Source organism: Amblyraja radiata, chromosome 8 (assembly GCF_010909765.2).
Source record: "Amblyraja radiata isolate CabotCenter1 chromosome 8, sAmbRad1.1.pri, whole genome shotgun sequence".
NCBI classification, from domain to species: domain Eukaryota; kingdom Metazoa; phylum Chordata; class Chondrichthyes; order Rajiformes; family Rajidae; genus Amblyraja; species Amblyraja radiata.
The window spans coordinates 52,092,548-52,153,495 of NC_045963.1; the positions used below are offsets into that span (position 1 = coordinate 52,092,548).

At 44.1% G+C, this 60,948-nt stretch overlaps 2 protein-coding genes across 3 annotated transcripts; one reads left to right on the forward strand and one right to left on the reverse strand.

Moving 5' to 3' along the window:
* Positions 1-4,100: 4,100 nt before the first annotated feature.
* On the reverse strand, positions 4,101-10,796 carry LOC116976212 (cytochrome c oxidase assembly protein COX20, mitochondrial). The gene is made up of 4 exons (XM_033025893.1): positions 10,590-10,796; positions 8,184-8,298; positions 7,322-7,385; positions 4,101-4,771 (listed from the first exon to the last, which is right to left on the reverse strand). The coding sequence occupies exons 1-4, from the start codon at positions 10,620-10,622 to the stop codon at positions 4,597-4,599; spliced, it is 387 nt and encodes a 128-aa protein (XP_032881784.1). The 5' UTR covers positions 10,623-10,796; the 3' UTR covers positions 4,101-4,596.
* A 20,379-nt stretch (positions 10,797-31,175) lies between these two features.
* LOC116976213 (tetraspanin-33-like) lies at positions 31,176-60,733 on the forward strand. 2 transcript variants are annotated; one of them, XM_033025894.1, is made up of 8 exons: positions 31,178-31,541; positions 46,464-46,521; positions 50,573-50,700; positions 53,190-53,264; positions 55,841-55,936; positions 56,272-56,400; positions 57,894-58,055; positions 60,511-60,733. In XM_033025894.1, exons 1-8 carry the CDS (start codon positions 31,443-31,445, stop codon positions 60,574-60,576), a joined length of 813 nt encoding a protein of 270 aa, XP_032881785.1. In that variant the 5' UTR covers positions 31,178-31,442; the 3' UTR covers positions 60,577-60,733. The 2 variants fall into 2 exon arrangements, with proteins under 2 accessions (XP_032881786.1, XP_032881785.1); XM_033025895.1 differs by lacking the exon at positions 53,190-53,264 and having other exon boundaries at positions 31,176-31,541.
* Positions 60,734-60,948: the final 215 nt, after the last annotated feature.

Genomic DNA, 60,948 nt, shown 5'->3' on the forward strand with positions numbered 1-60,948 from the left:
GAAAACAACAACAGAACCATTAGTCCAAGTACATTGAATCCTGGGAAAGGAACATAAATACTTACTTATCAAATATCCTGGGACTTTCTTTACATTAATGCTGCTAATAAGTGTGCAGTTGTAAACTCTCGTAAACGCTGAGATTGCAAAGGACTGCATACTGAAAATAAAACCAGACTAGTGAAGACTAATTTAATGTAACAACCAACATTACTTAGGCTTGACTGATGTTAACAGGTAATTAGAACATTTGAAATGTGCAATGTCACTGCAGCGGATGAATCGGAAGGTAAAACTGACAGATGAGAAAGTTGAATATTCAGACATGAACACGAAAAAAAAAAACATCAGGCACTCTTACTAAAGACACAAGAAACTGTAAATGCTGGAATGTGAAGCAACAGAAAATCTGCTGGAGGATTTGAGTAGCATCTGTGAGTGAAAAGGAATGGGCAATGTTTCAGGTCAGGACTGATGCAGGGTTTTAACCCGAAACAACCATTCTTTTTCACCCACAGATGCTGCTCGACTCGCTGAGTTCTTCCAGCAAATTGTTTGTTCTCGCACTGAAGAGTATAGGTTCTTGGAGGTGATATATATCAGATGCAACATTAAACCGAGACCCTGTCCATTTATTAAGCTGCACATGGGGTGGGAGTTTGCAACCTTCACGTGGTCCACCCTGTTTCGACGAATGCAATCAACCTGGAGTGCACAATCAAATAAGATCAAATAGAACAAGTTGTCCTACAACATTAGGCTGTGCACACCATACGCAAGAAGAAGAAGCCGCACATAAGGAACCAATTACGCTATTTTAATTGGCCAGGACATCAGGCTTCTCTCGGTCAACATCACCAAAGCAGCCTGGGCAATGTGACATTACTGTTAAAGCGAATGCACTGTGCTGAAACTTGCTGCCTTAGTTCCTGCATAACAATGACTACACTGGTCAATGGGCATTAAGGGGAAATACTCCAGTGGTTGGTGTTATACCTCACATAAAAGGGGATCCTTTTGGTTGCTGAAAGTTAAAATCCTATCTCTAGGTCATCACTACAAGAATCAACATTCAGACATGAGCAGACATGGAACATTCATATCACAAAGTGCCAGTCTCCAACTAGCTCTTGACCCTCAAAGTCATTAACATCACCTTCTGCATCATCAATAATCTAGTATTGGTTTATTATTGTCACATGTACCGAGATACAGTATAGTGAAGATTTGGTTGCGTGCTGTTCAGTCAAATTATACTTGAAATGGGGGGACGATGTATAAACACTGCTGTAACTTCTACATGGTGAAACCAAAATGTATAAAAATGGCCTCTATTAAAATCTGACAATGTGTACTTTAATGTACATTTGATTTTTTTCAATTACAAATCTCAAATTGTGGAGTTCAGAGGCAAATAAATAAATGATGGGTCTTTGTCCCAAACATTATGGAGGGCACTGTACATAACTAAAATCAAGCCATACACGTACAATTGATAGGTCAAGGATAAAAAAATCAGATAGCAAACTATTGTGTTACATTACAGCATTACAGTCACAGAGAAAGTGCTGATAAATAAAAGTGCAAGGTCGAGGTAGGCTAGGAGATCAAGACTACACCCTAGCTTATGGAAGGAGTTTTCAGTAGTTTAATAACAGTTGGGAAGAAGCTGAGATTGAGAAGAGGGTGTAAGTGGTCCTGAATTATGTTAGCTACATTCCCAAGGCAGCATGTAGATAAAGTCGATGGAGGGTGCACGTCCGAGTAGCATTCACAACTTTGCATTTTCTGAATCTTGGGCAGAGCAGTTGCCAAACCCAGCTGTGATGCATCCCGATCGGATGCGTTCTACAGTGCATCTGCAGAAGTTAGCAAGTCATTGGAGACATACCGATTTTCCTTAGTCTTCTGAGGAAATAGAGGTGTTGGCGAGCTTTTTTGGCTGTAGCTTCAATGTGGTTGGTCCACGGCAAATTGCTGGTGATATTTGCACCTAACAACTTGAATTTCTCAACCATCTCCACTTCAACACCATTGATGCTGACAGGGGCATTTACATTACCTTGTTTCCTGAAGTCAATAACTCGCTCCTCCGTCTTGCTGACATTGAGGGAGAGGTTGGTATCTTGACACCATGTTACCAAATTCTCCATCTCTTTTCTGAACTCCATTTCATCATTGTTCAAGTCAATGCCCCACTAGTGTGTCACTTGAAAACTTGCAAATGGCATTACAACAGAAACAGAACCTCACTGACGGTGGTCTATGGGTCAGGATAGAGAGGATCCAATTGCAGAGTGAACTGTGGATTCCTTGGTCCAAGAGTATAGAGATGAATTCTCCTTGTCTCGAGGCTGCCTGTCCCGCTGAGTTACTCCAGCATTTTGTGTCTACCTTCAAATTAAACCAACATCTTTCCTACACAGTATGGAGATGAATTTGGTATCGGTTATTGTGTTGAAGGCGGAGCTATGGTTAATAAATAGTGTCTGACGTTAGTGTCTGTGTTATCCAGATGTTCTGACGATGAATGTAGGGCCAGGGGGATGGTGTCTACCTTGGGCCTGCTGTGAGGGCAGGCAATCTGTAGTGGTTCAAGGCTCTCTGCAAGGCTGGTGTTAATGTAGGTCATGACCAGCCTCTTGGATGGCAGAGGCACTGGATGGTAGTCATTAAGGCACGCTTGCTAGCTTCACTATGGCAACAAAATTGTAACATTATTATTTTTTCTTTTAATTCCTCATGGGCAATTGAAATCCTGACAGAGAGGGTCTTCAGACAAGTTCATGAAGGGTCCAAGACTGGAAGCCATGGAGATCCTTTAAAGCCACTGAAGCTTGTTGAATACTTTCTTTCACATCACTGAAGCTTGTTGAATCCTTTCTTTCACATCAGCCATTTTAAATGAGCCCACTGCAGGACCTCCCGGGAATGTGGGGGAACCATCCTAACCAGGTGTTCGAATTCAGCTGCACTTCACTCTTGGAGCTGCAACATCAAGAGAGTTGCTCCACTCCCCAAAGTTGGCTGAGCAGGTGTTGGTCGCAAAGTATTCTCACATGTAATTATTCACCAGCTAAATATACTAAATATACTACCCACAGAGTTTGAATTACACTTGAAGATTTCTCCTGCCTTGGTTGAACTGATACAAATATTCCTGAACAAAATACAATAGACAATAGGTGCAGGACTGAGGCCATTCGGCCCTTTGAGCCAGCACCACCATTCAATGTGATCATTGGTGATCATCCCCAATCAGTACCCCGTTCCTGCCTTCTCCCCATATCCCCTGACTCCACTATCTATCAAGAGCCCTATCTAGCTCTCTCTTGAAAGTATCCAGAGAACCGGCCTCCACCTGAGGCAGAGAATTCCACAGGATTCAATCATAATCAGTAAATATAACTGAACATAGGGCAGCTTCAAACTTGGAAAGTAATAAGTGAAGCAAGAACACAGGAACAGAAAGAGTAAATTAAACAAACTTCTGGCTTTCTAATGCCCTTCACATATAATCACAATTTTTAATTCCAACCCTAAGGCAAAGTATGGTTGTATTCCAAATATAAAATTTGATAGGACTTAATTTTTCTTTTATCAGAGTTGATAGGTATGTTTGGCTGCATGTGGAGAGACCAGGAAAAGAGAGTCTTAATGTCAAAGTCATTGAGCAGAAAGATGGGGAACTCTCTTCCACAATCAGCAGCAGATGTGTGCACAAATAATAAAAAATTTAAGAGCGATTCATCATTTGCTGAACCAAGATATGAAAGAAAATGGTGCTGGGAGAATGTAGTTGGACAGATGGGTCATAAATGGTGGAACAGATCCAAGAAATTAAATGGTTTACTATGCTCCTACATTGCATCGCATTATTCTGCCTACATTCAGTGCAATAAATCTCACAGAACTTGCAAATGCTTTGCTAATCAAGATGAATATAAACCTCAAAGGTGGTTTTAAACACGCTTACCTGCTATGTTTGAGATAACATTCAGCAGAGCAGTTTGGGAGGATTGCAGGAGGCAGAAAGAACCCTGGTGAAGGAACAGAGCGTGGGAGAACCAAGATATTATTTAATGAGAAAATTACAGGAATCCAATATTTAAGATCTTTAATTTAAGTTGTTGCATTTCTCAGTCCCTTTTAACCAACACTAATTTTGGATTTCAATGTTTCTACATACATTTTTCTGTTGAAATGAATAGTCAAGATATTTTAAAAAACGTATGCACGCAAATTGCCATTATCAGTTCCCACTCGAAGCATAAAACAAAACAGAAAAACTGCAATTGCTGGAAACCTGAGATAAAAATGGAAAACACTGAATACTCAGCAGGTCAGGCAGCACAAGGAGGAAGAAACATTGCAATTCATTCATCTTTTCAATTGTTTTCTCTCTCTAGAGATGCTCCCTGGCTGGTGGAGTATCATCCTCTTCTGTTTCTCACCCTGGAAGTTGCCAAAATAAAGCAGAGGTTCAACTGCTTACGAAGCACACAGGTAGACGTTGTCCCTATTTTGCTCCTTGCAGTGAGAGTTTCTCATACAAAATGAAATTGTCTGCAAAGAATCTTCCTGTCTGTAAATCGTTTATCTCTCACGTACAGCGGACTCTGGATTGTCTATTTGATTATCTCTGCTGCTTCCAGCTGCTTTTTTTGTTGGATCCATTTTGGTTCCTTCGTACATGACTTTGTTTTTCATACCCTCGTGCACCATTCGATGCTGGATTCTCAGCTTTGCATTCTGGTACCTGCAGAACATCCTGAAAAAGATTTAAACATTTTGAAAATGTTTTAATTTCTCAAAACCCCATCCTTGAAATTCAAAGACATTGCCATTACCTAGTCTTGCACAATCACCATCCTTGGATCACCATTCATCAGAACTCAACTGGAACAGCCACATAAATCAATACAGGTGCACAACCTTTTATCCGAAAGCCTTGGGACCAGACACTTTTCGTAATTCAGAATTTGTCGGTCTTCGGAATGGAAATTTTTTAGCGTAGATTTTAATGGCTGGCTCAGTGGTAGAGTGCTCGGCTCATATCCGCAAGGTCGCGAGTTTGCGCCTTGATCGCGGCAGTAAACTCGGTCGCGAGTTTGAGTCTTCAATGTAGTTTTTTCTTGCAGAATAAATGTTTGTATGAAATGCAGTGTAGGAGAGGTGTACTGACTGTGTGGGCAGAACTTTGGAAGTGATTGCCCACCAGTCTAAAAAGCCGCTGTGTCTCCCTGTCCCTGGGATAGCAGGGGGCGATCAAACAGCACAATAACCCCCCCCCCCCCCTCCAACTCCAGAGGAATCCGCTCCCCAATGGGCCGCTACGGCGACAAGTGGCAGTTTGCCCACAGCCCGAGCTGCGCCCCCTCATCCGCCACCCCAAGAACAAGACGTACCTTGCACACCATCAGCTTCTGCCCCTACGTGTTCCTCTGGAGTTGGAGCGGGGCTGGGCTGGAGTTGCTGCTGGAGTGGGTCTCTGGGATCTCCGTGCTCGCAGTGGGCCTGGGGGTCGGTGTCCCGTTGGTCCTGACATCTCCGGCCACCCCCCTGGACTGGAGCTGAGACTGGGAACTGTACCGCCCTTGCCCCCTCCCTCTGCAACTGCAAACAACCCCACTCTCCTGCAAGGGCGGTACAGCTCCCGGAGGATGGCAGGTGGCCGGAGACGTCAGGACCAACAGGAACCCGCTCCCCGATGGGCCCCTACGACGCCCCGAGCTGCGCCCCGTCATCCGCAACCCAGGTCCCTCTGTAGTTGGAGCGGGGCTGGGCTGGGCTGCTGTTGGCTGTGGGTCTCTGGGATCTCCGTGCTTGCAGTGGGCCGGGGGGTCGGTGTCCCGTTGGTCCTGACGTCTCCGGTGACTGTCACTGTCCTGCTGCAATCACCGACGTGAAGACAGTGCAAAGCCCCCGCGCCGGTGCAATGGGCGGGGAGCTGGAGAGGGGAGGGAAGGGGTCACACACATGGCTGGGAAGCAGAGGGGTGTAGGTGGGGTGAAACTGAAGCGAGCGACAATCTGCTGCTGCCTGCCCGCTGAGTTAAAAAGTTCCCACGCAAGACTCACGAAACACTGTGTTTCGTGAGTCTACCGTGGGAACTTTTTAACTCAGCGGGCAGGCAGCAGCATATTGTCAATTATTAACCCTCCCGCACAATATACCCTCACCTTCTCTTTTATGAATGGGGATTTAGTTCCCCTTTCTTCGAGGACCGACCGGAGGTTCCGCTGTCACCTCTGCGGGCCGCCCTCGGTGAACGTTTTCAAGGACCTTTCTTCAAGGACCGAAAAAATGGCCGCTATTCGGAGGTTTTCGTTATTTGGATCTTCGGATAAAAGGTTGTGCACCTGTAGCAGGTTGGAGACTGGGTATTTGGCATTGATTAGAGCCCTTCAACCATTGACAAACCACAAGTCTAGAGCATGATGGAACCCTCTCTAGAAAATGCACCTCCAACAATACTGATGAAGTGCAACACCATTCAGCAACACGTACTAGCAAAGCCAGAAATAGGAAGATATGGGCGGCACCGTGGCGCAGCGGCAGAGTTGCTGCCTTACAGCACTGAGTCACCAGGGTTTGATCCTGACTATGGCGCTGGCTGTTTGGAGTTTGTACATTCTCCCCGTGACCTGCGTGGGTTTTTCTCCAGGAAGCTCCAGCTTCCTCCCACACTCCAAAGGTTTGTTGGCTAATTGGCTTAGTATAGATATAAACCGTCCCTATTGTGTGTAAGATAGTGTTAGTGTGCAGGGATCGCTGGTCCGTGGGGTCGGACTTGGTGGGACGAGAGGCCTGTTTCCGCGCTGTATCTCTAAACTAAACAGAGTGGAAGCAGGAAAGAACTAAATAAATTAGGAGGACTTAAAGAGGCCATGAAAATGTCCCTGACAAGTAGGCATAAGGAGAATACTAAAGGGTTAGGAAAGGGTACGATTACTTAGGGAAATGGAGAGAAGTTATGCAAGGAAGTAGGCAAGGTCATTAATTCAGTAAGGCTGAGCGTTGTAAACTGATCTCTGGTTAACCAGTGGGTGAGAACTGGGTAATGATATCCCCCTCAGTTTTGTCTTAAAGCCAATCACACTACCACATTCCTACAAATAGTGGTGATAGAACAGCACTGGAATGTGCAGACAACAGCAGCATAATTCCAAAGCAAAAAGTAAGTAGTGAAAAATTACTTACATGAAAAAAAAGAATTCCACATCTTTACAAAAAAAGTAAAGACAACATGAAACAAAAGTGAATCTTGCAACCAGGAAGCAAAATTACATTCTCAGAATGAAAAGATAACCAAACTCACCAAGTTCCCAAAGTTGTAAGCAGGAAACTCCCCACACCAAAGTCAAAAGATCTCTTTACTCTGCCTGCAGCAAGAGGGAAGGCAGGATTACTGCAAAATAATAATACCTAATTCAAAGACATTTGGTTTCACCGTCAACTTGTCCCAGATCAAAAGATATCGCAAAGGACACCCACATGGGCCCAGAGCTATGCCAATCTTTTTGTTGCGTACACGGAATACACATTGCTTCAATTCTACTCAGGGCCACTCACCCAGTTCTGTTTTGAGTACAGTGAATACTGTATTGGCCCTGCTTCCAGCACTCATAGAGAATTCCAAAATGTCATAACTTTTGCAGCCACTTTCCACTCTGCCCTCATCTTCACATGACCATCTTCGACTCTTCCTTTCTCCTTCCAGATTTCGTCATCTCTCGATAGGGTATCCAGAAACATCCACTACAAGCCCATAAATTCCCACTGCTGCCTTAATCATACCTCCTTCCACCTTGCCACCCTCAAGGACTCCTTTCCATTCACTCAGTTCTGTCTCATTTGTTCCGATGATGAAACATTCCAGACATCTGAAATGTTTTCCTGTTCAATGACTTCCCCTCTACCAATGTGGAAAGAGCCTTTAGCCGCATCTCATTTAATTCCCGCACCCCACTCTCATCACTTCTAATCTTGGACAGATAAAAAGGTCTTGGTCCTACCAACACCCACCAACCCCGCAGTGGACGTATTTGGATCATTCCCTTTGTAACTTCCTGAGATGGAGTAATGCAACAGATCAGGCAGCATCTCTGGAGGACAAGAATAGGCCACATTCGGGTCAGGACCCTTGTTCTGAGGGATCTCCCTTCGACAAATATACTTACTTGTTGCCAAGAAGTGTCCAAACCCAGCCACCAGAGCACCAGCAGAGCCGTACAGTACAGAGTCTCGGGCACACGGAATGTTCTGTACATCCAAGATACCCAGGAGATTAAATGACTAAAAACACAAAATAAAAGGTTTTAATAACTATCATTTCTTACTAGTAACAATAGGTTGGAAATCTATGATGTATATTAATGTTTTTAGAAAATTAATACACAGCTCACACCATGATTTCTGTGAAGTCATTCCAAAAGTAAATTCAATATCAAAGGGAATGAACAGATAAGGAGTCAATCTATTTTATGGTGATTGAAGGTACAATGGTTACAAAACTAATTCACTAGCCTTCAGTCTATTGCACCATGGCATAGTTTACATCTGCCAGAAATGTAAGAACAAACAAAAATCCCTTTAACACCTCAACTAAAAGACAATAATCTTAAAAATCCTTCAGATTAATAGTGATGCTAGAAGGTTATAGTTGTACATTCTTTAATTGTGAATGTTGGTAGAGATCTTGACTGGAAAATGAGGGAAATGAGAATGGCATTTGATCATGTGCTTACTTAACAAAAGCTTGTAATACGTGCAGATGTAGTGATCAGGGTTGTAAACCTTGGCCAAATCCCGCTTCTTAACCAATGATATCAAATTTCACAACCACGGATGTTCCTCCTCTGTACTTATTTTTCAGGATGCCAGCGTCACTGGCAAGGCCAGAATTCACTCCTCAACCCTAATTGCTCCCATCACCTTCATAGACAACTGTTACTCCTATGTTGTTATTGGGCAGTAGATCACGGGGTGGCTGGAAGAGTTGTGATCTCATAACTACAGTAAACCAAGTTCAACCCTGACCTCTGGTATTGACTACGTGGAGTTTGCTCTTTATTGCTAGGTTTCCTCCAGGTGCTCTGGTTTCTTTCCACAATCCAAAGAAGTGCAAGTTGATAAGTTACTTGCCAGTGTAAATTGTTCCCAAATGTGTAGGCAAAGTCAAGTCAGCTTTATTATCATATGCACAAGTATGGTGAGTTACAGTGTACAATGAAAATCTAGTTTGCAGCAGCATTACAGGTACATAGACAGACAACACAGAAAATATAATGTATACATCAATTACATGTAAAATTCCTAAAAGAACTGTACAAAAATACAAGACATTCATTAGTGGCAAGAACATTTGAAAAACAAATCCATGGTGGTGCAAGAGGCAGACCAGTGTTCCTTTGTCAAAGTAGGATTAAGATCAGTCTGAAGAAGGGGTTCGGCCTGAAACGTCGCCTATTTCCTTCGCTCCATAGATGCTGCTGCACCCGCTGAGTTTCTCCAGCTTTTTTGTGTACCTTTAAGGTTTTGCAGTTTGATTCTGAATCAGTGAGTGGTGGTTGCTGAGATTGTGGGGAGAATAAAATGGGATTTGTGTAATTGGGTAACAGATGGGGGGACACACAAAGTGCTGGAGTTACTCAGAACAGGGGTCCTGACCCAAATTATGGTGTATCCTCGTCCTCCAGAGATGTTGCCTGATCTGCTTCAATACTCTAGCACTTTTTTTTTGGTAAACCAATATCTGCACTTCCTCATATCTTCATGGGTACTTTATGATTCAGTGTGGACTTGGTGGGACCTAAGAAATCTGAAAAAAGGTCTTGACCTAAAACGTCACCCATTCCACCTCTCCAGAGGCTGTCTGTCCCACTAAGTTACTCCAGCATTTTGTGTCTATCTTCGGTGTAAACCAGTGTCTGCAGTTCCTGCCTACATTTTCCATGTTACATGGTCCTGACAGCAAAATAGACTGCAGATGTTGTAATCTATGTATCAATCAGCATATGTGGGCACAACAATTGTAAGTTTACATTCCAGATCAAGACGATATGACTTAATGACTAGGTATCAAATATATATCTTTACATTAGAATCAGTAATTCCTTGAAGTTTCGGACGTTTTACAATATTTGTATTCTTAAATGACGCCTGTCCGTTTGTATTTATCATTATTGCTGACCCCTTTGAAACTAGCTTGAAAAACAAACCGATGGTCACTATGATTAGGAGATTTATGGTGAAAACTGTCGGCACTTGTTGTCCGAGCTCTTGAACAAAATGGGGCTGCGCTTATTTCTCCGAGACTGCTGGGCATCTTTACAAAGCGCCATTTTGAGCCCAACTTTGTAGGGCCATTTCATCAATACCACCGCACAAAAAGCTAGACGCTTGTAATGTAAAAGGGTAAAGTGTTGCAATTACTCAGCTGGCGATGTTGCTGCCCGAGCTGCTGAGTATTGTAGCTTGTTCCGCTCTAAACCTCAGCATAAAGGAGCTGCGACCTTGGGTTGACATTGGAGGGCGCCCACTGCGCGTGCTCCTGACCTTTTACCCGCCGCTAATGACGCGCTCACCTTCGGCTTCTCCGTCTCGCCCTCGGTCGACATGGCGGCGTTTCTCGCTCTCGCTGCCTACTTGAAAAATCTCCCTCAAATAATTATCCGCTCCTCGGGTGACCCGTGTTCAGCGAGACATTATTTTCCCGTCACCGCCTGGAGACGCCGGCAGCCCGACGCCATGAGCGGAAGCGCCGGTCAGGTAGCCGTGCGCATGCGCGCCCGTGTGGGGTTGGGGTGTTTACTGTACAATGTTCACAATTGCCAACAAAGACTTCTGTTAGCAATTGGTGCATTTTTTCTTTTCATTTTTCCATGGTGCATTTTTTCTATTCAAAGTGACACTAATATTCCAACAAACTGCTCGCAGCCATTTAAAGAAAAAGGACATGCATCCACAAATACATTTTGGAGAGAGACATTTCAGAATAGTGGTTAAAATGTGAAAGTGTTTGCCACTGTAAATACTTGAAAACACCATAGACACATTTACAGAGCAGTCGTAATATAGGTAAATGTTATGTAGGTTCACAAGAGTGTTAGCAAAAAAATGCACCATGTGTTAGCCAATACATTTGCAGGGTATGGCACTGATCTTTATCAAAAGGATAGGATCTTAGTGGAAATAGGACCAGGAATAAATCATTCAGTCTACTGACCTGCTCCACTATTCCGAGACACAAAAAGCTGTTGTAACTCAGCGGGTCCAACAGCATATCTGGAGAAAAGGAATAGGTGACGTTTCGGGTCGAGACCCTTCTTCAGACTGGGCCTGCAGAAGTCTCTACCTGAAACAGCTTTTAGTGTCTATCTTCAGTATCTGCAGTTCCTTCCTACACTGGTCCACCATTTAATCTGATTGTAGCTGTTCTGTCTCAATGCTCCATGCCCACTTCACTAGTTTAGAGATACAGTGTAGAAACAGGCCCTATGGCCCAACAACTCCTGACTGACCATTGCCTGTTCACACCAGTAATGTGTTATCCCACTTCCTCATTAGAAGCATTTTTTTTTACACGAGTCAATTAACCTACAAAGCTGCATTTGGTATGTGGGAAAACATACACCGGAAACCAAAACATCCAGGAGGAACCCACATGGTCACAAGGAGAATGTGCAAACTCCATACAGACAGCACCCGAGGTCAGGATTGAATCCTCATCACTGCTGCTGTGAGGCAGCACCTTTACCAGGAATGCCCAATATAGTCTGAGCCCAAATGCCTGGCTGGCCTTCCATCTTCCACTCTTCCCAAACATTCGATCAGCCAGTCCTCTGCTCCCTGTATCATAACTCACACTGATCTATTCACCCAATGGCTGTATGCTCACTTATTACTCGTAGCTTCATCTAAAAATGCTTCAGATTTAAAATTCTCATTCTTATGTTCAAATCCTTCTGCACTCACTCTATAATTCTCCAGATTTACAGCCCTCTGAAATTCCTTGAAGCATTCACTTTGAGCAGAATTCACCCCATGATAGTCTTCTCATACATTATTCTGTTTTTTCTAACCATAAAAATGTAAGAATGTAAGAAACAAGAACAGCAGCAGGCCATTTGGCCCCTTCAATCTTACACATCCAGAAGATTAAGGTGCGTTAAAAAGACAGGCATAATCTCTGGAGGGAATGGACCGATGACGTTTCGAGTCTGAAGAAGGGTCCCAACATGAAACACCATATGTTCATTCCCTCCACAGATGTTCTTGACCCACTGAATTGCCCTGATAGTTTGGTTTTTACTCACAATTCCAGTATCTGCAGCGTCTTCTGTCTCCATTATACAATAGACAATAGCTGCAGGAGTAGGCCATTCAGCCCTTCGGGCCAGCACCACCATTCAATGTGATCATGGCTGATCATCCACAATCAGTACCCCGTTCTTGCCTTCTCCCCATATCCCTTGACTACACTATCTTTAAGAGCTCTATCTAACTCTCTCTTGATTACATCCAGAGAACCGGCCTCCACTGCCTTCTGAGGCAGAGAATTCCACAGACTCACAACTCTCTGTGTGAAAACGTTTTTCCTCATCTCCGTTCCAAATGGCTTACCCCTTATTCTTAAAATGTGGCCCCTGGTTCTGGACTCCCCCAACAGCGGGAACATGTTTCCTGCCGCTACCGTGTTCAAACCCTTAATAATCTTATATAGGATTCCCTCTCATCCTTCTAAATTCCAGAGTATACAAGCCCAGCCTCTCCATTCTATAAACATATGACAGTCCCGCCATCCCGGGAATTAACCTGGTGAACCTATGCTGCACTCCCTCAATAGCAAGAATATCCTTCCTCAAATTTGGAAACCAAATCGGGTGGCACTGTGAGTCGGCAGTCTCGCCAGCAGCTGTTCGCCCTTTCGACTTTGTTTTGTTTTTAGTATGTCCAAAAGTGTGTTTTAGTGTGGGGGGGGTGAGGGCGGGGAATAGGGGGAAACTTTTTCAGTCACTTATCTCGGTGGAATGCGACTTTTCTCCTAGTTGCATTTTCACCCTCCCTCACGGCTTAACAGCTTGGATTGGAGTGGCCTTTCCAAAAGTCAGGCCCAGAGCTTCAGCAGCGGGCGCAGCGCAGCGCAGACTTTCCATCGCGGAGCCGGGCGATCCCTTGCTGGGGAGCACAAGAAGAAGTGCTCCAATCGCTGGCCCGCGGACTACAACGTCCTGAAACGTCTGCTGAGCTTCTAGACGCGGGCACGGCGTGGACTTTCCTTCGCGGAGTTTGGGATCCATCGCCGGAGAAGAGCTCCTATCGCCGGCCTGCGGCCTATAACATCGTGAAGCCGCGGTATGAATCGGCCGATTCGGTACTCCAAGCCGCGGAGTGTCCGTCCCGATGTCGGAGTTTCGAGCATCCCGACAAGAGGTCCGGTACATCGGGCCGTCCGTAACGGCGACTGCGGAGGGTTCATGGCCCCGACCACGGATGAAAAAAGGAGGACTGACTGAACGTTATTGTCATCCACCATAGTGAAGAATGTTGATTCCACTGTGGTGGATGTTTATGTTGTATTCTATTGTGTATTGTGCTCTTTTTGATTGTGTGGCTGCATGGTAAATCAAATTCCACTGTACCTTAATAGGTGAATGGGGCAATAATGTGAACTTGAAATTGAACAAAACTGCACACAATATTCCAGGTGTGGTCTCACTAGGGCCCTGTACAACTGCAGAAGGACCTCTCTGCTCCTATACTCAACTCCTCTTGTTATGAAGGCGAACATGTCATTCGCTTTCTTCACTGCCTGCTGTACCTGCATGCTTACTTTCAGCGACTGATGAACAAGGACCCCCAGATCCCGTTGTGCTTCCCCTTTTCCCAACTTGACACCATTTAGATAATAATCTGCCTTCCTGTTTTTGCCACCAAAGTGGCAAAGTACCATTGCATGGTAGTTTTGATTTAAATTCAGAGGCATGGTAGTTTAGATTCAGAACTGGCTTACCCGTAGCAGGTGTCATTCCAGCTGGAGGTTCATATATATATTGGACAGAAATGGTGATGGATTGGTTGGCAAGTTTGCAGATGACATAAATTGTTGGTGTTGCAAACAGTGAAGAAGGCTGCCAAAGGATACTGCATAGTTACAGATATGAGTGAAGAAATGACAGATGGAGTTTAATGAATGAATGAATTAATTAATGAATAAGTTTATTGGCCAAGTATTCACATACAAGGAATTTGCCTTGGTGCTCCGCCCGCAAGTGACAACATGACAGACAGTGACAGTTAGGAATTACACATAAAACATTAAACATTAATAATAAAACATTATCGATTAAACATGTGAATTAAATAAAATACCAGAGCGAAAGGAGGCTACAGATTTTTGGTTATTGAGTAGAGCTACTACTCGTGTAAAAAGTAGTTTTTATGTCTGTCTGTGGCAACTTTGACAGTCTGGAGTCGCCTTCTAGAGGGAAGTGATTCAAAGAGTTTGTGGCCAGGGTGAGAGGGGTCAGAGATGATCTTACCCGTTCGCTTCCTGGCCCTTGCAGTGTACAGTTCATCAATGGAGGGAAGGTTGCAGCCAATAACCTTCTCAGCTGATCGGACGAGGTTATTGGCTGCAACCTTCCCTCCATAATACAGGCAAGTGTGAGATGTTGCACCGGAGATCAAATATAAGGAGCAAGTATACAGATAATGGCAGGACTCTGAAGAATATTGATGCGTCGGGAATTTTGGGGTGCCAATCCATAGCTCCCTGAAATGGGAAACACAAGTAGATAGAGTGGTAAAGAAGGCAAGGGAATGTTTGCCTTCATTGGTCAGGATATTGAGTACAAAAAATAGGAAGCCATGTTACGGCTGTAAAAAAATATTGTTAGATTGTAGCGGGGACTCACAGGAGTCCAGCCAAGAATTAGTCGTACACAAAGTTGTGAGAACGAAATGCATTTTATTACTACTACCGTGCTGCTCCCTACTCCAACCATGTGCACGGGCGATACCAGACCTTAAATACCCAGGGCCACACCCCGTGACCCTACGCCTCCCACTCCAAGATGCTCAACCCCTCCCTCCTGAGCCGAGAGTTCGCTATGCCCATGGCTAGCCAGCAGGTGCCGCCACATGACCACCCGCCCATCCAGAACCAGAGGCACCGAAACGGACAGGACGCCGAACGAGGCGGCCCGACCGTTTAAACACGTCCACCCAGACAGAGTCCTTGACCCGACCGGAAGAAAATACAGGAACCCGCAACGGCGGGCGCCCAAGACGAGGAGGCTGGGCCTCTCGAACCGGCTCGCTCAGATCCAAATGGGCCGGCTTAAGAAGCGCCACGGACACAGTCTCTTGCCGACTCCCCATATCCAATACAAAAGTCTCTGTCCCGTATCGCAGCACCCGAAGGGGTCCTTCATAGGGCCGTTGCAAGGGCGACCGGTAGGCGTCGCGCCGCATAAAGACGAAAGGGTAGTCCGCCAGTGCCGGTGGCACATGGAAAGGGCCCATGCCATGCGGAGAAGTTGGGACTGGAGACAGGGAGCCGACCCTCTTCCGCAAGCACAGCAGCACAGAGGACGGCAGTTCCCCGCACCCATCAGTGGCCGGGACGAACTCTCCCTGGATGGTCAGCGGAGCGCCATACACCAACTCCGCCAAGGATGATGCCAAATCCTCTTTAGGGGCAGTATGAATCCCCAACAACACCCATGGCAGCTCATCCATCCACTCCGGGTCCGTAAGGCGAGCTTTCAGGGTGGCCTTGAGACGGCGGTGGAACCGCTCCACCAACCCATTCAACTGGGGATGGTATGCTGTCGAATGGTGGAGCTGCGTCTCCAGCAGGCGGGCCATCGTAGACCACAGCTCAGATGTGAACTGGGCGACCCTGTCCGAAGTGATATCCAGGGGAATCCCCAATGCGGGCAATCCAATTTGCTACAGGGGTCCGAGCGCACGACTGGGCGGAAGTGTCCATGAGCGGAATGGCCTCCGCGTAAAACGATCTACCACCGTCAGTAGATGCGACACACCCCGGGATGGCAGCAGCGGCCCCACGATGTCCACGTGCACGTGGTCGAACCGCCGGTGTGGCACCGAGAAATATTGTATCGGTGCCCGGATGTGCCGGTGTATCTTGGACGACTGGCAGGTGATGCACGCCCGTGCCCAGCAACCGACCTGCTTCCGCCTACCGTGCCAGATGAATCTTGCCGCCACCATGACAACCGTGGCTCGGATCGACGGATGGGCCAGACCGTGGATCACCTCGAAAACACGACGGCGCCAGGCCGCCGGGACAACTGGCCACGGCTGTCCTGTGGACACATCGAATAATATGGAAGCACCCGAGGGACCCAATGGCACATCCTCCAGCACCAGTCCGGAGATCTTCGTGCGGTAAGCTGGCAATTCCTTGTCCGTCAGCTGCGCTGCCGCCAAGGCAGAGTAGTCTATCCCGACGGCCATTGCTGTGATCGCCGGGAGAGACAAGGCGTCCGCCACCAGGTTACCGTCAGCGACCGCGTCCCAATGGACCACCCGCCGCTTGCCAGACAGCAGTTGGAACAGCGGCCGCATGATCTTAGCTGCCGCCGGAACGAACCGGTGATAGAAAGTCACGAGGCCCACAAACTCCTGAAGCCCTCGCACCGTGGAAGGCCGCAGAAACCGTCGTATGGCCTCGACCCTGTCCGGCAGAGGCACTGCTCTGTGACCCGTCACCCGGTGCCCTAGAAAGTCAATGGCCCAGATGCCGAACTGGCACTTGCTGGGGTTGACCACCAGACCATGCTCGCTAAGGCGCTGGCACAACAACGAAGGTGGGCGCAGTGCTACTGCCGCGTGCAACTCGCCACCAGGATGTCATCCAAGTAAATAAAGATGAAATCCCATGGTGTCCATGAGGCGCTGGAAAGCCTGTGCGGCGTTCTTGAGGCCGAAGGGCATCCGCATGAATTCAAACATCCCAAACAGGGCGATGATCGCAGTTGTAGGGACATCCTCCAATCGCATGGAGATTTGGTGGTACCCGCGGACCAAGTCGATCTTCGAGAAAAACTTAGCCCCGGCTCGATGGGCTGTGAAGTCCTGAATGTGGGGAATCGGGGAGTCGGCAGCCGGAGCCTCATTAAGGCGGGTGATAGTCCCCACAAGGCCGCCAGCCCCCAGAAGCCTTCGGCACTATGTGAAGCGGGGAGGCCCATGGGCTGTTGGAGTGTCGGACGATGCCCATGGCCTCCAAGTTGCGAAACCACCTTGGCAATCTGAAGCTTGTCTGGGGCAAGCCTGCAGGTGCGGGTGTGGAGTGGTAGGCCAGAGGTGAGGATGTGGTGCTGGACCCCGTGTTTTGGGATGGCCGAGCCAAACTCCAGGGTGACAATGTCCGGAAACTCGACCAGAATCTGGGTGTAGACGTTGTCCACCGCTGCCATCGGGTTGCTGTACGACGGGGCGGGCGCAGTAGGGCGCAAGGAAATCGCCTCCAACGATGACGCGCGGACGAGGCGCTGGCCCTTCATGTCCACAAGGAGCTCTTGCGCCCGCAAGAAATTTGTGCCCAGCAGCGGCTGGGCCACGTCTACGACAACAAAAGGCCAGGTGAAATGGTACAAGCCCAATATAATGGGGATGGTACGGACGCCGTAGGTGCGGATGGGACTCCCGTTCGCCTCGGTTAAGAGGGGGCCCCGCTTACCGGCCTGCGCGCCCGCTCCGGAGGGAGGCAAAACACTAACCTCCGCTTCAGTGTCCACCAGGAACCTACTCCCCGAGCACCTGTCCAGGCATACAAACGATGAATTTAGCCAACCACCGCGGTGACTACCGGCAGCCGGCTCCGGATTTCCGGGAACGCACACGGCTGGCGACATCGGCGGGCCGCTGCCCCCCAGCGTATGTGGTAAGAGCACCACATATTTTTCCGTGTCTCCTGTGACACTTGCCTGGTCTGCAGCTCTGTGGAGCCTCTTGTAGGCGTGGTCCTAGGCCACTATGCCTTCCAGGGCACTGAATTGATCCGTTCCAGGGCTTCCAGTACACCCACTTCCTGCTGGTCGGCCAGCCACAGCTAGTCGGCATGCGCTGCTAGCCTCAGAGGATCTTCGACGCTCTCCCCCGAGAACTGCCTGTGGATGTCGCGTGGCAACCGCTGCATGTAGATTATTAGATTAGATTAGATCCTTTATTTGTCATTCAGACCTTTCGGTCTGAACGAAATGTCGTTGCCTGCAGCCATATATATATAATAATAAACAACAAAACACACAATAAATGCAAATTAACATCCACCACAGTGAGTCCACCAGGCACCTCCTCACTGTGATGGAGGCAAAAGTCTTAAAGTTACTGTCTCTTCCCTCCTCATTCTCCCTCTGCGCTGAGGCGATATGTTGTTACCCCACCGGGCGATGGTAGTCAGTCCCGCGGCTCAACCGAGCTCCGCGAACGGGCCGGTTCAAGCTCGGTGTACTCGATCAGGAGGCAGGACCAGAGGTCGCCCATGACCGCGTGTATCTTGCTCATGAGGGCCGAGGGCTTCCGGTCGCCAAGCCCGCCCATGTTGGGAACCCGCACCGCTCGTTCCATGCAGCTCGGCCAGAAGATCCAGAGCAGCAGCTCCTTGAGGCCTGCGTACTTCCCCACCGCCGGGGGATTATCCAGGTACGGCACGATCCGACCGGCCGTTTCCTGGTCGAGTGCGCTTACCACTTAATGGTAATGGGTCTCGTCGACCATTACGCCGCGGACGTGAAACTGCAACTCGACTTGACGGAACCAGGTCCAAAAGATAGGAAGCTTCAGGGCGACCGTGTTGAGTTCAGCCTCGTAGGCGGCAGTGGCGGGTTGAGCGGGGTGCATCTTTCTCAGAAATTATGCCAGGATTACAATCCTGATCGTTGGGATTACCAGTGTAGCGGGTACTCACAGGAGTCCAGACAAGAATTAGTCGAACACAAAGTTGTGAGAACAAAATGTATTTTATTATTACTACTGTGCTGCTCCCTACTCCAACCACATGCACGGGCGTTACCCGACCTTAAATACCCAGGGCCACATCCCGTGACCCTACGCCTCCCACTACGAGACGCTCAACCCCTCCCTCCTGAGCCAAGGGTTCGCTATGCCCATGGCTAGCCACCAGGTGCCGCCACAAGGTCATATTTGGAATATTCTGTACAGTTCTGGTCACTCTGTTACAGGAATGGTGTGGAAGCTTTGGAGAAAGTTTGGAAGAAGTTAACTAGGATGTTGAAACAATAGAAACAAGGAACTGCAGATGCTGGTTTACCAAGGAAAGTCACAAAATGCTGGAGTAACTCAGCAGGTCAGGCAGCAACCAGGGCATTACTTGAATGTGAGTGTATTAGCTATAAAGAGAGGTTGGACAAAATTGGATTGTTTTAAGTGGAGTGTCAGAGGCTGAGGGGCAACCTGATCAAATTAAGAAAGGCATATAAAGGGTAGATAGTCAGAATCTTTAGTCAGAAAGTTTAAAATGTGTGAGGCAAGTGGTGTCTGGAACACGCTGTTGGATGTGGTGGTGGAAGCAGACACAATAGCGGCATTTAAGAGGCATTTAGACAGGCACATGAACATCCAGGGAGTGGAGGGATCTGGATCATGTGCTGGCAGCTGGAGTTAGTTTGATTGAACATTGTGGTCAGCACAGTCACTCAGCCGAAGGGCCTACTCCTATGCTGTACTCTACTTATATTCTGTCATAATTAATACCAGAAAAATGGCCATCATGGAAACCGAGTTTTTCAGGGGAAGAAAGCTGTCAGCAGCACCTGCAGTGTCATGTTTACGGACGGTGTTTCCCATGAGATTTATTCATAATGACTGTAAAATCACAGATAGCAGTCATTAAAACAATTGCTGAAGAAAAGTCAACTTCTCTTCAGGACATCCTTCCTCTGTGATGTCCACATTCTCAGCTGATGTGAAGACAACATCTCCATTCAACAGAATTAAAAAAGCTATTCCTCGTGCCACAACAATGGCCAAATGAGATCTGTGGTGGCTTAATTTAAACCAAGTCATCAAAATGTAAGCTAATTCTCAATGGAAGTGAGGACGTGTATGACTCAGACGAAGGTTGGTAAAATGGTGGATAAACTAGTGCACACGATATAATGCAGTCCCTTACTTTCACGTGCATACCATTTTACTTTTAATTTATTCATAATTTTGTTTAATAATACTAATTATTAAGTAATAAAATGTGTCAATTTTGTAGTCGAAAAAGTAGAGAATTGGTGGTAGACTTTGGAAGCTTTCCATTGTGCTTGCTATGGAAGGAGGGTAGGGTGGGTGGGAGGTGGGAGGTAGGGTAGCACTATCTTTGGCAGGATGTTATAATTACATCATGACTGGTGCATCAATAATAATTGTTATTAAACACATGCCTTAAAACCTGCAACATTATCAAGCAAAATTTGATATTAAGCCACACTAGAATAGGTGAGCAAAAGCTCGGTCAAAGGGGTGTGACTTCAAGCGGAGAGCGATTAAGGGAGGCAGAGAAGTTTTAGGAGAGAATTCCAGAACTGAGACAAAATTACCTCAGTGAAAGAGTCATTGTAACAATGGCCCTCTAATTAGAAACCAAGTCATTGAATATATTCAACGCTGAGATTGAAAGAAACCTGATATGCCAAAATGTATGGGGAGAATGTGGGAAAGTGATACCGAGGTCAAAATTAGATCAAAATTAGACATCATCTTAGAGGCATTGAGTCTTACAGCATTGAAACATGCCATTCTGCCCATCTTGCCCACATCGGCCAACATGTCCCATCTACATTAGTCCCATCTACCTGTGCTTGGGCCATGTTCCTCTAAATTTGTCCTATCCATTACCTGTCTAAATGTTTCTTAAACATTGTGATAGTACCTTCCTCAGCTACCTGCGCTGGCAGCTCTGTAAAATGTTCCCCTAATGTGTGGGAGGTAGATGTGAAAATGTGATACCATAGAATTAGAGTGAACGGGTGATTGATGGTGTGGACTTGGTGGGCTAAAGGTCCTGTTTCCATGTTGTATCTCTAAACTAAAGTAAAGTAAAGTACAGTAAACTAAACTAAACTAAGAATCATCTCCAGTTGCTTCCTGAGCACTTATGTGAGGCTCACCAGGCTATAATTTCCTGGAGTATCTATATTGACCTTCTTAAACAGATTAAATCCGTTCAAAATTTGTCATGGCAGCATTTCACCTCGCACTAAAGCTCATTCTACATTCAGTTTGTCAATTCTTTGGCAGTCCAATTCAGTAATAGGTTTAAGAATTCCTTTTATGAAGTAGAGTTCATGTGTGTGACCAGTACATAATAAGGAGCCCAAGAAACTGCAACGGATCAGAAGTGTAACCAAAATTTCAAAGGCCAGTGTTACTGAAATACTAACAATATATTTTATTGATTAATAATTTACTTTACTTGTCCCATTCTCCTTCATATTTCTGTCCTGAGACTAGCTATTACCATATTTACCTTAAAAAAATTCTGTTTAGTTCACTATGATTTTAAGTAATGTTTGTATTTTGACTTAAGGGGTTTAAAATATTTAACACATACATTTTAATGTATGCTGCTGGTGCATTTTAAGTACAAATGTTAAAAAATCTGTATTAATTTACAAAGACAGTCTGAATGTTAATGCAGTACGATAGTGCGATAAAATAATAGGTTGCATCCAGGATTTCTGTCTTTGAAAAGTACATTAAAGTCCTGCATGATTATCTTTTTTTTAAGAAGAAGAGAAAAAAAATGGGCGCCACACGGATGGTATAAGGTGATGTGCAGTGCAGAATGTACGGAGTTTTCCTCCATTTAAATATTCAAGAGTTTGTAGCTGATATCCTCAGTCACAGTCATGGTGAATCCATCCTTCTCCATGGTCCTTTTCTGACTATTCACAAATCTGGATCTCACTCTGACCTTGAGGTCTACTGGTCAGGAAATCCAGAAGTTAATTGCAGATGGAGGCCCACAAGACCAAGGTATAGGAGTTTAGAGATGAGCTTATCCAGTATTATGGTGTTGAAGGTTGAGCTGTAGTCAATAAAAAGCATCCTGACACAGGTGTTCTTATTGTCAAGCTGCTTCACAGCTGAATGCAGTGCAAGAGACCTGGCGTACTCCATAGTCCGGAGACTGGGTACTGATGTTGGTGATTGGCAATGTTTCAAAGCACCTCATTATGGTCTTTATAGGAGCTACTGGTCAGTTGTCATTGAGACAGGTCACATTATTTTTCTTGGGGACTGGAATGATGGAGGTCTCTTTGAAGCATATGGTAACAGTAGGCTTTAAGCAAGAGGTTAATGATGTCAGGGGATACTGCAGCCAGTTGATAGATTTCAGAACCTGTCCAACAACTCTATCGGGGCCGCCGCTTTCCGAGAGTTTATTCTCATGAAAGCAGATCTGACTTTTGCCACCGAGATGTATGAGACAGAACTATAGGGGATGGTGGGATGCTCCTTTTATACCTGTTCAGAACGCAAACTTTGTTGCATGCTCAAAATAGTCATGAAAGACACTGAGCTCGTCTGGTAGAGATGCGTCATTGCTGGAGATCATCCCTGATTATGGCTTGTAGTCCATAATAGTATTCAGGCCCTGTAACAGTCACCTGCCATCCAGTTGATGAGATTGAGCCATTTATTTTGGAATGTGTTTGAGAATATGTTCATCATATTAATCTTGCCATTATCACTATGTTGCAACCGTACCTCATGTCAGTGTACTATTTAACAATACGGATGACACATTGGTGCAGCAGTAGAGTTGCTGGCTCACAGTGCCAGAGACCCGGGTTCGATTTTGACCTAGGGTGCTATCTGTGTGGAATTTGTACGCTCTCCCAGTGACCACGTGGTTTTTCGTGGGGAGCTCCGGTTTCCTCCCATGTCCCAAAAACATGTGGGTTTGCAGGTTAATTAGCTTCTGTAAATTACCCCTAGTGTTGAGGTGTCCTTGGGCAAGACACTTCACCCACCTTTGCCTGTGTGTGTGGATGTAATTATGTGAAGCACTTTGGGGTCAATGCAAGTTGACTAAAAATGTGCTATATAAATAAAGAAATTTAATTTAATGTGAAGGTGAGATAACATAGAACTAGTGGCCTGAGGGGCCTGTTTCTATTTAAACTAAAAACTAAAGCTAAAATATATAACATGACGCAAGAGCTCAATACCCTCCTCTTCTGAAATCCAATCCTGCAAAAAATCATTGAATTGTTATGATGCAGAAATTGGCTATTTGGCCCATCAAGTCTATGCTATCTTTGGCAAAACAATCCCATCAGACCTATTCCCCATCTCCTTCCCAATAATCCTGCAAATTATTCTCACATACTTGAAAATAATGTCTGCAATTCTCTTTTTAATGGCACTAATCCGTTTCCTCACAAATACAAGAAACAGTTAAGAAACAGTTAGACAAGTACATGGATAGGACAGGTTTGGAGGGAGATGGATCTAGCGTAGCTGAGTCATGTTGGCCGGTGTGAGCAAGTTGAGCTGAAGGATCTGTTTCCACACCCAATCACTCTATGACTATGAAATTGAAGTGATTCTTAGTTTTAATCCTTTATATTTAGAACCTTTTTGTGATTTTTTTTTTTTGGACCCTTTAGGGGTATGTGGTAAGGAGTATGGGAACCTCATTAATATTTATTTTAGTTTTAGTCACAAGCAGCACTGGTTGAGTGGATGGCAACTTACCTCTGAATTGGAAACTTACAGATTCAAGTCCTTTTCCAGAGACATGACCATGTTATCCAGGATGACTCTCCCAAGAATTTCTGAGGAAATGTGACGCTATCAGAGTTGTCATCTTCCAGGTGAGAAGTTAAAGTCCTGTCTGCTCACTCAGGTTACTCATTCACTCGCATGGGATCCAAGGAGAGCTAGCCAACTGGATAGAAAATGGGCTTCATGAAAGGAAGCAGAGGGTGATGGTAGAAGGTTGTTTTTCAGATTGGAGGCCTCTGAATAGAGGTGTGACTCAGGGTTCAGCGCTGGGCCTTTGCTGTTTGTCATCTCTATCAATTATTTGGATGAGAACATACAAGGCATGATTAGTAAGTTTGCAGATGACCCTAAAGCGGGTGGTATTGTAGATAGTGAAGATGGATGTCAAAAATTGCAGCAGGTTTTTGATTGGTTGGCCAAGTGGGCTGAGGAATAGTTGATGGGGTTTAGTACAGAAAAGTGCTAGGTGTTGCATTTTGGGAAGTCTAACCAGGGATCTACACAGTGAATGGCAGGTCTCTGGGGAGTGTTGCTGAGTAGAGGGATCTAGGAATGCAGGTACATAGTTCTTTGAGTGTGTCATTACATGTAGATGGGGCACTCAAGAAGGCTTTTGGCACATTGTTCTTCATCAGTCAGAGTATTGAGTACAGAAGTTGAGAGGTCATATTACAGTTGTACAATGCATTGATGAGGCTACATTTAGAATATTGTGTTCAGTTTTGGTCACCCTGTTATAGGAAAGATATTGTTAAGCTGGAAAGGGTCAGAAGATTTACAGGGATGTTGCCAGGACTCAAGGGTCTGAGCTATAGGGAGAGGTTGAGCAGCGCTGCCTTAGCAGCTGCGGCTCGCCTGCAGTCTGTCTGTTTTTTTCTTCTTTTTTTGTGTTGCTCATTTGTCCTGTTTAGTTGATTTTTGGTTTATTATGTTGTGTATATGGGGGGGTGGGGGGGAACACGTTTTTGGTCTCTTCCTTCGGGGGATGCGACTTATTTTGTCGTATCCCCCGTCTCCGCCTGCGCCGAGGCCTAATGGTGGAGCTGGCCGCCTCGGAGCTGGGGCAGCGGCGGCTGGGACAGCGGCAGCGGCGACCAGAACTCAGAGCTGGGCAGCGGCGGCTTTGACAGCGGCAGCGGTGGCCTGGCCTCGGAGCTGGGACAGCGGCAGCGGCCGCCCAGCATCGGAGCTGGGACGGCGGCGGCAGCGGCTGGGACGGCGGCAGCGACAGCGGCGGCCTGGCCTCGGAGCTGGGGCGGCGGCAGCGGTGACCTGGCCTCGGAGCGGGGACAGCGACAGCGGCGGCCTGGCCTCGGAGCGGAGACAGCGACAGCGGCCACACGGCAGCGGCCTCGGCGCAGAGGAAGAATAAGAAGGGATGAGACAAAGACTTAAGACTTTTGCCTTCCACCACAGTGAGGAGGTGCCTGGTGAACTCACTGTGGTGGATGTTAATTTGTGTTTATTGTGTGTTTTGTCATTTTTACTATATGTAGGACTGCAAGGCAACAAAATTTCGTTCAGACCGCAAGGTCTGAATGACAATAAAGGCTACTTGTTACTTGTTACTTGTTACTTGTTACTTGTTGTACAGGCCAAGACCTTATTCCTTGGGGTGCTGGAGGATGAGCGATGATCTTATAGAGGTGTATAAAATCATGAGAGGAATAGACAGGGTAAACGCGCAGAATCGTTTACCCAGAGTAGGGGAATTGAGAACCAGAAGTCATAGGTTTAAGGTGAAGGCGTAAAGATTTAATAAGAGCCTGAGGGGCACATATGGAACAAGCTGCCAAAAACAGTTGGACAGGTACATAGACACCAAACGATAGGCCTATAAGGGTATGGGGCAAATGCAGTGTAGATGGGGCGAAGGGCCTGTTTTCGCGCTGTATGACTATATGACTATGAGTAAGTTTGTCAAATATGGTTTGCCTTCATAAATGTTGAATTTGACTCGTCTCATTGATATTTTCTATCCAGTGCCCTGTTATCTCACATTAAGTTCTTAATAAATTCCAGCATTACTGATGTTTGGCAAACCAGTCTCTAGTTTCCTGTCTCCTTTCCTTTATTACATAGTGGGGTTACATTTGTTACCTTTCAATGGGCAGGGACCATTTCAAAATCCATAGAATTTGGAAGAGGACAACGAGTTCCATAGTTACTGTTTCAGCATCCTAGCATGCTGATTATCAGCCCCAAGGGATTTATTAGCTTTCACTTCCATTAATATTTCCAGTACTATTTATTTACCTCCTAATTTCCTTCAATTCATCCTTTTCATTGGATTCTTGGCAATATAAAGTGGTATTTTATACTGTTTGCAATCAAATACTTTCAGCTTAAAGCTTTTCAATGCAAACGTGTTAAATGGACATGAACAGAAGGTTTTAGTCAACAGAGCTCCTTGGTCATCCGATCTCTACATTGGAGAAACTCACAGATTGGTTAACCATTTGGCAGAACACCTCCATGCAATCCACTTAGGTGACCCAGGGTCTTCATTCGCCTGTCTCTTTAATTCTTCGCCCCTTTTCCATCCTGTTTTTTTGCCTTTAACCTCATACGATGTTCTAATGTAAGTTGAGAGATCAGCATTTCATCTTCTATTTGGTCATATAGCAGCCCTTGAGGCTCAATACAGACTTAAACAATTTCAGATCATCAGCCTTTCTTCAGACTGAGAGTCAGGGGAGAAGGAGACATGGAGTCTGAAGAAGGGGTTCGGCCCGAAACGTTGCCTATTTCCTTCGCTCCATAGATGCTGCTGCACCCGCTGAGTTTCTCCAGCATTTTTGTGTGACTTCATATTTCACATGGGCAGCTTACACCCCAGCAGTATGAATGTTGACTTTCTCTCCATCCCTGCCCCTCCCCGTTGGATTGCAACCTTGTCGTGGTCGGGGAGCTTGTGTGTCTCAGTGACCCCTAGAGCTATGCCAGCGGGAGATTCGCCTCCTGTTAGGGTTTCCCATGCTGGACAGGTCGAAAGGTAGAGGTGAGACGAAGAGCGATCCACTGGTCCTCCAGGTTGGAGGTTGAGCACAGGGCTAACAACCCTGTCTCGTAAAACAAATATGTTACGGAAACAGCAACTGAAGGAATCAACACTAAGTGGAGGACCTTCGTTGCTGCCCTACATGCCAGGAGGCATAATAGGCAGTAAGTAAGTTCATTCCTTCCCCTTCCAATTTTTCCGACCAGTTTGACTGTATGTTTATCTCTGTATGCTTCGTTGTCACCTTCTCCTAGCTAACATTGATCTATTCTACATGTTTCTTGACCTACATCCCCTTTGATGTCGTGTTTTCACACCTTACATTTCCTTATCTCCTTGTCTCCTTCCCCCCTGACTCTCAGTCTGAAGAAAGGTCTCGACCCAAAATGTTACCCATTCCTTCTCTCCAGAGATGCTGCCTGTCCCGCTGAGTTACTCCAGCATTTTGTGTCTATCTTCGGTGTAAACCAGCATCTTCAATTCCTCCCTACACATTAGCCTTTCCTGTTTGTGTCAGAACTGACTGGTTCTAATAAAAAAAACAGTCACTCCTAATATTAATTCAGCTTTTCGACGTCCACAGGTGATGTTTGATCTACGGAGCATTTACAGCAGTTTCTCTATTTCGGTTTTTCAGCATTTATTGTGTCCTGTGACTTACAATTCCAAAATACCGCCACAACAGATCAACGGTGGATGCGATCTCGCTGGCCCTCCACTCCGCACTGGACCACTTGGACAACAAAAACTCATATGTCAGGCTGTTATTCATTGATTACAGCTCGGCATTTAACACAATCATCCCCTCCAAACTGGTTACCAAACTCGCAGAACTGGGTCTCTGCGCATCCCTCTGCAACTGGATCCTCGACTTCCTCGTCCACAGACCACAGTCTGTTCGTATTGGTGGAAATGTGTCAGCCTCAATAACAATCAGCACGGGAGCACCTCAAGGCTGCGTGCTCAGCCCCCTGCTGTACTCACTCTATACCCATGACTGCGTAGCGAACCACAGTGTGAACTCCATCATCAAGTTCGCTGACGACACCACTATTGTGGGGCGTATCACTGATGGGGATGAGTCAGAGTACAGAAGAGAGATCGAGCAACTGTCCATATGGTGCCAGCGCAATAACCTGGCCCTGAACACCAGCAAAAGCAAGGAACTGATTGTGGACTTTGGAAGGAGTAGGAGGGGGACCCACAGCCCCATTTATATCAACGGGTCGATGGTTGAAAGGGTCAAGAACTTCAAATTCCTGGGGGTGCACATCTCTGAAGATCTTTCCTGGTCCGAGAACACGAACGCAATTATCAAAAAAGCTCATCAGCGCCTCTACTTCCTGAGAAGATTACGGAGAGTCGGATTGTCAAGGAAGACTCTCTCTAACTTCTACAGGTGCACAGTCGAGAGCATGCTGACCGGTTGCATCGTGGCTTGGTTCGGAAATTTGAGCGCCCTGGAGAGGAAAAGACTACAAAAAGTAGTAAACACTGCCCAGTCCATCATCGGCTCTGACCTTCCTTCCATCGAGGGGATTTATCGCAGTCGCTGCCTCAAAAAGGCTGGCAGTATCATCAAAGACCCACACCATCCTGGCCACACACTCATCTCCCTGCTACCTTCAGGTAGAAGGTACAGGAGCCTGAAGACTGCAACAACCAGGTTCAGGAATAGCTACTTCCCCTCAGCCATCAGGCTATTAAACCTGGCTCGGACAAAACTCTGATAATTAGCAACCACTTTCTGTTATTTGCACTACCAGTTTATTTATTCATGTGTGTATATATTTATATCATGGTATATGGACACATTTATCTGTTTTGTAGTAAATGCCTACTATTTTCTGTGTGCTTAAGCAAAGCAAGAATTTCATTGTCCTATACAGGGACACATGACAATAAACTCACTTGAACTCACTTGAACTTGAACTTGAAATGATATTTTGTTTTTTCTCTCTCTCTGACTGCCATTATTTATTTCTGAATTATTCACATTGAAAGTGCTGTTGTCACCTGAACAACGTTGGTCTCCAACCTCCTGCAATTATTTCCTTTGAACATTTCACCCTTCACCTCTTTGCAACTTAAAGCACACATAGAGACAGTTATGTAGTAGGGGACCCACAGCCCCATTTATATCAAAGGGTCAATGGTTGAAAGGGTCAAGAGCATCAAATTCCTGGGCGTGCACATCTCTGAAGATCTTTCCTGGTCCAAGAACACTAATGCAATCATCAAGAAAGCTCATCAGCGTTTCTACTTCCTGAGAAGACTACGGAGAGTCGGTTTATCAAGGAGGACTCTCTTTAACTTCTACAGGTGCACAGTAGAGAGCATGCTGACCGGTTGCACGTGGCTTGGCACGGCAACTTGAGCGCCCTGAAGAGGAAAAGACTACAAAAAGTAGTAAACACTGCCCAGTCCATCATCGGCTCTGACCCCCCTTCCATCGAGGGGATTTATCGCAGTTGCTGCCTCAAAAAGGCTGGAAGTATCATCAAAGACCCACACCATCCTGGCCACACACTCATCTCCCTGCTACCTTCAGGTAGAAGGTACAGGAGCCTGAAGACTGCAACAACCAGGTTCAGGACTAGTTACTACCCCACAGCCATCAGGCTATTAAACCTGGCTCGGACAAAACTTTGATTATTAATAATCAATCATCTGTTATTTGCACTTTATCATTTTATTTATTCATGTGTGTATATATTTATATTATAGTATATGGACACACTGATCTGTATTGTAGTAAATGCCTACTATGTTCTGTGTGCTGAAGCAAAGCAAGAATTTCATTGTCCTATCAGGGACACATGACAATAAACTCACTTGAACTTGAAAGAGGCCCATTGGCTCAATGAGTCTGTATCTACCATCAACACCCATTTACACCAATCCTACACATCCCATTTATGCTCCCCATATTCTCATCAATTCCCTCCACATCCAGCAACTGCCTGCCCACTAGGCGTAATTTATAACAGCTAATTAATTACCCAGCAGTGGCACTCTGCTGCCTTTGCACACTGGCTTCCTCATTTGTTCTGGTGAAGGGTCCTGGATCTTAAATGTTAACTCTGTCTGTCTCCACAGATGCTGCCTGGCCTGCTGAGTATTTCCAACAACTTCTGATTTCAATATCAATATATCAATATCAGTTTTATTCGTCACTTGCACATAAAGTGCAAGTGAAATGAATTTGCCAGCAGCGGTACAATGAAAAAGAACACACAAAAACACAATAAAAATTTAACACAAACATCCACCACAGCACAAAAATTGGCCAGCCCTCCTCCATTTTCCCCCGTTGTCGGGACCTCAACCCTCCGCAGCCGCCGCTGCGGGCGTCCAGATGTGCAGACAGGTAAAAGTCCAGGTAAGTCCAGAATCGGCGCCTCCCCACCGGAGACCGCGGCCTCAAGTTGGTGTAGGCCGGCGGTCGAAGATTTAAAGTTCCCGCCGCGCCGCAGCCAGAAGCACCACAGACCGCAGGGCCGGCGGTCGAAGCTCCCCTCCAGGGGTCCCCGGCGAGGGACCCTGCTCCTGATGGTAAGTCCACGCCGGGCCTGCAGTAGAAGTAGGCCGTGGGCCGGCGGTGGGAGCTTCTTCTCCTCCTGTGTCCCCAACGAGGGATCCCAGGCTGCGGACGCCGCGCCAGCTGGAGCTCTGCAGACCGCGGCTTCAGGCTACCACGGGCCAGTGAATGGAGCGCTCCCCTCCGGCGGGGGCTCGCCGACTCCGTGACGAGTGGCTGCGCTGCGCGCGCTGCGCCCGCTGCTGAAGCCCCGGGCACGTCTCTGGGAAAGGCCGCCCCGATCCTAGATGTTAGGCCACGGGGGAGGCGACATGGAAAACGTCGCCTCTCCGTGGAGGAGGCGACCAAAACTGTTTCCCCCTTACCCACCCACACCACCCCCCACACAAGACACACAAAGAAACATTTTATTGTAGGCAATAGTCTGGGAATATTAATTAGCATCGATTTCCCTCATCTTGTACTTTACAATGCAGTAGTTCACAAAGGTCCAGATATCAATGCTGCAATTTGCAGTCAATTCATATTAGCTGAGAATTGGGACAAAGTGGCTGAAAAGTGCAATTTAAAAAAAATTACGTGAATAACCAAATATCCTAATGTGTAGTGATTATTTCAAATATGGCTTAAATATTCTAAATGTGTAGGTGATGCAAAAAAAACCTTGCTAAATATTTACTCTGAAGGTCATAACAAAAGAGGAAGTCAAAGGCACAATTGCAAATTCTGTTTTTCAACATTATTGAGTTCAGTAATTAACAAATGCAATTGCAGTCTCTGAAGCCCGTGCTTTGTGCACGGTGCCAAGTATGCCCCATCTGATGATGAATCAGTATTCCAGCTCATGTTGTGTCTGAGCTGCATAGGTTTAGGTGATAAGAAAACGCATCTATTTATGGTACAGAACCAACTACAGGCACAGGGCGAGTCATAGTGTTCAGTGGCAGGCAGGCTCATTCACACCAGCACGCACATAGTCACTTGCACACACACACACTGCACAGGAACATTAAGCCAGAAGTCTGCTGACATTTTCTTTATCGTTTATCATTTGGCAGGCTCTCTGCTGGTTTTCCTCTTCTGATACACATTTGTTTTTGCAGCTGTTGAAATTCCATGATGGACATTGGAAGAAGGCTGAACAGAGGTGAAAATATTACATTTATTAACCCCTGGATTAAGTACTACCTATTTTTCTTCAGCTTTCTCTTCTGGGTAAGTGATTGCTGATCTGGCATTTACAGCCAAAAATGCATGCAGATGATTTATGGTGTAATTTTGTGTAATGGTTAACACTTGGCAAGACCTTCTGCGATTTCATCCCGTGGCAATATTTATTAGAAATAATTAAAACTATTACTGAAATGTTGAGTATTGTTTCAAATGTTCTTTAAATTATCACTTGACTGTTTCACAATCATTTGCTGTTATTTTTTTAAGAATGATTCCTCCACTATTTTATATATTGATGCAGTGTGCGTTTGCTTTGAGGAATTTGCAGTGTGCATTGCTACAATGAGCTTGTCAGATTAGTTGCAAGTATTGGAAGATTAGGATCTAATAGGCTTTAGGGTTAGGGTCTAACAGATTGACTGTTCTGTCCGTCAAGGAACAGAACTGATACAAAGTGGAGGAGATGTCTTTATATCTCCCTCCATTTTCAGAGGTATGAGAATGAGTTGTGTCCTTGAGATTCTTATCGATTATTGCATCATCTAATACAGAGCTCTTCTCAGGATTATCTTGCCAATTGTACCAGTGTGCAGTTTTAAAAGTGCTGATATATCAGTTAACTCAGTGCAGGCTGGGAGTATCCTGTCTTTTCTGGCTCAGTTCCACAATGGACAACTGAGTAATCAAGGGAGCAAAGTTGCTCTGACATTACTTGTTAATATTGTATTTAATTACCTTTGGAAAGAGTCTTTCAAAGATAAACTAGAGAAATAGTGTCAATGTTCTAAAACGAGTTATGATTATTAACCTGGCTATCTTCTGTGGTATTGTTCACATGAAGCATGACCAAGACAGTTTGAGGATGGTTAATCCAGCTTGCCTCTGACCACAGCATGGATACTCCCTGAGGGGAGTGATCTGAATTTGCGGATTTAGAGATCAATTAGAGGATAATTGACAGCTGCTTGGTTCTTGTCCTTCGAGAGTGGCCGAGTGAACAAGGTCACCAAAATTAGCTGAATATGACCAACTCATCCACATACTGCGATGTTCCAAGAAGTGAGACATGATAGAAACAAGTTTAGGTACGAACATTTAATCACCAAACACAGTTTGGCTTAAGCGTAGGGTTGTGGAATGTCCACATAATGTCCACATATTGTTCCCATCACATTGTTCTCTTAATCTGGCTTCCACCCAATTTGGAAGGAGAAACCTCTGTATTTAATTTTTACTTTAAGTGCCATTTAGCCTGCTCTCCTTTACCATGGCAAAACTCGATTTAAGACTTAATCATATAGGAAGAGAAAATTGGCTATGATCCATCTCCTGATCCTCTGAACCCTAGCAGGAGTATGTATACAAGAGCATTTTGTGAATTGACTGAGGTGCCTCCTGGAATTCATCATCTAGATTCACACTAAGTAATCAACCACTTGGGAAGTCTGATTGAGCCATATCAAAGAAAGGAATTAGTATGAAGTGTGATAATTAAGTGGTTTAATCACTGGACTAGCTACCAGAATTCCGTCCATTGATCCAGACACGTGAGTTTGAATACCATAGACGTGTGTTGGCCATGGAAATCAGGGAAAGGAACAATGATGCCCTGTAAAATTTTGATATTATAAAAAAGATGTTGGCGGTCTTGAGACACATAAAGGTGGATAAATCCCGGGGAGTGACCAGTAAACAACCTAAGATGTGGGAAACAAGGGAAGATCTCGGTGGTGTACTGTAGGGATCAGTGCTAGGTCCCCTGTTGTTTGGTTATTATATTAATGATTTTGATGAGAATATTGGTGGCATAAATAGTAATTATTGAACCATTGAAATAAAGAGAGGAATTGCAGAGGTCTTCAACTTTTTGTTTGAACATTAGATTTGTGTAGAAGACTTTCACTAATGTCTGGAAATTAAATACAAGTAGTGACTTTGGAAGCAATGTAATTGTTAACAGTTAACAGTTGCAGGAGTAGCTCCAAGGTGAATTATTTAACAATTAATTATTAATCACTGGTTTAGATTTGCTCCATGTATTGACAATATTTTATGCAGAGAATGAAGATTTTGTCTTATTTTGCTGTTTGGGGGCTTGGGCAATTTTATCCAATTAAAAATATTTTACAAATGCAGGATGTTGGTGTTTTTTTCACTTTGGACAACCGTTGCCATCAAACTTTAAGCCAAAATAGGGGACAGTTCTATGCCATAGATCAATGCTGACCAAGAACTAAGTTTATATTCACAAGATATGTTCTAAATCTCAGATACACTGTTAGAAAGGATGGTCCCATTGTATCCAATCCTCTGAATCCTGGCTGGTATGTTCAGTCCCTATGCTCAGCACAATTTAAGACCTTTATGTCAGAGATCAATCTGAACTATGCTCTTTCAGGTAAACAGTTGTCCCAGTAGATAAAAATACCCTCCATGCATTACATTGTTTGTTTGTTTGTTTGTGTGTGTGTGTGTGTGTGCTGTTAATGTAATTTGGTGTGTGTTTCTGTGGATAGTCATGGTAGATGGGTGAGTGATTGATACACAGAATTTCCACTCCAGTATTGCATGAACTGTATGTTTGAAGCTCAAATCCCAAAATGACTCTGACAGATCCTCCAGCAACAGACAATTCCATTTGATTCTTGCTGTGTACTGAAACGTGTAAATGGAGTTGACAGCTCTCCTTCGTGTGGGATTAGAGCCACGCTGATTTCAGTTTCCTCCTTTGCTTCCAATGATTATTGCACACATGCGTTGTTGAATTCCACTCCAAAACATTATGGCCAAGCATTCATTAATGACAAGACACACAATCTAGCACAGCAAGAAGTAAGATAAATCTCTGCTTAGAAAACCATATCACAATTCAACTAGTGCAGCAAAAGATAGGTAAAAGGAAGCAAGGACATCTGTGGGTAGTATTCATCTTTCAGAATGGTCGATATTCTGTGAAGATCGGTTTGCTGTTCTGTTCTTCCTACTGCTTTCTCTATTTTGGGGAATCTGTTCAGGGCAGTCTGTAAATCTTTACAGCTGACACTTGGAAATATAATCCTTGAACATCTGTTCAAAGGAGGGTAAGGATTCTGTGGCATAACCTGACAAAGCGTGGGCAGTTATAGTGTGCAATCCTCCCAGAGAGATTAATTGCTACTGCGTTACCTTGCTGCCAGAATGGCTACCTGGTTTGTTCAGACCACTGACACTGCTGCTTAGAGAGCACATTGTAAAGCATTCTAATACACAAAATGTGCCATGTAAACAAAATTATTGTTTTATTAGAGGGTCATCTTTGTATTATTTCCATTACACAACAGTGTTATCTTGTAAACAACCTGAAAACACAGCATAGTTCCCCCTCTAAGATAGATCAAGAAGTGAGAGCAGATGAGGTCCAGTCAGCTTCTGGAGTCAGCGCTGCCATTTAATTAGATCATTGTTGATCTAATCATCTCACTCAGCACTTTCTAATCCCCACGATTTAATATTTTCCTGTGGCCCAGAAAGAAACATATCTGTTTCAACATTGATTGTATTTATTGGCTCAGCATAACATATCCCCCCAGTGGTAGAATCCGAGCAGGATATGGACTGCCTTTGAGGGTTTACAATAAGACTGAAAATATATCTGGTGCACAGCAGATACTGGAAGGTAAAAACATAATTGTAAAAACCAGCGAAACAGCCTTAGATTCTCTGGCAGATGCTAGAAACAAGGAACTGCCGATGTTGGTTTACCTAGGAAAGATACAAAATCCCAGAGTAACTCAGTGGGCCAGGGCCTGAAACATCACCTATCCATATTATACAGGGATGCTGCTTAAACCGCTCAGTTATCACAGCGTTTTGTGTCTTTCCTTGCTGTATATATTTGTCAGTTCCGTGGCATGTAAGAGGATGAACTAAATGCATAGTCATTGTTTCAGGCCAGTGGCCCCAGATGAAGGGTTGTCGATTTCCCTTCACAAATGCTGCTCATCCCGCTGAGTTCCTCCAGCAGTTTGTTTGTTGCTCCAGTTTTCAGCATTTGTAGTCTCTCATGTCTACAATAAGTATAGTACGTTTAGAGAGGTAGAAATGTTTGGATTGGGAATTACAGTTTAGGACCCAATTAGTTGAAGGCATGCTCATCAGTGGTGAAGAAACCACAGCCATGGATGCACAGCAGGCTATAATTAGATTATTGGAGAGATCACAAGTGTTTGAAGGCTGATGGAGGATCACTCATTCAAGATAGGTGGAGGTAGGATCTCAAAAACTGCAGATTGTGAATGATAAGATGATTAAACATTGTGAGCACAAACAATATATCTCACAAGATGATTTGGTATCTGAGGCTTTGAGGGATGCACTGGAGTTAATTAATGGACTGGATGCTATAACTCAGGATATACCCAGCAGAGCTTTGATGAGTTCAAATTGAAGATGGGAGGCTGGCCAGAGAAACATTTGAACAGCTGTAACACCTCAGGGTGAATTCAGATATGTCTCTTGGATCCCTAGATGCTGAACCATCCAAATTAAATGTCAAATCTTAAATATATAACGTTGTACCTGCATTCTTTAACAGAACAATTCCAATCTAAAACAAGCCATTGTGACTAAAATAAAGCGTCTTTGGATGCTCTTTCCTTCTAATTTCTTTTTCGAATAAAATTGATTTTCTTTGTATTTTATCATAAAGCAGTCAGAAGTAGAAATACATAGCAATCGTTCAGAGAAAACAATTTAAATGGTTGAAGAAGGGTCTCCACCCGAAACGTCACCCATTCCTTCTCTCCAGAGATGCTGCCTGTTCCGCTGAGTAACTCCAGCATTTATATGTCTACCTTAAATGGTTGGAGTCTGTATCTGAAATGTTTTCCTTTTTTTACATTGATGCAAACTTCCTTGTGTTTACGGCATTATCTATCTTTATTGCAAATTGTCAGTATTTGGATTTCCTTTGGACTTCACACTCCCACTACAGACTCATAATTAATGGATTCTAATATATTCCTCACATCATGCACAATTTGTCATTTCATTTGAGCATAAAGAATGAGCATGCATAAGGATTTCTCAACCAGTCACTGCCTCATAACATGCCGTACACTGCTTCTTTTCCAATAGTATCCACCTCAAGACGAAATGCCTCCATTAAACTTTCCTTCAAAAATAACTGTACAGCAGCCACCCATTGTCTTGGTGATAATTTCTTTACATATCCTTGGGATGATAGTGAGGGCACTGTGTAAGAAATCATTTAGGATAGCTGCTCCTGAATAATATTCAGTGACCCATGAAATGTACATGCTTGCATTTAATGGGTGTCAGACAGGATTGTCTCTGCTGCGATACCCTTCATTTTGAGTAGCCTGTAGAATGTCAGATTGAGTGGGGCAGAAGCTCTGGAAGAGAAACTGGCTGGACACTGGAAATAATGTTTCACTGCTTACTATTGTTCCTGTGTGTTGTTTTTGCTTTTTTGTCGTGTCAGTTGGACTGTAAAAATGCTTCATCTGAGTTAATCTCATTTTTATATCCCAATGGCTGCTACTTAGCATTCTGCGCTGAGTGACTAAGACTGAGTGCTGATTTTGCAAACACTGCCCTTACAGTGTTCATTACTGTTTACGCTGCAGTTCATACATCATTTATATAACCTCCAAGCCACAAGTAAAGACAGCAGGCAGGTTCTGTAATGACAAACATGCAGTTTTTCTTCTTCACTTCTATTTTGAAATAACCACAAGTAATTTAATTAAGCAGTCCATAAATTAAAATATTCTGACTTTAATTTTTAACTGTCAGTGACAGTTAATTGGCTATCTGATTCACTGTTCCTTCACCAACACATACCAATAAGATACGCAGTGATGCCCAGTTAAGGTTTTACCAAGGTTTCAGGCTTCATCACAGTCTAGGTCCAAACGTGAACTGTGAAATTCAGATGTGGAGTTAAATGAGACAGTGACTTTCCATGATATCAAAGCATATTCGTTCAAGTAAGGCATCAAGGAGCCCTGAGACAATCTGAAATCTGTGGTTCAGATCAAGGGAAAAATACTTTAGTATTTTGAATCATACCTCACACAGAAGAAGATGGTCCAACCATTTGCCTGCATTTGGCCCACATCCCTTTAAACCTTCCCTGTCCAAGTACCTGTCCAAATGTCTTTTAAATGTGCTACTGTACCTGCCTCAACTACTTCCTCTGGAAGCTCATTCCATATACCCACTAACCTCTATATGAAAAAGTTCCCCGTCAGGTTCCTATTAAATCTTTCCCCTCTCATCTTAAAACTATGCACATCCCCCCTCCCCCCACACCACCCTCTCTCCCCCTTCCTACATCTCCCCATCCACACACCCCCCCCCCCCCCCCCACCACACACCCCACTTCCCTCCTCCCCTCCCACACATGAAGAGGAGGGGGAGGGAGTGCTTGGGGATGAGGGGGAAATGAGCCGTGCCTGCGCAGTTAGGGGCTATGGGTGAATGGGGGAATATTGCGTTGGGGGAACAGGTTGCGTTGGGGGAATGCATGAGGGGTGGAATATTGCGTTGGGGAATGGGTTGCTTTGGGGGACCAGGCCTCCCATGTGACTGGGACCCACGGGGTCCCACTTAGTCTAGTATATTACTAAAACTCTTCTTGTATGTATGTGTATATGTGTGTCATCTGGCCACAATCTGGTTAATTCATATTTTCTTCCAAACGCTAGGCCACAGCCTTCCCATTTTCACACATCCTACCCACATTTTTCCCTCGACGGGTTAAACATCTTCCCATCGCATTCCAACCTATATTTCCGAGGTTTTCTTAAGTTTTAAACATTTAATCGTTAATCAGGGCCCACCACAGCACAGAGTCTGCCTAGTTGAAGGGACACAACGATCTCCTTCTTGCCATCGACTCTGGCGACTGTGCAATCCTGCTCCTTCTTGACCTCAGCACAGTGTTTGATACAGTGGACCATACCAGCCTAATTCACCGTCTCCAATACGGGGTTGGTGTTGATGGCACTGCCCTGAGCTGGTTCATTTCCAACCTAAAAAATAGGAGTTTCTCTACTAACATAGGCAATTCTTTCTCTTCCCCAGCTAGCCTTTTCTGCGCGGTTCCACAAGGCTCCATCCTATGCCCCATTCTGGGATGGGAGATTGCAACCTTCACGTGGTCCGCCCTGTTTCGACGAATGCAATCAACCTGGTGTGCACAATCAAATAAGATCAAATAGAACATGTTGTCCTACAACTTTAGGCTGTGCACGCCATACGCAAGAAGTAGAAGAAGCCCCCATTCTCTTTTCTCTCTGTATATACTCCCCCTCGGCCAAGTCATTCAAAGGCACGGCATTTCTTTCCACTGCTATGCAGATGATACACAGCTCTATATCTCCCTGAAACCCAACAACCGGTCTAATTTAAAACAGCCTCATGCACTGCCTCGATGACTTAAAATGTTGGATGGCTCAGAACTTCCTCCAATTTAAAGAGAGCAAGTCTGAGGTCATCCTACTCAGCCCCTCCGACTCCATCAAAACGATAACAGGCAGCCTTGGAAGCCTAACCTCCTTAGTCAAACCGCACGTCAAAAACCTTGCGTGATATTTGACTCCGCCTTAAATTTGACAAGCAAGTCAACTCTGTGGTAAAAGCTGCTTTCTTCCAGCTTCGTACAATAGCTAAAATTAAATAATTCCTCAAATTTGATGACATTGAAAAAATCATCCACGCATTCATTTTCTCCCACCTTGACTACTGCAACTCCCTATACACTGGCATCAGCCATGTCCCGCCTGCAATTGGTCCAAAACGCCGCAGCAAGACTTCTGACGGGTACCCGTAAAAGGGACCACATCACCCCGATCCTAGCCTCTCTCCACTGGCTCCCAGTACGGTACAGAATCAACTTCAAGCTCCTCTTATACGTATACAAAGCCCTTAATGGGCTTGCTCCCCCCCCCATATATCAAAAACCTTCTAACCCACCATTCTACCCCCAGGTCCCTCAGGTCGGCCGACTAGGGGCCACTGACTATCCCGTGGTCGAGGTTTAAGCTCAGGGGTGACTGCACTTTTGCGGTTGCAGCACCTAGACTGTGGAATAGCATCCCGCTCCTCATCAGAACTGCCCCTACCATCGACTCCTTTAAGTCACGACTCAAAACCTATTTCTACTCCCTAGCGTTTTTGAGCCCCTCTGATACATAAACAGTTTATGTATGTATGTATTGTTGGGTCTGCCTACCATTGTATGTACCAAATTAGTACCTGCACTGATGTGAAGCACTTTGGTCGATGTGAGTTGTTTTTAAATGTGCGATACAAATACATTTATTATTATTTCAAAAAATTAACAGCTTTTCAGTGGGAATCTTGCAGCACCTTCCATTGATGATGTCACAGTGCCATCTCACAGACATCCAATCACAATGGATCTCATTTACAAATGACATCACAATGGGACAGTGGTGGGAGATTGCAACCTTCACGTGTTTCCACAAATGCAATCAACCTGGTGTGCACAATCAAATAAGATCAAATAGAACAAGTTGTCTGCCCCCTCCCACTCTACCCCAGCTCCCTATCTAACCCCATCCCTCTACCCCCCCCCTCTCTACGCCCCTTCCTCTGAACCCCCCCTCTCTCTAGCCCTCTCCCTCTCTACCCCCGTCCCCCTCCCCCCTATCTACCTCCCTCCCTTTCTACCCCCCTCCCTCTCTGCCCTCTCCCTCTCTGCACCCTTCCCTCTCTACCACCCTCCCTACCACCCCTCCCTCTCTCCTTCCCTCCCCTCCCTCTCTATTCCCCTCCCTCTACCTCTCTATACCTCCCCCTCCCTCGACCCCCTCACCCTCCCTCTCTACCCCCCTCACCCTCCCTCTCTACCCCTCGCCCTCCCTCTCTACCCCCCTCACCCTCCTCTCTACTCCCCCTCACCCACCCCCTCACCCTCCCTCTCTACCCCCTCACCCTCCCTCTCTACCCCCCTCACCCTCCCTCTCTAACCCCTCACCCTCCCTCTCTACCCCCCTCACCCTCCCTCTCTCCCCCCCCTCACCCTCCCTCTCTACCCCCTCACCCTCCCTCTCTACCCCCTCACCCTCCCTCTCTACTCCCCTCACCCCCTCAACCTCCCACTCTACCCCCTCACCCTCCCTCTCTACCCCCTCCCTTGTCATTCAGTGACATTGCATCAGCATATTCTCCACAACATCCTGTGAGTCAGCATTGATGAGGAATTCAGTTGGACCGGCCACATAACTATCATGATGATAAGAGCAGTTCAGTAGCTAGGACACCCCAAAGCCTTTCTGCCATTTACTAGGCATGAGTAAGGAATATGATGGAATTTCTCCAACCATGCTCAAGAAGAGCGATACCATTTGGGACAAAGCAGCCCACTAGACTGTCTGAAGAAAGGTCTCGAATGAAAATGTCACCCATTCCTTCTCTCCAGAGATACTGCCTGTCCTGCTGAGTTACTGCAGCATTTTGTGTGTATCCATTAGACTGACACTTCATTCCAATAGACAATAGGTGCAGGAGTAGGTCATTTAGCCCTTCGAGCCGGCACTGCCATTCACTGTGATCATGGCTGATCATTCACAATCAGTACCCCATTCAATAGACAATAGGTGCAGGAGTAGGCCATTCAGCCATTCGTGCCAGCACCGCCATTCAATGTGATCATGGCTGATCATCCCCAATCAGTACCCCGTTCCTGCCTTCTCCCCATATCCCCTGACTCTGCTATTTTTAAGAGCCCTATATAGCTCTCTCTTGAAAGCATCCAGAGAAACTGCCTCCACCGCTCTATGAGGCAGAGAATTCCACAGACTTACCACTCTCTGTGAGAAAAAGTGTTTCCTCGTCTCCGTTCTAAATGGCTTACTCCTTATTCTTAAACTGTGGCCCCTGGTTCTGGACTCCCCCAACATCGGGAACATGTTTTCTGCCTCTAGCGTGTCCAAACCCTTTACAATCTTATATGTTTCAATGAGATACCCTCTCATCCTTCTAAACTCCAGAGTGTACAAGCCCAGCTGCTCCATTCTATCCGCATATGACAGTCCTGCCATCCCGGGAATTAACCTTGTAAACCTATGCTGCACTCCCTCAATAGCAAGAATGTCCTTTCTCAAATTAGGGGTCCAAAACTGCACACAATACTCCAGGTGTGGTCTCACTAGGGCTCTGTACAACTGCAGAAGGACCTCTTTGCTCCTATATACGATTCCTCTTGTTATAAAGGCCAACATACCATTCGCTTTCTTCACTGCCTGCTGTACTTGCATGCTTACTTTCATAGACTGATGTACAAGGACCCCCAGATCCCGTTGTACTTCCCCTTTTCCCAACTTGACGCCATTTAGATAGTAATCTGCCTTCGTGTTTTTGATACCAAAGTGGATAACCTCACATTTATCCGCATTAAACTTCATCTGCCATGCATCTGCCCACTCCCCCAACCTGTCCAATTCACCCTGCCACCCAGCTTTGTGTCATCTGCAAATTTGCTAATGTTACTTTGAATCCCTTCAATCCAAACCAAATACAAGATTGATCCCAAATTTGAAATGATGAGTTTTTATGAAATACTTGAACGATAAATTGTTTACAATGCATATAGGATCCTTAGCTTGATAACCAGAAGCATGGAATGCAAGTGAAGAAGTTATGACCCCTTTGTAAATCTCTGATTAAGACACATATGGATGACAGATACTGTAGTTCTGCTATTACATGATAGTTGTGTTCCATAGAAACCTCGTTGTGTGGAGAAGCATGGTATCAAGACAACTATGTCAATGGACCAAAGGGGGTTAGGGGCTTGAGATTCTCAGACTCGAAATAACAACATTATATTTCCAGCAGAATTTTCAATAGTAATGGTATTATCAATACAAAAAGTTTATCCTTTTTACAGTAAGCTGAAGATACTAAAGACTATTTATTGCATTGTTTAATGGAGTATTGTTGCACAAGTGTGCAAGTAAAGTAACAATTATGTTCTTAAGAGAGAATTATGTTTGATTACTGTGGGGAGATTACATTGAATCCAAGATAATTATATTTCTGCCTTTCTGTCAATTTCCAAAGTAACTTTTAAGCGGTTCTCCAGTTTCCACTCAAAATTGGGTTATAACTAATTAGACCTGTATAATGCAAATAATGTTTTCCCTAACTCATCACTTATGTTACATCCAATTTGAGATATGGAAATACGGATTATAGCTAAACTACCTGGATTATGTGTGATTCCAGTCGCCATTCTTTAGGAAGGAAGCCAAGGCTTACAAAAAGATTTGTAGGAGATTTCTTCAAAGGGCACTGAGTTATCAACACATATAAAGCAGCTATTCTTATTGGAGCAGCAGAGGACCATTTAAAAGATGTTCAAAATCTTAAAGCGCATTGATAAAATAAACAGGGAGAAACTGTTTCCGATGGCAGAAATGCCAATAGCCAGAGAGCACAAGATGGAAATTGGCAAAACCAGAGAAGATTTAAAAAAAAATATTATGAACTTCAGACTACTCACTGAAGAAACATAGAAGGAGAGACAATAGTAACTTGGGTTCAAGGAAAGAGCTTTCACACCATGGCCCTGTTTCCACCACTACGCAAGAAGCGCAAGATGCCATTCCATGCAGATGCCCAGAAGTGTGTTCAGCTCTGGCTGAACAATTTCTAATCTTGTGATGTGGACTCGATAAGAAGAATAGTAACTTTAAGAATGAAATTGTATTATTACCGGAAGGGGAGGGATGTGGTGGGGCAAGAAAGAGGTATTGGAATTTGAGAAATTTCAAAGAAGTACTTTGACAGCGAGCTGGAAAACTTAGTTAAATTTCTGTGGATATAGAAACATAGAAACATAGAAAATATGTGCAGGAGTAGGCCAATAGGCCCTTCGAGCCTGCACCGCCATTCAATATGATCATGGCTGATCAACCAACTCAGCATCCTGTACCTGCCTTCTCTCCATACCCCCTGATCCCTTTAGCCACAAGGGCCACATCTAACTCCCTCTTAAATATAGCCAATGAACTGGCCTCAACTACCTTCTTCGGGAGAGAATTCCAGAGATTCACCACTCTGTGTGAAAAAAGTTTTCCTCATCTCAGTCCTAAAAGATTTCCCCCTTATCCTTAAACTGTGACCCCTTGTTCTGGACTTCCCCAACATCGGGAACAATCTTCCTGCATCTAGCCTGTCCAACCCCTTAAGAATTTTGTACGTTTCTATAAGATCCCCCCTCAATCTTCTAAATTCTAGCGAGTACAAACCGAGTCTATCCAGTCTTTCTTCATATGAAAGTCCTGACATCCCAGGAATCAGTCTGGTGAACCTTCTCTGTACTCCCTCTATGGCAAGAATGTATTTCCTCAGATTAGGAGACCAAAACTGTACGCAATACTCCAGGTGTGGTCTCACCAAGACCCTGTACAACTGCAGTAGAACCTCCTTGCTCCTATACTCAAATCCTTTTGCTATGAATGCTAACATACCATTCGCCTTCTTCACTGCCTGCTGCACCTGCATGCCTACTTTTAATGACTGGTGTACCATGACACCCAGGTCTCGTTGCATCTCCCCCTTTCCTAATCGGCCACCATTCAGATAATAATCTACTTTCCTGTTTTTCCCACCAAGGTGGATAACCTCACATTTATCCACATTATACTGCATCTGCCATGCATTTGCCCACTCACCCAGCCTATCCAAGTCACCTTGCAGCCTCCTAGCATCCTCCTCACAGCTAACACTGCCCCCCAGCTTTGTGTCATCCGCAAACTTGGAGATGTTGCATTCAATTCCCTCGTCCAAATCATTAATATATATCGTAAATAGCTGGGGTCCCAGAACTGAGCCTTGCGGTACCCCACTAGTCACTGCCTGCCATTGTGAAAAGGACCCGTTTACTCCTACTCTTTGCTTCCTGTCTGCCAGCCAGTTCTCTATCCACATCATTACTGAACCCCCAATACCGTGTGCTTTAAGTTTGTATACTAATCTCTTATGTGGAACCTTGTCGAAAGCCTTCTGAAAGTCCAGATATAACACATCCACTGGTTCTCCCTTATCCACTCTACTAGTTACATCCTCGAAAAATTCTATAAGATTCGTCAGACATGATTTACCCTTCATAAATCCATGCTGACTTTGTCCAATGATTTCACCACTTTCCAAATGTGCTGCTATCCCATCTTTAATAACTGATTCTAGCAGTTTCCCCACTACCGACGTTAGACTAACTGGTCTGTAATTCCCCGTTTTCTCTCTCCCTCCCTTTTTAAAAAGTGGTGTTACATTAGCTACCCTCCAATCCTCAGGAACTACTCCAGAATCTAAAGAGTTTTGAAAAATTATCACTAATGCATCCACTGTTTCTGGGGCTACTTCCTTAAGTACTTTGGGATGCAGCCTATCTGGCCCTGGGGATTTATCGGCCTTTAATCCATTCAATTTACCTAACACCACTTCCCGGCTAACCTGGATTTCACTCAGTTCCTCCATCTCATTTGACCCCTGGTCCCCTGCTATTTCCGGCAGATTATTTATGTCTTCCTTAGTGAAGACAGAACCAAAGTAGTTATTCAATTGGTCTGCCATGTCCTTGTTCCCCATGATCAATTCACCCGTTTCTGACTGCAAGGGACCTACATTTGTTTTAACTAATCTTTTTCTCTTCACATATCTATAAAAGCTTTTGCAGTCAGTTTTTATGTTCCCTGCCAGTTTTCTATCATAATCTATTTTCCCTTTCCTAATTAAGCCCTTTGTCCTCCTCTGCTGGTCTCTGAATTTCTCCCAGTCCTCTGGTAGGCTGCTTTTTCTGGCTAATTTGTACGCTTCGTCTTTTGTTTTGATACTATCCCTGATTCCCCTTGTTATCCACGGATGCACTACCCTTCCCTGATTTATTTTTTTGCCAAACTGGGATGAACAATTGTTGTAGTTCATCCATGCAGTCTTTAAATGCCTTCCATTGCATATCCACCGTCAACCCATTAAGAATCAATCGCCAGTCTATCTTGGCCAATTCACGTCTCATACCCTCAAAGTTACCTTTCTTTAAGTTCAGGACCCTTGTTTCTGAATTAACGATGTCACTCTCCATCCTAATGAAGAACTCAACCATATTATGGTCACTCTTGCCCAAGGGGCCACGCACAACAAGACTGCTAACTAACCCTTCCTCATTACTCAATACCCAGTCTAGAATAGCTAGCTCTCTCGTTGGTTCCTCTACATGTTGGTTTAGAAAACTATCCCGCATACATTCCAAGAAATCCTCTTCCTCAGCACCCTTGCCAATTTGATTCACCCAATCTATATGTAGATTGAAGTCACCCATTATAACTGTTTTACCTTTGTTGCACGCATTTCTAATTTCCTGTTTGATGCCATCCCCAACTTCACTACTACTGTTAGGTGGCCTGTACACAACTCCCACTAGCGTTTTCTGCCCCTTAGTATTTCGCAGCTCTACCCATATCGATTCCACATCCTCAAAGCTAATGTCCTTCCTTTCTATTGCGTTAATCTGCTCTCTAACCAGCAACGCTACCCCACCTCCTTTCCCTTTCTGTCTATCCCTCCTGAATATTGAATATCCCTGGATGTTCAGCTCCCAGCCTTGGTCACCCTGGAGCCATGTCTCCGTGATCCCAACTATATCATAGTCATTAATAGCTATCTGCACATTCAACTCATCCACTTGTATAGAAGGTATTTCTACACAAGTGGATCTCTCTGTCCAATGTTATTAGTGTAAAATGGCATTTTGTGTAGCATATGTACTTAGTGTTATAATCATAATATAGATTTTTTACTCCTGTCTTTCATTAATATGTTTTGAATATTGGTGTAAAATACTTTTATAAGTATCTGTTATGTGTCTGATTGAGGTAGCAATGGTCATTAATATGTAACCTTAGTGTACTTTGTTTTTATCCCTTGCAGATCATTTCACTGGTGATTGTTGCTATAGGAGTCTATGCAAAGATTCAGAAAGCTACAGGTAGGTGGTGTTGGCAACAGGCCCCGAGAATTTTCAATGATCTACACTGCGTAACTCCACTTGAGATTTTCAAACTGTAACTCCCAATCTTTGCAGTAATTCCAGTTTATTACACACCCAACAGCTGTGACACACTAAATAAATATGGAACATTTCTTTGATCAATGTCAGATAACCATATAACAATTACAGCACGGAAACAGGCCATCTCGACCCTTCTAGTCCGTGCCGATGTCCCTGGACCTGTGCAATACTCTTAGTGATGAGGTGTAGCAGTTCCTTATTTAGCAGTTTGTCTCCCTATGAACTTCAGATTATATGTTTCTCCTACGTTTCTGGAATTCTTGTCCTCCAAGAAATTGAAGTCAAAAGATCCACACTTCAAGGGCCCTAAATTTAAGAAGCCACCCTCATCCCACCATTTAATTCTAATTGGAGAGAAAAGCCCAGGTATTTTACAATATATTTGTATATTGGATGCAAATTTAGCGGATAGATTTGGCATCTGAAGTTTGAATTGGGACTTCCTTGTACTTGCATTACAGAAGGAGGCCATTTAACGAATTGTGAACATGTTGGCTAAACATTGAGTTATTTAGCTTGCTCCTATTTCCCAGCACTTTAAGATAGGTTTCTTGAAATACATAGTGACATAGTTAGTAGAAGCTCAGTCTCACAGTGCGAGAGACCCAGGTTCTATCTTGATCTCCACTGCTGTTTCTCTAGCGTTTGTACATACTCCCTATGACCATATGGGTTTCCTCTGGGTGCTCCAGTTTCCTCCCATATCCCAAAGATGTGCAAGTTGGTAGATTAATGGGCCACAATAAATTGCCCAAGTGTGTAGGTGAGTGGTAGAAAAGGAAAATTGATGAGAATGTGGTGAGAATTAAAACAGAGGATTAACATAGGATTAGTTAAATGGTTGACTGATGATCAGTGCAGACTCGGTGGGCTGAATCATCTGTTTCAATAGAAACATAGGAAATAGGTGCAGGAGTAAGCCATTCGGCCCTTCGACCATATGGGTTTCTGTAATTCTGTAATAAATACTGTATTTATCTGAGTGTGTTTATTCATGTGCTTTAGAAATGTTATTATGTTTTCTGCCTCCACCATTCTTTTACCCAGTGAGTTCCAGACGCCCTCTATCCTTTGCATAGACATGTTTCTTCATTACTCTCTAATCTTTCTACCAATTGACTTAAATCTACCACTACTGTTTCTAATTGTAATGCCATTGTCATGCTATTCCATGATTTTTCATGTAATTCCAAATGTTTTAATGCTCCTACTACTAAAATTGTAATTAAAAGATCAGATGGACTTTAAGGCAATGTGGGGAGAGCCACGTAAAAGAGAACTGCATCCAGATGCACAAAGAAATAAAGCAGTTTTCAGCTACAAGGGTATGAAGTAACAGCAATTACAGATGGCTGGTTACAGCTTGAGCATCACTGGGAGTTTCATGTTCCAGTATGAAAGACCTTTAGAAAGGTCAGAGAGATAAAATGGAAAGGGAGGTCAGGGATTTACAATCACGGCACATTTGACTTTCAATTATCCTAGGTAATGAGGGGAGAGTTTCCATGGAAAATGCTTAATTATAGTTAACAGAGAACTGAGAAACCATAGCAACAGCCTCTTCATGGTGATTGTGAGCTATGTCTAGCTCCGTCCACCTGCATCCTGCTCTGCCTCAGAACCACTACATATATCTGGATGAATTCGGGCCCTCCTGCTAAGCACCAGTGATCATCGGCACCTGGCCCAGGAGTGGGAGCAGAACTGCTGGCATTGCTCAGCCTTCCTATCATTTTTTACTTGCGTTGGCTTGGTGGTTCTCAGTATTCTTTAGGAACACATGCAAATCTGTCTTGGAATGGGTCAATGGGGCTGAGCAGGGGACATTTGGAGAGCACGGAGTCATACAGAAGAGAAACAAGCCCCTCGGCCCACTATTGCTACCCTAACCCATTTTATTCCACCTACATTCCAATCAACTCCCCCCAGATCTACCTCTCACCTACATGCCAGGGGCTAGGTGTAGGTCACTGGAGACTGGTCCACCAGCTTCTTCACTGAGACGTTCCTGCCACCTATGGGTAATGGATTGTGGGTGCCCGACAAGGATGTCAACAGCTTCTTCAGTCCATTCTGCCTCACGGGTTGGGTGGCATCGTGAAGAAGCTTGTATATCCTCAATGTGATAAGGATATCCATCCCATGTGATACTTTGTTTGACAACTGCAGAACCATGTACAGATGTTTTCCCCATATGTTGCCCTTGGTAGTACTGTACTGTAATTTGAAGACTGGAGGTGAAGAAATAAGTTTAAATATCTTATGCTCAGATACTAGTGCTAGGAAAAGAGGGAATTCATTGTCTTAATGAATCAAGATACCAGGGCTAAAATAGGCAAACAACAACATGGGTAGGGAAAATGTAGACACAAGGTACTGTAGATACTGGTTTACAATAAAGGACATAAAGTGCTGGAGTAACTAAGTGGGTCAGACAGCATCTCTGGAGAACATGGATAGCTGACATTTAATTTGGACCCTTCTTTAAACTGATTGTCGTGGGAGGGAGAAAGCTGGAAGGGAGGTTAGGCAGGAGATGGCCTTTGTCCAAAGGAGGAAGGGTGATTCTGTTAATAAAGAATGGAATAAAGGCAATAAAGGAAACCTGTTTTAGCCCAGAAAATAATGGAGAACCTGATTAGGTAGAGCAAATAAACAGCAAGGCATTAGGTGCAGGTATCCCTGGAAGTTCCATTGGTAATGATAATGGGTAATGGGCAGTCACGGTGGCACAGTGGTAGAGTTGCTGCCTTACAGCAAAATGCAGCGCCAGAGAACCGGGTTCGATCCCGACTACGGGTGCTGTCTGTATGGAGTTTGTACGTTCTCCCCGTGATCTGCGTGGGTTTTCTCCGAGATCTTCGTTTCCTCCCAAACTCCACAGACGTACAGGTTTGTAGGTAAATTGGCTTAATTAATTGGCTTGATAAAAATGTTAAATTGTCCAAGTTGGCGATATGCAGAGTATTGCCCTGACGACTACAAAATTCAGAAGGTTCAGAAGATAATATAGGACAGAGCATAAATTAGGAAATTAGAGGAAAATATAATAGTTACACAATCACAGTGGGCATTAAGCTACACATAGTCTGGACATACCAAATTAGTAGTAATAAAGTAGTAAATATAAAGACATAGGTTTTGGACCAGTACACTGAGGAACCAATGCATAACAGGTTATTTTAAATCTAGGATTGTGCAGTGAGAAAATGTTCGTGAATAATATTAATTGATAATCTGATAGTTAAGGTAAATATAGAGAGAGGAATTATAATATGACCAAATATTCGATAAAGATACAAAGCGATTTAGTTCAATTCAAAATCCGAGTCTTAAATGTAAACAAACAAACCACAAGATAAGAGGTAGATAAAAATGCTGGAGAAACTCAGCGGGTGAGGCAGCATCGATGGAGCGAAGGAAATAAGCCTTTGCTCCATATCTCCCTAGCCTATTTTCTTCGCTCCATAGATGCTACCTCACCCGCTGAGTTTCTCCAGCATTTATGTCTACCTTCGATTTTCCAGCATCTGCAGTTCTTTCTTAAACAAGATAAGAGGAGTATGTTTGCTATGGTAAGACTATTACTATTGACTACCTGTATTAAATGACTGACATTAAAAAGACCTAATACACAGTAAACGTTCCTCTTGCATTTGACTTCCAAAATGTAGCACCTCCTACCTCTGGAATGAACCATGTCTGCTATTTTCTTTCTCCAGCCCAATGTTGATACTAGCCAATGGAAATTGAAATCAGGACGGATGTAAGATGTTCCACCCTTTTATCACAGTCCATTTTATATGATTGAGCCCGTACAGGATTGTATGTTTTCCCCATATCAAGGGATATGGGGAAAAAGCAGGAACAGGGTACTGATTTTAGATGATCTGCTCAAAGGACCAATTGGCCTATTCCTGCACCTATTTTTCTATGTTCTATTTTTCTATGTCTGGTTTTCTTTCAGATGCTGTGCGTGACACTTTCATCATCGACCCTGCAATAATAATGATCGTGGTTGGAGCCATTATGTTTTTAATCACCTTCTGTGGCTGCATTGGGGCCTTGCGCGAAAATATTATGCTACTGCAAGTGGTAAGTAAACACTCATGTTTGACATTTGGCTCTGAACAAAACATCCGCACGTAATGATGGGGGAGTGTAGTCTTTTCACAGAATGTGTTATTCTTCTTTTCATTCACGGGATCATCCTTATTGCACTGAGTTGCACACTTCATTAGCAGGGCAACGTTACATTTATGATAGCCATCTTGGAGAGACCCGTTTAAAGTACAGAATCACAGAATTAGCTCTAGCAAGGTTAGCAAATCTAAGGAAACTCAGTATCAGCATCACAGTATCTTTAGTCATCCTAAATCTCTCTATCCCTTTTTGTACTTTCTGCTTTTATTTTACCTATGAATTTACAAATCAGCAGCAGCAGCCCACTCTGCTAATAATCTGTTTACTTTTTTTTCTGGAAATCACCGCTAATCAAAGCAGAATCCTTCTGGCTAATTTGTTTTCAAAGTCATATTCCAAGCTCTTCAAATTCATTTTCTATGGTGATCCTGTTCTGATATTCCTGTATTTAACAGTGACTATATTTTGGCCAAGGTTATTAAATATGAATAGGGTTATTAAATATTAATATTTACATACTATGTTTTTTTTGGTGGCCCTGTTACCTCTCCCCATTCAGCATTCTTAAAAGACCCAACTTTACTGTATATGGCGCCATAGTCCATTCCTGAGAGTGTACAAGGCATGTTTAGTAATTTTGCAGAGGACATTAAAGTGGGTGGTATTGCAAATAGCAAAGTTGGTTATCAAAGGTTACAGCAGGGTCTTGATCAGTTGGACAAATGGGCAGTGGAATGGTTAATGGAGTTTAATGTAGATAAATGTGAGGTGTTGCATTCTTGGAAGTCTAACAGAGCAGGACCGTCACAGTAAATGGTCGGGTCCAGGGAGTGTTGTAGAGCAGAGGGAGCTAGGACTACAGATGCATAGTTCCATGAAAGTGGAGTTAACGGTAGGCAAGGTGGTCAAGAGGCTTTCGACACACTGGCCTTTATCAGTCAGAGTATTAAGTATAGAAGTAAGGATGTTATATTACAGCTGTGCAAGGTGCTGGTGAGACCACAGTTGGAGTGCTGTGTTTAGTTTTGGTCACCCTGCTATAGGAAAGACGTTGTTAAACTAGAAAGAGGGCAGAGAAGATGTATGAAGATGTTGCCAGTTGACAGGACTTACGAGCTTGGGCTATCGGGAGAGGTTGGGCAGGCGAGGGCTGTATTTCTTGCAGCTTAGGAGGATGAGAGGGAATCTTATAGAGCTGTATAAGATTATGAGTGGATTAGATAGGGTAGATGCACAAAGTTTTTTACCCAGAGTAAGGGAATCAAGAACCAGAAGACATAGGTATAAGGTGAGTGGGGAAAGATTAAATAGGAACCTGAGGGACAACATTTTCACACAGAGGATGATGGTGGTGGGTACATGGAATGAACTGCCGGAGGAGGTGGTTAAGGCAGAAACCAAAGCAACATTTAAAAGACATATGGACAGGTACATGTTAGGAAAGGTTGATATGGATATGGGCCAAATGTGGGCAGGTGGGACTAACGTAGATGGGGCACCTTGCTTAGCATGGGCTAGCTGGGCCAAGGGATCTGTTTCCGTGCTGTATGGATCTATGATTCTTGACTATTGAATCTACACCAAATAACCCTCTCTTTAACAATACACATTCATAAATAACAGAATGAAAAACAACAGCTACTCTCTTATCTCCCCTATCCTCATCATTAGGGGCCTCAAACATTCAGGTGAAATATCATTTTAGTTGTACTTCTTCACAGAGTCCAGTATTTCTTAGATTTGTTTTTTTTTGACATACCTCCCTTGACTTCTATCGTGCAGAAGGACAAGAGTGGGAAGTGGAAGGTAGTGTTTTCCCTCCCTGAGACATACAGAAATATATTCCCACTTCGACTTCACCACTGGGTCAAAGTCCTACAGCTAGTCCTAACAGTGAGATAAATCCCATCACTGCAGTAGTTCAAGAAGATGACTGATCACCTACTCAAGACCAATGACCCACGGCTGATAAGTAATTTTCTTTTACAAAATGGACTGCAGTGGGAGTGTAGAGATTATATTTTTGCCAGTACAATGAACCATTACACTCTCTATGACACACATGTTATTTTTGCTTAAAATAGTGAAACTTTAATTTTGTAATTACACACATCAAGCATACTTTATAGACCAGTGACCGACCTTGTCCCTCTCCTTCCTTACAGTGCTAACCACTCCTTACCAAGCACAGAAATGGGATTTTAGAACAGTCTTATTGTATATGATGAACACTGTCGTCCCCTATCTCACCAGCCGGTTCATTTATTTCACATGCTGTGACTCCCTGGTCCAGTTTATTACTCTGCGTAAGAATTTACAGTAGCTGTGAAAATACCAGTGTAGGAGTATAGAAGAGCAATAATAATTTATTTGCTGTAATAATATTCAGCACAGCTCTGTCACAGTTGTTACGAGATGGCTTTGTGAATTTCTCTCCACAGTTTTCGATAAGCCTGACGGCTCTCTTCCTGGTGCAGCTGGCAATAGGAGTCCTGGGATTCGTTTACTCTGATAAGGTAAACTGGACGCACTGTGGGATGACAATGCCCTGGCTGATTCTGAAAGTGCTCATCCCTACCCAAACCCAGTACTGGATAGCCACACAGGAAAGCACCACAAAATCTCCACAAAACTGGCACAGCGTGTGTTGTATCATACAGCCTCCTTTTACCAGTCAGATTTCCAAAGAACCCTGCTAGTAATCAAAATAATAATTTGGTCTGTGCCCTCATGCAGTAGAGAGTATTCTTGTTTCCATCCTACACTGAGTCTTTAACAAGAATTGTGTGCGGCCCACCTTATGGCTCTACAATTGGACCCACTTAGCTCTACCTTGCAGAGTGCAGAATCATTATGGTGCTCTTGGTCCTGGAGTCCAACCTCTGGCAGGTACATACCCCATTGTACTTTAAAAAAGATTGCAGCTTGTCCCCATTTTACCAACTCTCAACTTATGTACAGCCTGTGCATACAAACTAGCATTTGGGAGACTGGCTGAGTGAATATACTAGGAGCTGTAAGGATCAGACAACTCTTCTTGACATTGGTTGGAATTTTGTCACAACAAGAATATATACAAGCTAACACATTGATATCCATTTTGCAAGTCCTATCTACAGACGCAGCATCTGCGCCAATAGCATTATCTTTTATAAAACTACCGATATTTAAAATGCAATCTGCAATAAAATCTTTTAAAATAGTATAATTATTATCCTGAGTAAAGGTGGCTTGGGAAATAGCATATTTATCCTTCACTGAGGTGCAGGTAGTTGAACTGCTTGTCTTACAGCTGCAATGATCCAGCCGGTATCAGAAACACACACTCGTATGTTCAGAGTGTTCATAGGTTGAGCTTGTGTAACCCGGGAAGGACCTGCTAGGTGGAAATCAAAAAAATATGTGAATTCTGTAAATCTGAAATATATTTGAGAACATATTTGAAACTCTCAGCAGGCCAGGCAGCTTCAGTGGAGAGGAAAACAGGTTTTTGGATCCAAAACCCTTTATCAGTTTTCAAACCTGAAACTTTAACCCTGTTTCTCTTCCACAGATGTTTCCTGACCTGAGTAATACCAACATGTTCTGCTTTTATATCCTTGTTGGGTGTTGAAAACAAAGTGAGACACATTCCACGAGAAAAGAGAAAGCTGAGGAAGTGACCTAATTAAATATATTGAAAGGATCTGATGGGGTTAGATAGGGTTAGGGAGGGAACTTACGAACACATGAGATAGGACTGCCACATTGGACTTACATTCATCATGTGACAGTACTGGAACGTTTTTACAACACGAGGAATATAAGGCAAATTATGTGGATTCATTTAAGGGGAAAATCGATCCCAGCACAAAGAGAAAGAAAAATAAGTCTGTGAGGAAGATCAGAATGGAGTGTAAACACTGGAAAAAATTGGACAAAGGGCCTGTTTTCTGTACTACACTGTCTAATTCAGTGTGTATAAAGATTAAAACTGCCGGGGTTTAGTCCAAGGAGCAGGGAAAGAAAACTTAGATTTTAATGAGATCTATTATTCACCAAGGCTGAGCACATTGAGTCTGGCCATTCAATAGACACATAGGCAAATAATCACAGTACAATAATAAAGTGGTGCTATGTACAGTAGCTGGATATGCCACTTTTCATATGAAATATTTAATCATTTTTTAATCTTGTGAGGAACTGTAGATGATGGAATTTTTAGCAGAACACAAAGTGCTGGAGTAACTCAGTGGGTCAGGCAGTATCTGTGGAGGAAATGGGTACAGTTCAAATTCCAATATTCAAAGAAGATTATTGTGTCTTCCCGATTGTCCACAGAAAATAGTGGATCTGTGGAATTAATTGCCACAGATGGCTATGCAGGCCTTCATTGGGTATTTTTAAAGTGGAGATTGACAGATTCTTGATTAGTACGGGTGTCAAAGGCTATGGGGAGAAGGTATGAGAATGGGGTTGAGAAGGAGAGAGCAATCAGCCATGATTGAATGGCAGAGTAAACTCAATGGGTCGAATGGCCTAATTCTGCTCCTATGACATGAATTTATCAACTTATGAAAATGTATGTTGATCAAAAGTATTGAACTGCAAACAGGCGAATTTCATATTTCCATGCAATATAGATGGAAGCCATTTCAACCGATCGATTCTATGCCACCTCACAGAGCAATCACATCCCCCACAAACTTTCCCTGCACCTATTCTCCCTGCATTCCCATCACCTACCCACACCAGAGACAAGTTACCAATTAACTGACCAACCAGAATATTTTTAGGATGTGGAGAGAAGCCAGAGCACCCTGAAGAAACTCACACAGTCACAGGAAGATTGTGCAAACTCAACACGGACACCGGCAGAAGTCAGGATCGAACCCACATCAATGTGGCTGTTCTATTAGCTGCAGCATTGTGAAGCATTAAATATTCTTTTTTCAAACATTGTCATAGTATCTGTTGCATTCAGTGGTATAATATCCAAAACCAACTTTCCTTCACTAATTTCATTTTTAATACAAAAATATTTACAGAAATGCTGGGTATGTTACTTAAATTATATTTACTAAATTAAATCACTTATTTTTTCTTCCCTTAGGCAGAAGATACAGTGAGTAAATTCATCAAGAAAGCCATTGTACATTATAGGGATGATATTGACCTGCAGAACCTGATTGATTATATTCAGAGAGAGGTAAGGGCACAAACTATTCTGTGAGGAAGGTAGTTGGAACTACTTTATTGAGAGGGAAAGATTGCACATTCAGATAGAGATGATCACATAAACTATATTCAGGAAAAGATAATGGTACTAACTATATTCAGAGGGAGAGAGGATTAATATTCGGAGAGAAAGAGTGGGATTAGCCATATTCAGGATGATAAAGAGAGAGTAGAGAGCAGTAGTATCACTAACTATATTCAGAGAGAACAAAAATAAGACTAACTATAGTCATAGAATAATAGTTATAATAGTTTTATTGATGATCCTGCATTGTATAAAGCCCTTCTTATTTCTTCTTCACTTAGTTTCATTGCTGTGGCTGGACTAACTACAAGGACTGGTCGAAGAATATGTATTTCAATTGTACACCACACAATCGCAGCCCAGAACGGTGTGGTGTGCCTTACTCCTGCTGTACACCTGTACCTGGTGAAGTAAGCTCCTTGAAAAGACCTCAGGGTTCAGTTTTATTCACTGGAACTGGAACTTAGAGCTAATATTAGCAATGATAACCACATGATTACAACAATTTAACTGATAATCTGCCGCTCCTACCCAGTCTGGCGCTGATGTAACTCCAGCGACACTGCAATGTGTTGACTCGCAACTGCCCTCTTTTTTTTTAACCAAAAAATATGAATCAATTATTTACAATAATATTTACAGTACAAAATTAAACAAAACATAACCCACCACCACAATACAAGACAAACATATTAAATAAACTATTATGCTATTATATTACAATCCCTATTGAGGATGACATCCACCCCACACGGACCCCAACAGTTCTGGAAATCCCCCAGGGTGCCCGTGGACAGCGAGTAGTCCCTCTCAAGTACCACCCGGGCACGCAAAAGGGGCAGGCAGCCGGCTCAGGCAGAGCCCTCTTCCACCTGGCGCTGTGACTTGCGGATGACCAGCTTGGCCAGGCCTAGGAGCAACCCAACCAGGACATCTTCAGCCCTACCATCACCTCTATGCACAGGGTGTCCAAAGATGAGGATGGTGGGTGTGAAGTTCAGCCAGAAGGCAAGGAGCAGCCCCTTTAGCTATTGGAACAGGGGCTGCAACCTCACACACTCCATATACACGTGGAACACAGACTCTTCCAGCCAGTAAAAGTGGCAGGCGGCTGGCGAGTCTGTGAACTGCAAGAGAAACAGGTTGCAAGGGATTCCTCGGTGCAGTACCCTCCACCCTAGGTCCCCGATGTAGAGGGGCAGAACCCTCAACTGTCTTCTTGGTGGTGTAACAGGGCATTCACTTGCACTAAACCACTCTGCAACATGGGTCAGAGGGAGTACACTCTCCACACAGACTGAGGTGTAATAAGACAGTTATTCATCCCATCAAAGGCAATTAGTAATCTCTGGACACCTCATCTTTGGACACCTTTGGGCAATAAATGCTGGACTTGCCAGTGACACCCAGATCCTGTAACTGAATAAAGAAAAGATAATCTATTTAGGCATGTACCGTGCAGACCTTCGACTATCGTTCATAGGACTCTATCTTGCACTAAATGTTGTACTCTTTATCCTTTATCTGTACACTGAGGACAGTATGATTGTAATCATGTAGTCTTATCTTTGACTGGATAGCACGTGACAAAAGCTTTTCACTGTACCTCAGTACATGTGACAATAATAATAATCTAAACTAAACTGGATAGAGAGCCACCTTCTACAAACACCTTTTTTTCTTGCTTCCTTTAACTGTCCCCGCCTCCTACACTCAGTTTGAAGAAGGGTCCCGACCCGAAACGTCACCTAACTATGTTTTCCAGTGATGCTGCCTGACCCACTGAATTACTCCAGCATTTTACATCTATCTTAAACTAAATTAAACATTTTCCAGCTCAGATGCAGCTTCCTCAGTAATTACCTGCAGTTTTATCCATTCCTTCTTCTCCCCCTTACTCTAGTCCGTGATCAACACAATGTGTGGTTTTGGAAAGCAATCACTAAACCAACTGGAAGCCTCAAAATTCCTCCACTCAGTGGGCTGTGCTGACAAAGCAGCGATCTGGATAGAGAGTCATCTGCTGCTGGTGGGGAGTGCTGTGCTCGGAATGGCTCTGCCTCAGGTATGGATTCATCCACCTTAATATAGATATGCCAGTGCATGTCTCTGTCTCTGTGTGTCCATTTCTTGCACCAGTATATATATGTCTGCCTTTGTCTGCCTGTGTCTATATGCCTGCACCGAGATGTATGTGTCAGTTGAAATCTGAACATGTTTTCCACAGGTGTTTTCAGATTTCTGGTTGCCCTTGTCCGTACTATCTGTCCGTCTCAGGTTTTATTTACCAATCTGTCTGTACCTGCCTATCTATCTCTGTCAGACTGTATGTAACTCTCCGTATTATATATATTTGCCAAATTTGCTAACTCCACTTGGTTGGCATAGATGAGTTGGGTCGCAAGGCCTGATCTGAATGACTCTAAGACAAGGTCAACAGATACTTTGAAAGATTCATCACTTACAAATTTTCCACTCACACGATCCTAATCTGATACATTTATATTGGCCTTCAGCTGTAAACCTAATGAGCGGAGACAACCTTAGTGAAGATGGTGGTCAACAAGGCTGCAACATTGCCCCAGTACTTTGTTCAACTGTTCTTGCTGCAATTTTGCACCTCACCTGCAACAAGCTTCCTGAAGAGTGCAGCTAAAATGGGTAAATCAATGGCAGATGGAACTTAATCCTCATAAGTGTGAGGTGATTTGGAGGATTAATAAAGATAGGACATACACAATGAATATTAGGACTCTGGGGTATACTATTAGAGGGACACAAAAAGCTGGAGTAACTCAGCAGATCAGGCTGAATTTGGGGTATTAGTTATAGGGAGAGGATGGACAGACAGATTTTTCGCTGGAAAGCTGGAGGTTGAGGGGAAATCTGATAGAAGCAAATTAAATTATGAGAAGCATAGATCAGGTAGACAGTCAGACCCCTTTCCTGCAGATTGGAAAAATCAAATATCAGATGAGAGGGACAAAGTTCAAAGCAGATGTGCAGGGAAGGTTTTATACACATAGGGTGGTGAGTGCCTGGAACATGCTGCTGGAAGTGCTAGTGGAGGAAGATACGATAGTGGCATTTAAGAGACTTTTGGATAGGCACATGGATATGTAAGGATATGGATTATGTGCAGGTTAATAAGAGATTGTCTAGGCATCATGTTCAGCACAGGCACTGTGGGTCAAAGGGCATGTTCCTGTCGTGTATTTTCTATATTTAATGTTCTAGAGTCGGGGGAGATTTTTGAAGACGTTTTTTACAAGGAGAGATTGTCTAGGCTGGAGTTGGTTTCTTTGAAAAGAATGAGGCTGGAAGGAGATTTAATTGAAGTGTATAAAATGTCATGAGGTCTAGACAGGGTGATCAGTAAGGATATACTTATCTTAGCAGAGGGTACAATAACTTGGTAATAATTGGGGGAATGTTCTGGAATTTCTCTTTCAAAACTGATGAATCAGTGGTGCAGTTAGTAGAGCCCCTGCCTCACAGCTGCAGCAACCCGGATTCAATCCTGACCTCCAGTACTGTCCGTGTGGAATTTGCAAGTTCTCCTTTGACGATGTGCTCCGATTTTCTCCCACATCCCATACATCTGCAGTTGATAAGCTAATTGGCTCATGAAACAGGCCCCACCGGGTCCGCGCCGACCAGCGATCACTCTGTACACTAACACTATCATACATGCTAGGGCCAATTACACATTTTATCAATTAACCTCCAAACATCTTTGGAGTGTGGGAGGAAACTGTAGCACCCAGAGAAAATGCACATCGACACAGGGAGAACGTAAAACTACGTACAGACATCACCTGTAGTAAGGATTGAACCCGGGTCTCTGGCATTGTAATGCAGTAGCTCTACCGCTGCACCTGGTGCCATCCTGATACGTGACAATAATAATCCAATACTAATATCAACAGTCTAATTAACTCTTTCTTGGCCTGCAGGTGGACAATAAACTGAATGGTATCCTGTGTTCTAAATGTTCCGTGCAGAGAACTTGATAAAGCCACTCATCCATAACATTTGTCTGCTTACAGAATTGAGCTTTAGTATGTTGCTGGATGTCCTTGCTCATTCAATCCTCCTGTCTAAACCTTGGGCTATTTTTATATTTAACACAAAGGCATCTCCCTCGCTGACTCCCCTGGCTGTCTAAGAGGCAGTGTTGATACTGGGTTGACTGTGCACTTAAAACAGGATACTCCCCAGGATGCCACTCCAAGTCTTGGACAGGGTTTAATGATGGAACAAGGTTAGCAAAAATAAAAGCGATGGCTGCAAGCTGCTGCTAATGGATGTTTTGTGCATTTCAGTGAGGAGAATTTCATTCACAAGCCTAAGGCTCTCTGAGCACTTAAGAAATTATAGAAGCATAATGAAGTTAATGGATGGAGCTGAACAACTGTTAATGCTGAAGGATAGACACCGGCATCTGCAGTTTCTTCCTACACAACTCTTTATGCTGCTTTGACAGATAATGAAATAATTATCTTTTATCATCTTTGCAGATTGGAGGAATTGTTCTCTCTCGCATGCTGATTGGACAGATCAGAGAGGAAATTAAGTCAATATAACAAGGAGAGCCTTGGCAGCAGGGAACAAGCCGAAGGCAGCGGATTCATCGCACCTTGGGTAAGAAGCAAAGAAGCATAACCAGGCGAAAGTATCTTTTGTGTGAAGAAAACCACTTTGCCAAAACTCCAAATACTGTTCCGTTTTTAAGTGTTGCAATTGACTGAGGTGGTGGAATCCAAGATTGCGAATCCTAGTCTCTCTCCTCACCCATCACTTTCTCAGAGCTCCACTGTGTCAGAGAGGCCAGGAATCATGAGGGTTGCATCTCCTACTCAGTGCCCCATTCCCTTCCCTTGATTCATTAAATTGCCTAGAATCACACAATTGCCCAAAATCGACACTCTCACACAATTCCATGCATCTACATTGGG

Bases quoted from the DNA above. Each gene is read 5' to 3' on its own strand.
- LOC116976213 (XM_033025894.1), top strand. From the start codon at position 31,443: ATGATGGACATTGGAAGAAGGCTGAACAGAGGTGAAAATATTACATTT. The intron at 46,522-50,572 runs GTAGGTGGTGTT...GTTTTCTTTCAG, and splicing joins AAAGATTCAGAAAGCTACAG to ATGCTGTGCGTGACACTTTC. The intron at 56,401-57,893 runs GTAAGCTCCTTG...CCCTTACTCTAG, and splicing joins GTACACCTGTACCTGGTGAA to TCCGTGATCAACACAATGTG.
- LOC116976212 (XM_033025893.1), bottom strand. From the start codon at position 10,622: ATGTCGACCGAGGGCGAGACGGAGAAGCCGAAG. The intron at 8,299-10,589 runs GTGAGCGCGTCA...TTGTGTTTTTAG, and splicing joins GCGAGACGGAGAAGCCGAAG to TCATTTAATCTCCTGGGTAT. The intron at 4,772-7,321 runs GTGAGTTTGGTT...AATCTTTTTCAG, and splicing joins CTTACAACTTTGGGAACTTG to GATGTTCTGCAGGTACCAGA.